A 72,089-nucleotide genomic window follows, 5' to 3' on the forward strand; every position below is an offset into this window, starting at 1 on the left:
CCCGAAAATTAAAAAGGCTACTGAAGACAAAATTCCACCAACTATATGTTTGGAGGCTAGTAGCTCAAATGGGGAAAATGTCAAAAGATCATTTAAAATCCTTTTTTGTGTGTGTTTTTAATGACAACGTCGCAAATAACCACATACTTAATAATCATAACAAATGCTTTGCGGTTCTTGTAGTCTCACAAAGACTCAACAATAGTAAATGATTCATTTGCGGATAAAATTGTATGAAAGATCATTACCCACAAACAAAAAAGTTCGTACAGACTTTGGATCTATATTTCATCCGGCAATATAAAATATATGCAGGAAGGGTAACAGACTATATAAGGACTCTGTACAATGATTTCGAGACTAAATTAGGAAATACAGTTTTCCTAATGAAAATGAATTATACTATTCATAACCAGCTGTCTGCTCCAGTGTATCAGTACCATATCAGCCTATGCTTCAATATTCCCGGCAAGCTGCTGGGTACCATACTCCCGCACATATCGTTTAATTCAAGAATGTGATTCAAGTGGCATTTGATATTGCAGCTGAAAAATGTGATTCTGGGGATTGTCCACATATTGCTTTCGCCTAACATGCCTATTGTGATTCTGCATTTTATTCCATCATCTGCATATTATTTGTTAAGAAACCGCATGTAAATTTTTAAACTAAGAGTAACGCAATCGAATTCTTTCATCATTCTAATCACAATGGTACCTAAAGCTTCTAAACACAACTGGAACACCGAATTCCTGTTTCAGCCGAGAGACTTCTCTTATAAGTAGGTCTACACCTTCTCTTTTGTTAACGTGTAGAAGACTTGTCCCACATCCAAGAAGGTTACCCTCGTTAACAGTTTGTGGATAACACTATTATTAATCAGTTTATGTGATCAGCATGAAAAATGCTCCTATCATATCACAAAAAAGGCCAATATGTCCCGGGCAGAGCTAGGCGTGTAAAAGCCGGGAACTAGCTTTACGACTTATCTGGCGGCTTCAAAGATATTTAATTTAACACATGTTGACATACTTGCACTTTTTACTTGTGAGTATTAGTACTCATGTCATGTAATATAACGCACCGAGTCAAGTAATGTAGCATGATACATTATGTCGTGCCCCCAAAAAAAAATCAACCCCCAGAAATTTCATCCCCCGCAGAAAAAGATTTTCAGCTATTACATGTACACTCTTCAGCCGTATGATATTATATATTGATTACTATAGCTGGGCCAATGGCCTTGCCGCAGTGGTAACACCGGTTCCCGTCAGATCACCGAAGAAAAGCGGTGCCGGAGTGGGCTAGCACTTGGATGGGTGACCATCCAGTCTACCGATTGCTGTTGGCAAGCGGGGTGCACTCAGCCCTTGTGAGGCAAATTGAAGGGCTACTTGAGTGAGAAGTAGCGGCTCCGGTCTCGTAAACTGACATTGGGTCGGGAAAGCGGTGTGCTGACCACATGCCCCTCCATATCTGAATCCAGTGACGCTTGGGAGTTGAGGGTCACACGGCGGCCGGTCGGTGCCATTTGGCCTTCCAAGACCTGTTCGGACGGAGTTAAGTTTAGGTCTAATAATGTCCGAAGCTGCCAGGTAAGTCGAAAATCTAGTTCCCTTCTTTTACACCCCTAACTCTACTCAGGACCTATTCGCCTTTTTTTCTGTGATATGAGCATTTTTCATTATCATCCCCATAATTTTGACATTAGACAGCCATAGCTTGGCAGTCGGTGTAGATTGTTATTGATTCGGGCTACAACTGATTCGACAGAGGTTTTTGTACTGCCTTTCGAACCATGTTGCTTGTATCGTGGCATCGGATAAACCTTTCAGAAGACAACAGAACGACCATTAATTGCTTGTATTTGTCTACCTTCTTACAAAATTCGCACCGATTCACACAAGTTTTAGACATATAAAAGGCGCGCGTAAACGAACTCACATAGAACATTTATTTTCACGTAAAATCCGAATGGAGCTAGATTTTTAAAAGAAAGTTCTCAATTTCATCGTAAGAATGCATTTTTCATTTATTTGAATCACTCTGAACGTTTGAGCGTAATCAGATCACTTAAGAATGAATTTTATTTAGGCGCTACATTTACCGTGACTTTAATAAACCGTCGTATCTCGACAACGGATGAAGACCACTGTACAAAAAAAAATTATTTTGACTTCATCCATTTATCAATATTAGTGAAAATGTGAACCAATTCGTACAAATTTAGAGTATAGAAGTGACGCGATTCAATAACCTCCCAGCAAAAAAAGCGTTTTTTGCACGTATCTGCACATAAAATTTGAGTGGTGCACATACAGTGCGTACCATTATCTGAGCTTTAATTTCAGCCCAAATAACATCTTTTGCAAAAGGAATTAATCAATTTCCACAGGTTGCCTGGACGATAGTCGCGTTCGTCGTTCTAACCTTGCTCAGTATACTGTAACAGAGCTACAGTAAGACAGATGTTTGAATGGCTATCCAAATGACGGCTGGTCCGCACTTAACCAAAACCATTTCACCCTATGTTCCTATGTCAAACAGATACTGAGCACCAAGAACCTCACCATCAAACCACAATCCTGTGCGCGAGCTTCTGAAACATAATTGTTACAGCACCTCCACTCTGTAACGATTAAGATATAATGTGTGTAGAACATACGAGAAAGGCCGATTGCTCATTAATTTCGCACGGACAGCACCAACTGGCCATTAAAACTGTTACACCCAGAAGAAATGCAGATGATAAACGGGTATTCATTGGACAAATATATTATACTGGAACTGACATGTGATTACATTTTCACGCAATTTGGGTGCATAGATCCTGAGAAATCAGTACCCAGAACAACCACCTCAGGCCATAATAATGGCCTTGATACGCCTGGGTATTTAGTCAAACAGAGATTGGATGGCGTGTACAGGTACAGCTGCCCATGCAACTTCAACACGATACCACAGTTCATCAAGAGTAGTGACTGGCGTATTGTGACGAGCCAGTTGCTCGGCCACCATTGACCAGACGTTTTCAATTGGTGGGAGATCTGGAGAATGTGCTGGCCAGGGCAGCAGTCGACCGTTTTCTATATCCAGAAAGGCCCGTACAGGACCTGCAACATGCGGTCGTGCATTATCCTGCTGAAATGTAGGGTTTCGCAGACATCGAATGAATGGTAGAGCCACGGGTAGTAACACATCTGAAATGTAACGTCCACTGTTCAAAGTGCCATCAATGCGAACAAGAGGTGTGTAACCAATGGCACCCCATACCATCACGCCAGGTGATACGCCAGTATGGCGATGACGAATACACGCTTCCAATGTGCGTTCACCGCGATGTCGCCAAACACGGATGCGACCATCATGATGCTGTAAACAGAACATGGATTCATTCGAAAAAATGACGTTTTGCCATTCGTGCAGCCAGGTTCGTCGTTGAGTACAACATCGCAGGCACTCCTGTCTCTGATGCAGCGTCAAGAGTAACCGCAGCCGTGGTCTCCGAGCTGATAGTCCATGCTGCTGCAAACGTCGTCGAACTGTTCGTGCAGATAGTTGTTGTCTTGCATACGTCCCCATCTGTTGACTCAGGGATCGAGTCGTGGCTGCACGATCCGTTGCAGCCATGCGGATAAGACGCCTTTCATCTCGACTGCTAGTGATACGAGGGCGTTGTGAACCAGCACGGCGTTCCTTATTACCCTCCTGAACCCACCCGTTCCACATTCTGCTAACAGTCATTGGATCTCAACCAACGCGAGCAGCAATGTCGCGATACGATAAACAGCAATCACGGTAGGCTACAATCCGACCTTTATCAAAGTCGAAAACGTGATGGCACGCATTTCTCCTCCTTACACGAGTTATCACAACAACGTTTCACCAGGCAACGCCGGTCAACTGCTGTTTTTGTATGAGAAATCGGTTGGAAACTTTCCTCATGTCAGCACGTTTTAGGTGTCGCCACCGGCGCCAACCTTGTGTGAATCCTCTGAAAAGCTAATCATTTGCATATGACAGCATATTCTTCCTGTCAGTTAAATTTCGCGTCTGTAGCACGTCATCTTAGTGGTGTAGCAATTTTAATGGCCAGTAGTGTGCGGGTACAGCTCTTACGGTAGCACAGTGTAAAGGCAGAGACTGAAGTAATAGACCCAGTGCGACATTCTCGCCGTCACTCCGACGCCGGGCCCTGAATGGCAGGACTCCTCCCGCCCTCCCCCCGTGGGCAATACAAACATTGACACGAAGTTGGCTGGGCTGATTGCCCGCCGGCCTTCGAGCCGCAGCCGAGCCAGCTGCAGGGAGGAGGCAGACCCTCGCCGCACCGCGCGGCAGAGGCAAACTGGAGGAAAGGCAGCATGCTCAGTGTCACGTGTGCGAACGTAACAGTGGAATAGCAGCCACGTCGACGCCATTACAACCAGCTGGAGTAATGGAAAACAGCCAATCGAGCAATGAGACCGATCAGGCCTCTGGACTCATATATCACGAGGACGGCAATTCAGTTCTCCGTCCGGTCATCCGGATTTAGGTTTTCTGTGATCTAAGTGAAACGTCAGGATGGTTCCTTTATAAGGGCACAGCCAGGTCCCTTCCCCAATCCGAGTTTGTGCTGCGTCTCTGATCTATATCCATATTCTGTAAACCATTTCGAAGTGCCTGGTGGAGAATATTTTCCATTGTACAAGTTGTTACAGCTTCTTCCTGTTCCGTTCAAGTATGGAAAGCAAAAAGAACGATTGCTTGAACGCCTCTGTATATGCTGTAATTAGTCAAATTTCTTCTTCACGATCTCTACTGCAGCAACACGCAGGGCGCCATAGTACATCATTAGATTCCTCCCGTAATATGGTTCTTGAAACTTTGTAAGTTGGCTTCCACAGAATATTTTCAATCTGTTTTCAAGCGTCTGCCAATTCAGTTTCTCCAGCATCTCCATGATGCTCTCCCGTAGATAAGACATATCATTAGTCCCGCCCTTCTTTGTGTACGTTGAGCATCCCCAATTAGGCTTACATGGTACTGATCGTACAAATTAAGCAATACTCTAGGATGAGTGGCACATTAGTTTTGTGACCAACCATTTTTGAAGATTGCATTTGTCTAATATCCTACCAATAAAACGATTCGCCATTTGCTTTATTTCCATAGGCGTCGATGTTATCTTTCATTTTCAAATCTCTACAAATTGTTACACCAAGGCATTTGCATGAGTTGACCGATTTCATTTGTGATTCATGGACATAGTACTCTTTGGGTGCTATGTTTTTTTTTCGTTTTGTGAAATATACATTCCCGTACTTCTAATTTGAAGCAAGTTGGCAATCTACGCACCGTTTTGCAATCTTATCAAAATCTAACTGAATTCTCGTATTTTTCAGACAATACTTCATTATAGAAAACTACATCAATTTCAGAAAGTTTCAGGTTATTATTAACTTTGTCTGCATAGTTACTAATATATAACATGAACAGTAAGGGTCTGACCACACTTCCCTGCTGCACGCCTGAAGGCAGTGGTGCAATTGTCAACGACTCTCCAAGATGACTCTCTGTATCCTTTCCACTGTATGGATCTGGACGTGACCCCTACAGTGGCGGGTCGCAAACCAGGATGGACCACCATCTACCCACCTGGACGTGGGATGTGGAAGTGATGGTGACTGCAATCGAACAGTGAACCATCTGTAAAACACCTCCAGTTCTAATACTCCTTTACTCACATCGATGACAAGGATGGTGTCGCAGCCAGAGCAAAGGTTGTTGGCCTTGGTGACGTAGGTGGCAGCGGGTTGATAGTGAGCCAGCATCAGTGTTTCGCCCACCTTGCAGGAACACATGTGCGAAGCAGCTTATAGACGCCTGACACAAGTGCTGAGCTGTCGGCAGTGTATGGACACAAAAACAACACACCAGGATAGATGCTGTTTAAAGCCTGGGGCCCAGCAAGACTGAAGATAATGGTGTGCACCCACCCCAGGCAAAGGTGAACTACAGTGTAGTCCCCACAGGCTGGAAGACAACAAAAGAATAGCTGGGCAGCAAGACGGCACAGGCTCCAATTCGTGGTCCATCAACTAGGCGTCCCAACAACAGAAGGAAGTCAACCAGCAGGTGGTGAAGGGGAACAGAGGCATCAAGTTGACTGCATGCAGACCTCAGCTCTGAGAATTGCGGATGGCTGTGTCATCTTATGCTGCTAATGGTCTCTGTTGTTGGGCCACAAAAAGTTATCATCGGCAAATGCAATATTTTCTTAAAGTTTTGTGAAGCCAGCGCTGAGCTAAATCAGATCAGGCCAGAGTGACATGTAACGATCAGAACGACAAGCAGGCGGAGAGACAAAATTGCACGTAATATGACACAACCTGGAAGCTATTCAAACTAGAAATCAGAATTGTTAACTCAGCAATATGAGCTCATTCTGGGTTGATCATAACGTCATTCTTACAGCTGCAAAAATGAGTAAATGCTCCACAAGAACATAAATCAGCCTGCTGACATGGTGGAAAAGCACCTTGCTCCAGGCCTGAAAGCCACTGTTCTGACACCAAGCTGCAGTGAAGAATGCTGACGAGCCCTGAAAAATAGGACACATGTGGTCATCCTCAGCGACACAAAATTGCCTCAGATGGGCAGAAATAAATACTCAGGCTTCGAGGCCCGTATATGATTCAGTTAGAGTGAGCCTACCAACTGGCAGATGACTTCTACCTTCAAGATTACTGCCTGCCCAGTATGCTAAACCCAGTTGCTGTGAGTTGCCAACATCTCATCCATCAATGTGAAGTCTTGGAGGGTTCTACTACCAGCTTCATGAGAGATGAACCAATTGTATTTGGCGCACCATCAATCTGTCTTTGTATCCAGGAAGAATGCAAAAGGCTGCTGCCCCCGTATCCAGTAAGCATGCAAAAGCTGCAGTCCCCGAGTAGCACTGCATGGCCTACCTCTGGTGTAGAGGCTGTGCCGTAACTTTACACTAATATATAAATTTCGTGCAGAGCTGTTGGGAGCATCCTTTCAATGATCGTGGTGGTCTATGCCACTGCATGAGCTACATCTGCTGTCCTCTGATCTGCATGGCGCCGAAGAGCAGTGTAAGCAGCCACAGTGGAAACAACGATCCTGAGAATCCACTGGGGTTCACGAGTCAGCATGTTCAAAGACTGTGTTCTGCATCCCCTGCCCTCACAGTGAATCAGTTGCAACACTTAAATCGAATAAATATGTGTTGTGCTGACGCTGATTCATTAGTGCAAGAGTGCTAACTGGGCATCACTACGGCACTGCACGCCACGCCACCCTGCAACCAAAAGGGTCTCAGTCCAGGGCCTTACATCGTCCCATAGTCACTGACTGGCGAAAAGTACATTGCACAAATTACCGTCTGCATCTGTATACTGTATACTGTATACTGTATACTGTATATTCTTAGCGGCTGGAACGATCAGGCGTTGCCACTGGGCATCGATGACTTCACTTGCCCCTATTTGCTTGCCTAATCAGCTCCTTCACAACCCCTACCAGAGCTGTAAGATTTCACAACTTTCGGATTTCAGAAGCGCTGGCTTGCGTCTTCTGCTTTTTCAGCGTCCTGAATTATTGCTCTTGTACTCTGAATATACCTTATTGCCCAATAGCACCTCGTCTTCAGACTGACAACTAATGTCCTCTCTATTATGTCGTTCGGCTGACTGACGCACAAACAGTTCATTGCTGTCGGTGAAGCTGTGGCGCACCTTTCCTTCCTACTTTGAGAAATCTGGTCTCCAGATTGTAACCTGTTTACATTTTTGGACAAGAGAATCTTAATACGTGTTTCACACGTTGCCATAAAAAATTTCTACATTCCTTACCCCAATTTAGCGTAAACCACATGTTTCTTTGGCTATCTACAAATGTAAACGCTATTGATCAAATTCTCCTTAACTATCATTTAACAGTAAACTGTTCCACTTAACTGATATCTCACACTCAATATTCCTCATTGTTTAGCAAGTGGTTTCTTAACTCGCTGTTTTGGTACGTCATCCGAAACCTTGTGTTTGAAACAAAAGTTTCCCTTACGTTTCCCCAGAAAATGCATTCTCAAAACTAAGCTCATATAAAAACCTTTTCTGGCACAACTACAAAAAAGATACAGGGTGACAATTATTGAACTATATGAAATAAATCGTCATAACTTCTGAACGGTTTGCATTAGGACGTTCGAACTGCGCGGTTGGCCCCGAGGGACGATGGGAATTAATATGCTCATTATGATCTGATTTAGCGACGAAGCCCACTTTCATCTGGATGGGTTCGCCAATAAGAAAAATTGTCACATTTGTGGGATTAAGAATCCACATTTCGCGATCGAGAAGTCTCTTCACCCTCAACGGATGACTCTGCAGTGTCCAGTCACGGAATAATCGGCGCGCTATTCTTTGATGGCATGGTGACTATCGAAGACTACGTCAAGGTTTTGGAAGACGATTTCATTCCCATTACCCAAAGTGACCCCGATTTCAACAAGATATGGTATGGTTCATGCAAGACGGAGCTCGACCCCATAGAAGCAGGAGAGTGTTTGATGTCCTGAAGGAGCACTTTGGAGAGCGCATTCTGGCTCTGGGATACCCAGAGGCCACTGGTATGCGCCTCGGTTGGCCACCATGTACTCCGGACCTGAACACGTGTGACTCCTTTTTGTGGGGTTATATTAAAGACAACTACGGTCGCAGGTTCGAATCCTGCCTCGGGCATGGCGAAAGGTGGCTACACTGAGCCACAGCGCCAGAAATCGCGCCAGAGAGTATTGTTCCGCCGCCTCCACTGGCAGTGATTATTGAGACGTAGCGGCAATCAGTTCTTACCGAGAAGTTGTGGTGGAGACTGCTTGTAGCTGAAGTCAGAGTGAGATGCGGTAGTGGAGAGTGTTGTTCCATGTTTTATGCAGTGGTTTGATGGGAGAGATAGCAGATGTTGTTCTAATGGAGATATTGTAATGGTCAGAGTGCATTTCGTCAATATATATGGAGGTATTTTCTTTTATTCTTTTGTTATTTCAGTGACCTAAATAATGCATCATTACAGGATCAGTCAACAAAGCATCTGGCGTGTGTCCTTGTATTAGAGTGTAATTCTGATTTTCTTGCGCAATCATAGTATTTCTAATTTTCTTTTATCACGTCAGTATAATTGGTATTTAAAAATTCTTGTCTTGTTGAAGAAGAACCGTGCCAGATGTGCGTTGAGTCATACTACCACATACAGAACAGCTACACTTGTGCCTTGTTGGCTTCGTAGAATTTATAGTTGCTGGGGACTTAATTAATTAATTGTATTAACTGAAATTTTCATTTCATTCTTTGTTGTTGTTCTATGCAGTCAGATTGCGTACTAAAACCAGTCAGGGCCAGCCGTTTACGAGACTTGCGTAATCGGACTTACAGCTACTAAAATTATTTGCATTATAATTTTTTATTTAATTAAGCCCCCATGCACGTGGCGACCGCTGCTTCGGATCGTCCCTTGGAATTCTTCTGATTGTAAAAATAGTAGACAGTAGTATTGTTGTAGTAATTTGTAGTTTAGTAATTGTAGTCTATTTTGCATGTGTAGATTTGGTAATTGTCATTCTTCTAATGGTATTTTCTTTTTTTTAGAATTTGATTTGTTGTCTTGTATACGCGTTGACGATTTAGTGCAATTATTTCAATTGTTCGTCAATCGTGTTTGAGGGAAATATTTCGTGTGAATGGTATTGTTGAAGATAAGGAGTCATTGTGTATAATTTTCGTACAGTGACGAGTTTTGTATATTTTGTAAATGATTACGCGGTCAATGAAAAAGGCAAAAATGATGAATAGTGAGAATAACGAAATTGTTGACATGGCGAACTCGCCAACACAGGACAACAGTATGATGGATAATGAAGTGGAAAACAATGTAATAATTCGGGAAAATAGTCCGGAACCATTTCAAAATTTTTCTCAATAAGAAAATTCACAGAATACGAGATTAACGATAGAGGATTCTGAAATAGTATCGAACAGAGATAGCCTTACAGCTATGCAGAAGGAAGTTAGTTTTGTGGGAAATGTTAGGGGCGAAAAGAATTTCGAACAACTTAACACGGAGCAGTTGATGAGTGCAATACTAAATTTGGGATCTCGGTTAGAATCACAAATGGGAACAATGGGATCACAGATACGATCTGAATTTAAAACAGAGATAGGTACAATTAAAACACAGATGGGAACAATGGAAACACGGTTAGACTCACTTGGATCACAGTTAGGATCTGAATTAAAAACAGAGATGGGAACTTTGGAAACACGGTTAGATTCACGAATAGGGACATGTTTCAAAAATATGAAAGATGAATTAAAGAAAGAAATCAGAGAAGAAGTACAACCGATTTTGAATGCTCACAATAATAGATTAGTTGCAGTAGAGATTAGACAAAGGGAACAGGATAGAGAACAGGAAGAAAAAGATCGCGTGATAGTACAGAAATTTTCAGAGTTAAATTTACAACGTGCACACGATAAGAAAGAAATATTTGAGAGAATCGAGGAATCCGTACCAATTGACAGAATAAATAACTTAACGCAACAGTGTGAACAGTTAACTACTAAAGGTGACAATACCGAAACGCGAGTCGCGACACTTACGGAAGACGTAAATAAACAGAAAGAACAAATAGGCGATTTATCGGAAAGAGTTGAGGAGATTTCAGATAAACTGACAAGTCTTAGTTTAAATGGGGACAAACATTCAGATGACACAGCACCATTGCCATTTGCAGAAACCGAAGAGTATCAGAACATAAATAAACATGTTGAAAATCGGGGAAAATTTAATGAACGCGTTAAAAGGGAAGTTGAGGCATTACGAATGCAAGTGAAACAAATTGAAGGCGAAATTGTAGGTAAAGACAGTAGAAGAAATTTAGAATCACAGATAGCAGAGGGGTTTGAAGAAAATAATTTGTTTCATTTACGGGATGCAACAAGAGAGCGCCAGGCGCGCGAACTTTACAATAATCGACATTCGGACTGGGAGAGACGCGGTAGGTCTTTGTCGCCACAAGGCGAAAACATTGACTATAAACACTTCTTAACTGTTCGGAAGATTAAGATATTTCGCAATTCTAAGAACGACATACATCCATGTTCATGGTTAGCTCAATTTCTGTACGCACTTCTGCTAAATTTGCCACTAAGTCACAAACTGAAATTTATGTGCAGCTATTAAAGTCCTCAGGGGATTCACTACTCTAAGTGAATATGTGCCGTAGCGAGCATAGGGCCCCGAGCTGTAGTGGTGCTATTTCTCTTTTAGTTTTCTGTACCGCTGCCTACTCTTTCACTATTCTTTGCATCTGTCAAAACAACTCTTCGACTATCAATCTATCTAGTGAGTAAGTAAACAATAACCAGATATGACTATTTTACCCAGAAGTGACTTCAGAAATTACCGTTTGGACTTACTGTATTTTCAGCAGCGTTCATTCGTAGTTTAAATGAAATTTTACCTGTTTATCTTCGTGACAATATTACTTCTTATGTTGACGATATTCTTATTGCTAAAAATTCTTGGAGTGAGCACAACAAAATTTTGGATTCATTATTACGTATCTTTGCAAGAGTTGGCATTACAGTAAACTTGGATAAATCTGAATTTGGTCGTTCTCAGGTGAAATTTCTCGGTCACATTATTTCTACAGAAGGTATTCTTCCTGATCCAGAGAAATTAGACGCTATTCGTAATTATGCTGTTCCTACCATAAAACGTGAGGTTCGTAGTTTCCTTGGTGTCTGTAATTTTCTTAGACGCTTTGTTAAATTGGACGATTTGGCCACACCTCGTTTTTGCGATCTATCTGGAAAGTTCTTTTTAAACGAAAATCGGTCGACAACTCTGTTTGGTTAGTTTGTATTCCTGATGAGTGGGTTAATAAGCTGATTTGGTATACGCATTTCAGTTATGCACACTTTGGTCCCAGAAAATGCTTTCATAAATTACGAGAAAATTGCTACTTCAATAATATGGAAAAACGTATTCGATTTGTTCTTGCCAAATGCAAATTATGTCAAAAGGCTAAGCCGCCAACAGTTTCTCACAGAGCACCGTTGTTTCCTATCATTCCAGCAAAATTAAAGGACATGGCTGCGGTTGATCTGTTCGGTCCAGTGGTTCGATCTACTAATGGTTTTGCGTACATTTTCGTAGCAGTGGAGTTGACATCAAAATATGTGTGTTTTACACCGTTACGCAAAGCAACAGCTCGTTCAGTATCTAATGCTTTCATCAAACATTTTCTTAAAGAAGTGGGTCATGTTGATAAGGTTATATCAGATAATGGATCACAGTTTCGTTCTGAAATTTGGCTTCGTACTCTACGGCGTCGTAAAATTAAACCAATCTTCATTTCACTTTTTCACCCTCAATCTAACGCTTCAGAGAGATGGATGAAGGAAATCAATAAATTGTGTCGTCTTTATTGTCATCAGAATCACAGAACTTGGGATCAGTATCTTCATATTTTTCAAAACATTCTGAATGAACTCCCTAATGATTCAACTTCTTTACCGCCTATACTGATATTAAAAAACAAAGCACCGACAAATCACATTTCTGAAATCGTTCCTTTTCCGCCTACACGGAAACTGCGGCATTCTGAAGTTGTCAACCTGGCTCTACAAAATATTGCATCTGCGGCTGCTAGAAGAGAGAAATCAGCTAAGCGTCCTGGTCGTTCAAAAATCTTGTCAGTTGGTCAAAAAGTGTTAATTAAGGCTCATCGTTTGTCTCACAAAGGAAAAGGCTTGTGTCGGAAATTTTATCTGCTTTATAACGGCCCATATAGAATTCGCAAAATTATTCATGATAGCACTGTAGAAGTAGAAACTCTTAAATCACGACGCTCTAAGGGAATACATCATATATCAAACGTTAAAATTTTTGTGGAATGACATACTTGTGAGAAACTAACAGCTACATGTAAACATGCGGAGAGTACAAGGATACCGCGCTGTGTTTTGGCGGCGGCACATCCTCAAAGCAACAGTCAAGTCTGCGCGCCGCACAGGGCAGTCGTTGACCACAAACAATCACTTCCTACGTCACGCGCCTACAGCTGATCGAGCGCTCAGTGCGAATGCACTGACAGCCGTAAATAAATACCCAGTCTAATTTCTCCGACTAAATTCAGTATAAAGCTATAGTGACTTGATGAATTCTGTTATTAACATTCAGTATTTTTCAGGATACGGTTCTATAAAATATTTAAGAACTTCAGGTAAATTCTGTGCGTGTCCGACGTAAGACGACTTGCTATCGAGAAAATTTCAGGAAAAATGTCATTTCGAAGAAGAAAGTAATAAACTATAAAGGTAATTATTAATTGAGTTTATTTTTCAGGTAACATATTTCCACTTAGGTACGTACTTTAGACGTAATTTGCTGCTCGCGATTACGTGATTCATACTTTGTGCTAATTACATGTTCAATGAAATTACTTGTGAAGCGACGTGCTTGTGTACGTTAACTGATTTTGACAATGATTATTACTGAACTGGATTGTTACTTGTGTATATTATGCATCGCTTGGCTGCACTGCTTTTTCACTGATGTTATATTTTTTTTTATTATGTGCCTGCTGTGCCTATTTATTTAAATTATAATTGTCACCTGATTAATTGTGCTGATGTGGTTAGGTATGTAAGTTATACTTTGTGATTTATCTGCTTGCGCCTTCATGTTTACTTATTTGCTTGCGCCTTCATGTTTATTTATTAAGATTACATATGAACATTTATTTGCTTACGGTTATACGATGCTGATGACCTGTTTATTATGTAAGATATGTTTGCTGCTATGCGTATGGATTGCATATTTATACATTTCCGTTTGTTGTCACAACTACTCTTTAATTTTGTATATACACTCCTGGAAATTGAAATAAGAACACCGTGAATTCATTGTCCCAGGAAGGGGAAACTTTATTGACACATTCCTGGGGTCAGATACATCACATGATCACACTGACAGAACCACAGGCACATAGACACAGGCAACAGAGCATGCACAATGTCGGCACTAGTACAGTGTATATCCACCTTTCGCAGCAATGCAGGCTGCTATTCTCCCATGGAGACGATCGTAGAGATGCTGGATCTAGTACTGTGGAACGGCTTGCCATGCCATTTCCACCTGGCGCCTCAGTTGGACCAGCGTGCATGCTGGACGTGCAGACCGCGTGAGACGACGCTTCATCCAGTCCCAAACATGCTCAATGGGGGACAGATCCGGAGATCTTGCTGGCCAGGGTAGTTGACTTACACCTTCTAGAGCACGTTGGGTGGCACGGGATACATGCGGACGTGCATTGTCCTGTTGGAACAGCAAGTTCCCTTGCCGGTCTAGGAATGGTAGAACGATGGGTTCGATGACGGTTTGGATGTACCGTGCACTATTCAGTGTCCCCTCGACGATCACCAGTGGTGTACGGCCAGTGTAGGAGATCGCTCCCCACACCATGATGCCGGGTGTTGGCCCTGTGTGCCTCGGTCGTATGCAGTCCTGATTGTGGCGCTCACCTGCACGGAGCCAAACACGCATACGACCATCATTGGCACCAAGGCAGAAGCGACTCTCGTCGCTGAAGACGACACGTCTCCATTCGTCCCTCCATTCACGCCTGTCGCGACACCACTGGAGGCGGGCTGCACGATGTTGGGGCGTGAGCGGAAGACGGCCTAACGGTGTGCGGGACCATAGCCCAGCTTCATGGAGACGGTTGCGAATGGTCCTCGCCGATACCCCAGGAGCAACAGTGTCCCTAATTTGCTGGGAAGTGGCGGTGCGGTCCCCTACGGCACTGCGTAGGATCCTACGGTCTTGGCGTGCATCCGTGCGTCGCTGCGGTCCGGTCCCAGGTCGACGGGCACGTGCACCTTCCGCCGACCACTGGCGACAACATCGATGTACTGTGGAGACCTCACGCCCCACGTGTTGAGCAATTCGGCGGTACGTCTACCCGGCCTCCCGCATGCCCACTATACGCCCTCGCTCAAAGTCCGTCAACTGCACATACGGTTCACGTCCACGCTGTCGCGGCATGCTACCAGTGTTAAAGACTGCGATGGAGCTCCGTATGCCACGGCAAACTGGCTGACACTGACGGCGGCGGTGCACAAATGCTGCGCAGCTAGCGCCATTCGACGGCCAACACCGCGGTTCCTGGTGTGTCCGCTGTGCCGTGCGTGTGATCATTGCTTGTACAGCCCTCTCGCAGTGTCCGGAGCAAGTATGGTGGGTCTGACACACCGGTGTCAATGTGTTCTTTTTTCCATTTCCACGAGTGTAGAAATGCTGTTGTACTGTGTATGAACATAGAGTTTAGGTTACACTATGGTATTAGTTACAGATTGTTTGCTCGGCAGAGCCTCGTTGTAAGAATTGTGCTGCATCCACTTGTTGACATTCTGTTCACTACTGGTATATTTACTCGCTATTGCTTGTTTTGCTTACGCTCAGTGCTTTATATTTTAAGATAAGAAAATGAACTGCTATAATTCGACGAACGACATTAGTACAAGAAACTTCATAGAAGTCACATGAGCTGGAGGTTTTATGAAAGCTGTATAAATGTATGCCAATAGGAAGGAAGCTAACGACATGACATACCAACACAGTTATTACACTGCATTTTTCGTGAGCAATTGAAATAGGAAGTGACACTTGACACAAGAAATACTCCACATGTTTGCTTCTGTTTGCCATAATTCTTGAAGTGGTGTACACACTGTGAAATATTAGGATCATTCTCACTCCGTAATCGTACTTAATTACTGAGAGTTATTCGAACTAAGTCTGTTAGAGGTCATGTATGCATTCTTTGTTTATAATTCATAATGAGTAGAAGAATTTGGTCAGATGGATTACACAGAGGTTGTGTGTTGACAGTGTGTCTTCGGATTGTATGGGATGATGAGGTTTGCATTAGGATTTTATCTGTACTTGTTCGAGGAGACTGACTTGAGGAAAGACCTGTTATGGAAGTGAAATGATATTGGTAATAAGGTTTATATGTATTGATGATTGAAGAGGTATTATTGAGGTATTGAGATTGTATGAAGTTGATGGTTATTGGAGTTTTTGTGGACAAGAGGTAAGGTAAATGATACTGGCAATAAGGTTTACATGTATCGACGTATTGAAGAGGTATTATGGAGGTATTGAGATTATATGAAGTTGATTGGAGCTATGGTGTATAAAAGGTAAAATAAGTGAGGTGCATAATTTTTTTTTGTTGGTCTATATGGAACAAGGAGGATGAAGATAGCAGACTAGAACACTAAAATGGAAGGAAGATTGTCTACACACACTTTGTTAAATCACTAAGCAGTATGTACTTTTTTTTTTTTGGAGAGAGGAAGCATTGCATATCTTGGCACACTGACAGTTGTTCAGCAACCGTACATTTTGATCTGGCTCGGCAAACATTGGTCTTGACATGATGACTATGACGTTGACTTAACTATTATTGACTGTTATACATTGCTGTCACTACTACTTGATACACATGATGAACATGAAATTTTGACAAAAGTGGATTCACACAGTTAACACTATTCAATTACACAGTAGTACTTAATGTGGATGAAAGATGAGTGAGTGTGTTTTGTGTGTTTTCCTTTCCTAATCCTACCCACCTATCTCCTAAATATTATTTTATTTGTTTGTAGTGGCTTGCACTGACACCCATAAATATTATAGGTTTACTGATGTTTGTGTATTTGTAATAGTAATATGACAATTATCTGATATCATTTGTGTGTTTGTTATGATTTGTATGTTTAGAGTAAGAGCATTGTAAAAGCATTTGTATGTGCATTCAAACTATTGTTCATGCTTGAACTGTCTGATTAGTGATGGTGATATTATGGACTGTTACTTGTACTTTTTCTACGTGATTGGTGCCACTAGGACATGTTTAATTTCTGCTAATGAACTGTGTGATCAGTGATAGTGAATATTATGGACTGGAGTCTGAACCTACTCCACAATGCTGGGTGCCACTGATGGACTGCATCTATTGAAATAATGTCACTTGTTGGTGTCTGCACCTGTTCAACATTGCTGGGTGCCACTGATGGAACTGCTTCTACTGAAATGATGTTACTTCTTGCTGTCTGCACCTACTCAACATTGCTGGGTGCCACTGATGGACTGATTCTACTGAGATGATGTCACCTGTTGCTGCTTGCACCTACTCAACATTGCTGGGTGCCATTGATGAACTGCTTCTACTGAGAAATGTGACTTGTTGCTGTGTGTACCTCTTAAACATTGCTGGGTACCACAGATGGAACTGCTTCTACTGAAATGATGTTACTTCTTGCTGTCTGCACCTACTCAACATTGCTGGGTGCCACTGATGGACTGCTTCTACTGAAATGATGTCACCTGATGGTGTCTGCACCTACTCAACATTGCTGGGTGCTACTGCTGGAACTGTCAACCAATTGTTATGAAAACATTTTATGTGAATATTTGTATAAAATGATTTTTTGTGTATTACTGTTTGTGAAAAGTTATAAAACTCTTACCTGCTCATATTCGTCATTGCTGACGCTATCGATTGAATTGTTTAACCACATGTGATTTCTGTAAACTACTATGTAAAGTCATATGTATGAAAGAATTTGTATTCCTTAGTGTATTTTATGTATTAGGCTATTGAAAGGTCAGTGCAAAGCCAAAATTTTATCTAGTTATATGATACTTACGTATTAATATTATCTTTTATTTTTGTCTGTATTTTTTTTTGACGAATTTGGTGGTATTTTCACCACCAATGCTGGCAAAAATACCATCAAATTCTAGCCCGTGGAGGAAGGGCATATGAAAGGTGGCTACACTGAGCCACAGCGCCAGAAATCGCGCCAGAGAGTATTGTTCCGCCGCCTCCACTGGCAGTGATTATTGAGACGTAGCGGCAAGCAGTTCTTACCGAGAAGTTGTGGTGGAGACTGCTTGTAGCTGAAGTCAGAGTGAGATGCGGTAGTGGAGAGTGTTGTTCCATGTTATATGCAGTGGTTTGATGGGAGAGATAGCAGATGTTGTTCTAATGGAGATATTGTAATGGTCAGAGTGCATTTCGTCAATATATATGGAGGTATTTTCTTTTATTCTTTTATTATTTCAGTGACCTAAATAATGCATCATTACAGGTTCAGTCAACAAAGCATCTGGCGTGTGTCCTTGTATTAGAGTGTAATTCTGATTTTCTTGCGCAATCATAGTATTTCTAATTTTCTTTTATCACGTCAGTATAATTGGTATTTAAAAATTCTTGTCTTGTTGAAGAAGAACCGTGCCAGATGTGCGTTGAGTCATACTACCACATATAGAACAGCTACACTTGTGCCTTGTTGGCTTCGTAGAATTTATAGTTGCTGGGGACTTAATTAATTAATTGTATTAACTGAAATTTTCATTTCATTCTTTGTTGTTGTTCTATGCAGTCAGATTGCGTACTAAAACTAGTCAGGGCCAGCCGTTTACGAGACTTGCGTAATCGGACTTACAGCTACTAAAATTATTTGCATTATATTTTTTTATTTAATTAAGCCCCCATGCAATGGGTGTGTGTGATGTCCTTAGGTTAGTTAGGTTTAAGTAGTTCTAAGTTCTAGGGGACTTATGACCTAAGATGTTGAGTCCCATAGTGCTCAGAGCCATTTGAACCATTTATTAAAGACAATGTGTACAGCAATAACCCCAAAACCATTGCCGATCTGGAAACAGCCATTCAGGCGGTCATCGACAGCATCGATGTTCCGACACTTAAGCGGGTTATGCAGAATTTCGTTATTCGTCTGAGGCACATCATCGCCATTGATGACAGATATATCGAACATGTCATAACATAAATCCGAACATCTGTAGTGACGTTTACATGGTGAATGAAGTCTGTGCACGCTGTATTTTGAAACTAATTTACTTTCTTTCATATAGTTCAATAATTGTCATACTGTATCAGTCGGTACTTGCATTCATTCACCTTACTTCAGTGCTAATTACAAACTGACTACTTCTTGCAAGGTTATTCTTCCTTGTGCTTTTGCTCACTCAAGACAACTTCCCTGCCCCCAGTGGCACTTTATCGTGTGTATTGAATCTTAATGATTTTGTAAGCATTTTGGTTCGTTTCTTCCCTCATGAAAGGAGAACCTTGTGACAATGAATCACTTGCAGCAGTCTCCTTCTGTTGAAACTCTCCATGTTCAACGGGGTGCTGCTGAAGATCAGTTTTCGACCGACATCTCCTCTACCCCTCCGTACCTGTAACATTACAGGTATCATCAACTTCATGAACCTCCTCACCCTCGCGCCCTCATTCCTGATAGTGTACAGGGTGAGTCACCTAACGTTACCGCTGGATATATTTCGTAAACCACATCAAATACTGACGAACCGATTCCACAGACCGAACGTGAGGAGAGGGGCTAGTGTAATTGGTTAATACAAACCATACAAAAATGCACGGAAGTATGTTTTTTAACACAAACCTACGTTTTTTTAAATGGAACCACGTTAGTTTTGTTAGCACATCTGAACATATAAACAAATACGAAATCAGTGCCGTTTGTTGCATTGTAAAATGTTAATTACATGCGGAGATATTGTAACCTAAAGTTGACGCTTGAAACCTCTGACGTTCAGTTGCGTGTTGTAACAAACACGGGCCACGGTCGGCGAGCAGCATCTGCAGGGACATGTTTACGATGACGACCGCGTTTACAAGTGTGGCTGTAGTGCACTGTTGTGGTTTGGTCTAGCTGTCGCAGTGGCCGCATGTAGCGCTTGCTGCTATTGTTATTCTGCATTCGTCTCCGCACGCAGACCAACTGTAGTACACCGTGTCTCTGATAGTGTAGTGTTGTAGGAACTGTGACCATGGTGTATTCGAACTCTGAAAAGGCGGAGATGATATCTATGGCGAGTGTCGACGAAATGCAGCTGAAGCCTGCAGGGTGTATGCAGAACGGTACCCGGACAGAGAGCATCCAACGTGCCGCACATTGCAAAACATCTACCGCCAATTGTATGCAACAGGTATGGTCGTAGCACGCAAACGGGTCCGTAACAGGCCCGTCACAGGAGAAGCGGGTGCAGTTGGTGTGTTAGCTGCTGTTGCTATGAACCCACACATGAGTACACGGGACATTGCGAGAGCCGGTGGACTGAGTCAAAGTAGTGTCAAGCGCATACTGCATCGTCACCGCTTTCACCCGTTTCATGTGTCGCTACATCAGCAATTACATGGTGATGACTTTAATCATCGAGTGTAATTCTGTCAATGGGCATTAACAGAGAATGCGTTGCAGTTCTACCTGTTTACCGATGAAGCGGGTTTCACAAACCACGGGGCAGTGAATCTACGGAACATGCATTACTGGTCCGTGGACAATCCTCGCTGGCTCAGACAGGTAGAGCGACAGCGATCGTGGACTGTAAATGTATGGTGCGGAATCATTGGCGACCACCTCATTGGGCCTCACTTCATTGCAGGGGCCCAAACAGCTGCAACATACATTCGCGTTTCTACAGAATGATCTGCCAACGTTGCTCGAAAATGTCCCACTGGAAACGCGTCGACGTATGTGGTATCAGCATGATGGTGCACCTGCACATTCCGCAATTAACACTAGGCTGACCCTTGACAGGAAGTTCGACGGGCGTTTCATAGGACGTGGAGGACGCATAAATTGGCCAGCCCGTTCTCCTGATCTTACACCTCTGGACTTCTTTCTGTGGGGTACTGCGGCGGGTACGACATTCATTACGCCAGAGATTGCAGTTGTGTGAAGCAAATGATGGCCACCACATTGAATATCTATTGGCCTGACATGTCGGGACACACTCTATTCCACTCCGTAATTGAAAACGGAAACCACGTGTGTACGTGAACCTCACCCCTCATGGTAATGTACCTGTGTGTCAGTGAAAAAGACCAATAAAAAGGTGTTAGCATGTGGACGTAATGTGCTGTTCCAGTCTCTTCTGTACCTAAGGTACATCACCGTTCCCTTTGGATCCCTACGTAACTCGGTGCTCTCCGATACACACGATCGAACAGCGGAGTAGTGGTACTCAAGCGTCAACTTTAGGTTACAATATCTCCGCATGTAATTAACATTTTACAATGCAACAAACGGCACTGATTACGTATTTGTTTATATGTTCAGATGTGCTAACAAAACTAACGGGGTTCCATTTGAAAAAACGTAGGTTTGTGTTAAAAAACATACTTCCGTGCATTTTTGTATGGTTTGTATTAACCAATTACACTAGCCTCTCTCCTCACGTTCGGTCTGTGGAATCGATACGTCAGTATTTGATGTGGTTTACGAAATATATCCAGCGGTAATGTTAGGTGAGTCACCCTGTATAAACTTGTCGACCCAATCATTTGTCTTAAAAGCACGTATCCTCTTCCTTCTCTTCCTCTTTCCCGTACGAAGAGGCGGTGCTACCACTGTTGGCGACGAATCTGCTTTCTTCAGATATAAATACGTCTGTGTTAATTCCTCATCCACAACATTTGCAACATAGGTAACATTACCAATATCTTCCTGAGCATCCTCCGCAGCATCTGCAACAAAATTATCGTCTGCAGTTCCACTCTGCCTAATACAAAGATCATTGCCACGAGCATTTCCTTTTATGTCTATCCCTGGATCAACAGCTTCTACATAACACCCATTATTACACAAAGGGATAGATTCTACTAGCGCCTGAATGAATATTACCCATGTTCCTAACCAGACATTCATTTACTTTAGAACATCCCTCACTTTGTCTGGTGCTAAAGCTGATTCAGATGCTTCCGTAACTAAATTTTCACGCTTTGTCTCAGGTTATCTGGCACAACTGCATTTTCTGATTCACCTAACTTGGTGATTGTTTAATCACGGTAACCTCTATTTATGATCCAAAACCTGCGATATTACACTATTTAAACTTTCAACGCTAGCACGTAACTTACCAGTCATGTTGGCTGCCTCTGCCCCACTGCTGTCCATGGTGGAACTGCTGGCGATGGCAACAATGAAGATCAGCTGCCACGCAGCTGCCTCAGAGACCATGGCTTAGAACCCCCACACACAACTGCCCATTATACGCAGGATTCATCACCTGGAATACTAACACTATCAACGCTATCGAATCTCATTGCTAATTGCAAAAGGAAATGAATTCATATCCTGGCCAAGCCTCCATTTGTGACGTACCTATGGTTGTTTTCTTAACAAAATTCCCTATCAGAATGCCATTTGCGACTTACGTAGGGTCGGTACTCGGAAATGTATGACTCTGTTAACAAACGTGGCAATATTTAATCAAAGATACGAGCCATACATGTCTGCTTTCATTCCCAGCAGTTGATTTTGTAAGTAGGCTGTTTATGTTTTCTTTGTGTAAGTAGGCTGTTTATGTTTTCTTATTGGCAACGTTACGTAGCGCTCTATATGAAAAATCACTGGCTGTGCTGCGTGCAGTCTGTGGCTAGTTTGCATTATTGTCTGCCATTGTAGTGTTGGGCAGCGGCAGCTGGATGTGAACAGCGCGTAGCGTTGCGCAGTTGGAGGTGAGCCGCCAGCAGTGGTGGATGTGGGGAGAAAAATGGCGGAGTTTTGATATTTGTAAGAATGGATGTTATGAACTGCTATATATATTATGACTATTAAGGTAAATACAATGTTTGTTCTCTATTAAAATCTTTCATTTGCTAACTATGCCTACTAGTAGTTAGTGCCTTCCGTAGTTTGAATCTGTTATTTAGCTGGCAGTAGTGGCGCTCGCTGTATTGCAGTAGTTCGAGTAACGGAGATTTTTGGTGAGGTAAGTGATTGTAAAAGGTATAGATTAATGTTAGTCAGGGCCATTCTTTTGTAGGGATTTTTGAAAGTCATATTGCGTTGCGCTAAAAAAATATTGTGTGTCAGTTTAAGAACAGTCGTGTATAATTGTTCAAAGGGGACGTTTCAATTTCACTGCAATATTGAAATTTACCTGTGATCCTGCAGCCGAGTTACCCAAGCATTTGCATGTAATGCAAATAATTAAGTAACATAATTATATATATATATATATATATATATATATATATATATATATATATATATATATATATATTAATAATAATAATAATGATAATGGACAGAAACGAGTTTAACTCCAGTGAATAATTGATGTAGCTGGCAACAAAAGATTTAAGTTGTATGTACTGACTTATTAAATCAGACAAAACATTGAAACTGCTAAACTGGTGGTCCTTCAGAATTTCATTTAAATATGCAGCAAAATTAACCATGATTTTAAAGTGCAGTAAAACCACATAAATTGAGTGGTCGCGGAATCCTCTTATGCTAACTGAACATCAATGGTCATAAAACAGAGTCTCTGAGACTAAGTTCCACATCACACAGAAAATTTGTAAGTTTCAGCAAAAGTATTTGTGGGCACTTGCTGCCCAGAATTCAACACTTCACCTCATCCAGATCATTCGCCCAGACTTCAATGGCTCTTGCAAAATCCACTCCACACCAAATCTCATCACCCAGATCTAATCCATGTCTCTTCCAGAGTTCCCAAACATACTTTCTTTCAAAACCGCTTCACGAATCCTTCCTAGTTACCCAGAAATAGTCAGAACGTTTGAGCACCAAACCGCTCTTTCTGATGTAAATGTGCGTTCTCCCACCGTCACTGCGCAGTTTTACCTAAAATTTAATAAATAGATCACTACTTGATTATTAACAAATATATATATTAGATATACGTTTTAAGTGAGAATTCATTACCTTAAGATTCTCTTGTACAAAACACTACATAATGTACCATTTATAAAAGTTTATACATAATTACTTTATCAAGTAACTAGCACATTCATGTTCATAACAAATGAACATGACAAAACATTTAGAATAAATAAATGAGCAATATTAGGCCACTGCATTGATACATCGTCCTACGCTCAATCTACTGACAGAATCACATCTTCTGGAAATTTTAAAATCACAATTGAATTTAATGCTAGTGAAACTGACTATTTGTTAAATAAACTAGACATTAATCATCGGTCTTTACAAACACAACATGGTGATATGATACACAACATGAGACTAGCCCTGCTGCAATCGTGTACTGTGAGACTGTGACGGATTCGATATCTGACACATTTCATTAATATAGATACAAAAATATTAACAGCTCCATGAAAAAAAGAAATACACTACTGGCCATTAAAATTGCTACACCACGAAGATGACGTGTTACAGACGCGAAATTTAACCGACAGGAAGAAGATGCTGTCATATGCAAATGATCAGCTTTTCAGAGCATTCACACAAGGTTGGCGCCGGAAGCGACACCTACAACGTGCTGACACGAGGAAAGTTTCCAACCGATTTCTCATTCACAAACAGCATTTGACCGGCATTTCCTGGTGAAACGTTGTTGTGATGCCTCGTTCAAACGGCTCTGAGCACTATGGGACTTAACATCTATGGTCATCAGTCCCCTAGAACTTAGAACTACTTAAACCTAACTAACCTAAGGATAGCACACAACATCCAGTCATCACGAGGCAGAGAAAATACCTGACCCCGCCGGGAATCGAACCCGGGAACCCGGGCGTGGGAAGCGAGAACGCTACCGCACGACCACGAGATGCGGGCTGTGATGCCTCGTGTAAGGAGGATAAATGCGTACCATCACGTTTCCGACTTTGATAAAGGTCGGATTATAAACTACCGCTATTGCGGTTTATCGTATCGCGACATTGCTGCTCGCGTTGGTTGAGATCCAATGACGGTTAGCAGAATATGGAATCGGTTGGTTCAGGAGGGTAATACGGAACGCCGTGCTGGGTCCCAACGTTCTCGTACGTCTAGCAGTCGAGATGACAGGCATCTTATCCACATGGCTGTAACGGATCGTGCAGCCACGTCTCGATCCCTGAGTCAACAGATGGGGACTTTTGCAAGACAACAACCATGTGCCCGAACAGTTCGACGACATCTGCAGCAGCATGAACTATCAGCTCGGAGACCATGGCTGCGGTTACCCTTGACGCTGCATCACAGACAGAAGCGCCTGCGATGGTGTACTCAACGACGAAACTGGGTGCACAAATGGCAAAACGTCATTTTTTCAGATGAATCCAGATTCTGTACACAGCATCATGATGGTCGCATTCGTGTTTGGCGACATCGTGGTGAACGCACATTGGAAACATGTATTCGTCATTGCCATACTGGCGTATCACCCGGTGTGATTGTACGGGTTGCCATTGGTTACTCGTCTCGGTCACCTTTTGTTCGCATTGACGGCACTTTGAACAGTGGACGTTACATTTCAGATGTGAACCGTGGTTTTCCCCTTCATTCGATCCCTGCGAAACTCTACATTTCAGCAGGATAATGCACAACCGCATTTTGCAGGTCCTGTACGGGTATTTATGGATACAGAAAATGTTCGACTGCTGCCCTGGCCAGAACATTCTCTAGATCTCTCACCAATTGAAAACGTCTGGTCAATGGTGGCCGAGCAACTGGTTCGTCACAATACGCCAGTCACTACTCTTGATGAACTGTGGTATCGTGTTGAAGTTGCATGGGCAGCTGTACCTGTACACGCCATCCAGTCTCTGTTTGACTGAATACCCAGGCGTATAAAGGCCGTTATTACGGCCAGAGGTGGTTGTTCTGAGTACTGATTTCTGAGGATCTATGCACCCAAGTTGCGTGAAAATGTAATCACATGTCAGTTCTAGTATAATATATTTGGCTAATGAATATCCATTTATCATCTGCATTTCTTCTTGGTGTAGCTTTTTTAATGGCCAGTAGTGTATAAATTTGGGGCACTGGAGAATGGTAGCTGTAGTACAAATATTAGATACACTCCTGGAAATGGAAAAAAGAACACATTGACACCGGTGTGTCAGACCCACCATACTTGCTCCGGACACTGCGAGAGGGCTGTACAAGCAATGATCACACGCACGGCACAGCGGACACACCAGGAACCGCGGTGTTGGCCGTCGAATGGCGCTTGCTGCGCAGCATTTGTGCACCGCCGCCGTCAGTGTCAGCCAGTTTGCCGTGGCATACGGAGCTCCATCGCAGTCTTTAACACTGGTAGCATGCCGCGACAGCGTGGACGTGAACCGTATGTGCAGTTGACGGACTTTGAGCGTGGGCGTATAGTGGGCATGCGGGAGGCCGGGTGGACGTACCGCCGAATTGCTCAACACGTGGGGCGTGAGGTCTCCACAGTACATCGATGTTGTCGCCAGTGGTCGGCGGAAGGTGCACGTGCCCGTCGACCTGGGACCAGACCGCAGCGACGCACGGATGCACACCAAGACCGTAGGATCCTACGCAGTGCCGTAGGGGACCGCACCGCCACTTCCCAGCAAATTAGGGACACTGTTGCTCCTGGGGTATCGGCGAGGACCATTCGCAACCGTCTCCATGAAGCTGGGCTACGGTCCCGCACACCGTTAGGCCGTCTACCGCTCACGCCCCAACATCGTGCAGCCCGCCTCCAGTGGTGTCGCGACAGGCGTGAATGGAGGGACGGAGGGAGACGTGTCGTCTTCAGCGATGAGAGTCTCTTCTGCCTTGGTGCCAATGATGGTCGTATGCGTGTTTGGCGCCGTGCAGGTGAGCGCCACAATCAGGACTGCATACGACCGAGGCACACAGGGCCAACACCCGGCATCATGGTGTGGGGAGCGATCTCCTACACTGGCCGTACACCACTGGTGATCGTCGAGGGGACGCTGAATAGTGCACGGTACATCCAAACCGTCATCGAACCCATCGTTCTACCATTCCTAGACCGGCAAGGGAACTTGCTGTTCCAACAGGACAATGCACCTCCGCATGTATCCCGTGCCACCCAACGTGCTCTAGAAGGTGTAAGTCAACTACCCTGGCCAGCAAGATCTCCGGATCTGTCCCCCATTGAGCATGTTTGGGACTGGATAAAGCGTCGTCTCACGCGGTCTGCACGTCCAGCACGAACGCTGGTCCAACTGAGGCGCCAGGTGGAAATGGCATGGCAAGCCGTTCCACAGGACTACATCCAGCATCTCTACGATCGTCTCCATGGGAGAATAGCAGCCTGCATTGCTGCAAAAGGTGGATATACACTGTACTAGTGCCGACATTGTGCATGCTCTGTTGCCTGTGTCTATGTGCCTGTGGTTCTGTCAGTGTGATCATGTGATGTATCTGACCCCAGGAATGTGTCAATGAAGTTTCCCCTTCCTGGGACAATGATTCACGGTGTTCTTATTTCAATTTCCAGGAGTGTATATACACTATTTGAGTAGCCAGCATTTCCAGGTATGTAGTTAGTCCAATCTTCCATTGCCCCTACCCCCCCTATCTCTCTCTCCATCTCCTCCTCTCATCTGTTGATATCATTCTCTTCCTCTCTCCAACACTCTCTTCCTCCCCCCCCCCCCTCTCTGCCCAAACTGCCCATCTCCTCCCTCTCTCTCTCTGTCCACCTCCTTCTCCCCCCTGCCTATGTCCTTCTCCCCTTCGCCCTCTCTGTTTCTTCATCTCCTCCTTCCCCATCCTTCTTTGTCCACCACCCCCAATTCAATAGGAGGTTGGTGGTTCTTACCCCCACAGTATTTCTTTCGCAATAGTAAGTAACATGTGTACCTAGTTTGGTTGATATTTATCCAGGTGTTTAGGAGAAGCTTTTTACCCACGGCTTCACATGTGTAAGTATGTGTCCAATAAATTTCACATATACTGATAAACATTTTTCGCCCGTATCTCTAGCGAATTGCACCCTGCAGTGTTGATTTCATGCAGCTTGATGTTTATGACGTCTTATGTCCCGAATTATGTCTCGTACAACAATATGCAGGGTCATTCAGCGGCATATGTGGATATCATCTGCTAAATGTGTTGGGAATAGAACTAATAGTAAATAAGTAATAAATTAAAAATTCATGCGTGATGCGGCAATTTTTCGCGAATCTCAGTGCTCATAGCGTCATATCTCTTGGATTATGTGGCATACGGTGGCATAATTTTTGCAGGAATGTACAGTGGTATACGAGAATACCGTCTGCAAAATGTGTCGCGAATAGTAGCAAAGCGTTAATAAACTGAAACGTCATGCGTGATGCGGCAGTTTTACTGGGTGAACAGCGAAACTGTAGCGGACGACGAACTTTTTCCTTTCAACATTTGGGGGAAGGGGTGGAGTTGGGAATCAGAAAGAACAAAATTAATAATGGTATGGAATTATGTGTAAAGTTTGTCGCAAGTGACTAAATGAGTAAGTGACTAAGTGCTCTCATTCTAAAATACTGGATTAATATAGTCTGGGTATTTTCAGCGATATAGGCTACAATTTTATCCGCCTTTCCCCCCACCTCTTTGGTAGGTGGGTAGTTATTACCCCCACAGCGCTTCTTTCCAGACACTAAGTACATATGTAGCAAGTTTGGTTCGAATCAATGCAGTAGTTTAAGAGAAGATGTGGAATATGTATACACATATAAGTAGACTGCAAGGAGAGGTACTGGTACAGAGCCTATATTTACAACAGACTTATTACATGTGTGACTTACTATCTAGGAAAATGTGATGGTTAAAACAATCCAGCATTAGGCGTGGCGTGTGAATTTAGAAGGACTGTTAAGTAAAATGCATCGGGAAGGAGCTACGTTTTTGTCAAATCAACTATTTTTATGGAAATGAAATAAGCATATGGCATCGTGGGCCGGGAGGCCCCATCTGGGGATGTTTGGCCGCCAAGTGCAAGTCTTATTTCAGTCGACGCCACAATGGGCGACTTGCGAGTCGTGATGAGGATGAAATGGTGATGAGGACAACACAACACCCAGTCCCCGAGCGGAGAAAATCTCCAATCCGGCCTGGAATCGAACCCGGTCCCGCTTGCATGGGAGGCAAGCACGTTACCACACAGCTAAGCAGGCGGACGCTATTTTAGGGTTGCTGCGTTGATTGATGGTAGTCCCGATGACATTTAACCCTTTGGGGAAATGGGTGGGCCCGCATCTCGTGGTCGTGCGGTAGCGTTCTCGCTTCCCACGCCCGGGTTCCCGGGTTCGATTCCCGGCGGGGTCAGGGATTTTCTCTGCCTCGTGATGGCTGGGTGTTGTGTGCTGTCCTTAGGTTAGTTAGGTTTAAGTAGTTCTAAGTTCTAGGGGACTTATGACCACAGCAGTTGAGTCCCATAGTGCTCAGAGCCATTTGAACCATATTTTTTTTTAAATGGGTGGGGAAGGAGGGGAGGGTGGTGTTAAGAAGTGAAGATGTGTGAAGCATAGCTCTTGAACACTTGAAGCAATTTCAACTAGGACTGCAATTTCGTTTGCGACTCGCATTCTGGATCACGGTCATTAAATTGGAGGAACATTTTATTAAGTACTGTGGAGTGGGTTTGAGAACGTTGTGTTTCTGCCACAGACAACTTTACCTGCTCAAGAGTAGGTTGCAGCAAGAAATAATTTATTTGCATTTGAAGGGGAAACCGACAATATTGCCCATAACGAAATTTTGTGCTTAACTGACATCAAATGAATGTGTAAAATATTTTACTTTATAATGTAGAGGAGGAAAAGGAACAAGGGGTGCAACAGGCCGGTTAAAAATCATAGGAGGAAGGTATGTTGAGAAAGACAGGGAAATTTATGCTGTTTTCATTTATTTGGGAAAAGCTTTCGACAGAGTACAAACGAACAAGCTGATGGATATTTTGCAGAGGAAAGGAGTAGAGTTAAGGAGAGACGACTGCTACATACTCTATATTTACGACAGAAAGTACTAATAAGAACTGAAAATGTAATGCCGGAAGGAAGCAGCACTGGAAGGGGCACTGGACAATGTTGTTACGTCTCCTCTATGTTGTACAACTTATACCTGGAAGAGATAATTGCGAAACTCTTGGATGGAAAAAAGAAGTGTGAGTTGGTGGGAATTGAATAGAATGTATAACATTTGTTGGGACATAACATTAGCGGCAGAAAATGAACGAATTGTATAAAATGCTGAAAGCTCTGAATAATGGTTGTGTGAATCAATACAGCAAAAACAAAGAGTATGGTGATAGACAAAGAAAGGAGACTGGCACACATTAAAGTATAACAAGTTATTATTAGCCAACTAAGAGCATTAAATATTTTCGTAGTACGATCACTGAAGACTTGAGGTGCCGTTAGGTTCAAATGGCTCTGAGCACCATGGGACTTAACTTCTGAGGTCATCAGTCCCCTAGAACTTAGAACTACTTAAACCTAACTAACCTAAGGACAACACACATATCCATGCCCGAGGCAGGATTCGAACCTGCGACCGTAGCGGTCGTGCTGTTCCAGACTGAAGCGCTTAGAACCGCTCGGCCACACCGGCTGGCAGATGCAATTAGGAGTCGAAACTCGCGTTGCTATAGTGAAGAAGACATTCAATAGAGACAGGAGATTAGTATGTCCTTAGGTTAGTTACGTTTAAGTAGTTCTAAGTCTAGGGGACAGATGACCTCAGATTTAAGTCCCATAGTGCTTAGAGCCATTTGAACCATTTTACTGCAATAAACACACCGCTTCACACCGCTTACGACAAATATTCCAATCTGAACTTAGGATTTCGCTGTGATTAACGTCTGTTCCTAATACTATCTGTGCATTATAATCTTCAGGAAGCGATATTAATTCTAGGGTCTCTCCTTGGATACCCCTGCAGTTTGCTAGAATCATGAAACTTCCTGGCAGATTAAAACTGTGAGCCCGACCGAGACTCGAACTCGGGACCTTTGCCTTTCGCGAGCAAGTGCTCTACCATCTGAGCTACCGAGCACGACTCACGTCCGCTACTCACAGCTTTACTTCTGCCAGTACCTGGTCTCCTACCTTCCAAAGTTTCATATCAGCGCACACTCCGCTGCAGAGTGAAAATCTCATTCTGGAAACATCCCCCAGGCTGTGGCTAAGCCATGTCTCCGCAATATCCTTTCCTTCAGGAGTGCTAGTTCTGCAAGGTTCGCAGGTGAGCTTCTGTAAAGTTTGTAAGGTAGGAGACCAGGTACTGGCAGAAGTAAAGCTGTGAGTACCTGACGTGAGTCGTGCACGGTAGCTCAGCGTGTTCGGTCAGAGGGCTAGCTGCCCTCTGTAATAAAAAAACTGAGTTAATGGAACAACAACGAACTGAAACGGGTGTCTTTCGACGTCCGCCCAGAGCAGATACAACGAACGAAAACGAACAAAATGAGATAAAAAAAAAACAAGATGGTAGAGCACTTGCCCGCGAAAGGCAAAGGTCCCGAGTTCGAGTCTCGGTCGGGCTCACAGTTTTAATCTGCCAGGAAGTTTCATATCAGCGCACACTCCGCTGCAGAGTGAAAATCTCATTCTGCTAGAATCATATTAACCTTTTCTATCTCTGATCTGCGACGACGAACGTTCTCTGAGGACACTGGCTAATTAATCAGGGAAATAGTCTTTGATCCCAAGGGAGGATTTCTCTAACATAAAAAGCCCATGTGCACGCCATACGGACTCCGCTACCCTAGCAGCCACTTTCTGTGTTTAGGGCACGCCTGACCTGTTAAGAGTGTAAGTAGGCTGCCTAGGTTTTTATGTTGGTAACGCCACGTAGCGCTCTGTATGAAAATCACTGGCTGTGCTGTGTGCTGTCTGAGACTGGTCGGCATTGTTGCAATAGTCGCTATTGTAGCGTTGGCAGTTGGCTGTTAACAGCGCGTAGCGTTGCGCAGTTGGAGGTGAGCCTCCAGCAGTGGTGGATGTGGAGAGAGAGATGGCGGAGTTTTGAGAGCGGATGATCTGGACTGTGTCCATCAGAGACAGTAAATTTGTAAGACTGGATGTCATGAACTGATACATATATATTAGGACTTTTAAACACTATTAACGTAAATATATTGTTTGTTCTTTATCAAAATCTTTCATTTGCTAACTATGCCTATCAGTAGTTAGTCCCTTCAGTGGTTAGAATCTTTTATTTAGCTGGCAGTAGTGGCGCTCGCTGCATTGCAGTAGTTCGAGTAACGAAGATTTTTGTGAGGTAAGTGGTTCATGAAAGGTACAGGTTATTGTTAGGCAGGGCCAATCTTTTCTAAGGATTTTTCAAAGTCAGATTGCGTTGCGCTAAAAATATTGTGTGTCAGTTTAGTGTTGATCAGAATAAGTAAAGAGAGTAATGTCTGAGTACGTTCAGTTTTGCTCAGCTGTTTGAAAAGCAAATTATGTAAGAGGTTTATCAGCACAGTAATTCATTAATTTTTCTAAGGGGACGTTTCAAGAGGAACACTACAATCCTGTACCCGAAAGTGGAGGTAGAGAAATTCTCATCCGATACCGTCGCAAAGTCACCTGATGCTCTGGTTTAGACCTTCCACTCTGCCCTAGAGCAGAGGACCACGATCAATGCTGGGTACATGCTACAAATAGACAGATTAGCCTGCACTCCTCGTGGATGCTAGTCGCTTTCGCCACATAAGTCATCCGGCGAAACGAGCCGAGGATGCATTCAGAACCCAAGCGGCAGGCGTCATTCGTGCCGACATGTGCCACTATGTGCAGCCGGCGCGTTCGATAGCCGCCGTCAGAACCTCTTCCACATCACGGACGAGACCCACTGGCAAACACCCGGAGTGCACACTGGGATTCTTTCCTTCCTTGGCTGCTTTCTGCCGGCCGGCGTGACCGAGCGGTTCTAGGCGCTACAGTCTGGAACCGCGCGACCAAATGGCTCTGAGCACTATGGGACTCAACATCTTAGGTCATAAGTCCCCTAGAACTTAGAACTACTTAAACCTAGCTAACCTAAGGACATCACACACATCCATGCCCAAGGCAGGATTCGAACCTGCGACCGTAGCAGTCCCGCGGTTCCGGACTGCAGCGGCAGAACCGCGGCCGGCGACCGCTACGGTCGCAGGTTCGAATCCTGCCTCGGGCATGGATGTGTGTGATGTCCTTAGGTTAGTTAGGTTTAAGTAGTTCTGAGTTCCAGGGGACTGATGACCTCAGAAGTTAAGTCCCATGGTGCTCAGAGCCATTTTAACCATTCGGCTGCTTTCTCTCTGAGGGACTCTATCACCCGCATAACATTGGAGCTCCCTAAACAAGCACACTCACCCTTTGCACTTGTCCGGACTGGGCAGAAACATCGGCCGCTGACCCAACAGGAGAAGCATCCCGTGCTGGTTCAGAGCTATCATCAACACTGAGCATCACCTCGTACCTGTTGCTAAGGTGTAGGAAGCCAGCCGCACGACCTGCTCCCTCTCTCGCCTTCCGCCCAGTGACACGTGAACCCACCACTGTCTGCCACCCACACTCGAGTGAGAACGGAACGGCCAGACGTTGTTTCCCAGAAGATGCAGCGACATTCGGGACACCAGCGGATTCAAACGGCGCTAAAGGTGACGCCGGTCTCACCCCAGCGCCCCGATGTCACCGAAACTTTCAGCATAAGTCAGAAGCATGTCGGCGGTAGCCAACGCTGCTTCCAGCTGTTTACGGACAGCAGCCAATTCTCTTTGTGCCCGCTCGCGACAAGCACAGCCCTTAGCCATATTGCAGTGCGTAAAGACACATGTAAGATCTCAAACGGCACTACTGAGTTTTGAATGCATGCATAATTCAATGAGGAGAAGTGCTCTGCAGGTTTCTCACTATGCCCTGAGACGGCAATCACTTAAAAAGAAATAAATTTCTCTGATTAAGTGGATGTATCAATAGTTACCAGTTACTAGATACTCACCTTACCCGAAACCTACTGGACGAGATAAATATGCAAGCTATAACGTACTGATCTAAACTATATGTTGGGTACCAGCACGTGGACCCGCCTTACACGAGGATACGCACCAGCATCTAAGTAACAACAAAAAACTTACAGTAATTTGCTAACCACTGGTCTACATAGTAAATTACACAGGTATAGTACACTTCTTTGCTGAAGCCAAAAAAAAGCAGACGCTAAACTAAGTCACTGTGTATCAGACAAGTGCTACCCTGCTACAGCTGCTGGTGCGTCCGTTCGGCTCGGTGTCTGCCTCCGCCCGTACACCATCCTTTCTGATCACCGTTATTGCCTTTGTAAAAATTTTGGTTAAGCTTAACTCCGTTTTTAGCCAGCTTTCAGTGCCTGTAACGATTCGAGCTTCAGTGCTTTCTACGAGTACTAACGCTATGATCTCTTGTTCCTTCCCAACACAGCTATGACAGTTTAGAAGTACTGCACTGATTGTTGCTAGATCTACCCTCGTCTTGTGTTTCTCCTGCTCCATTTCAGACTGACGCTCTTTCTGCAATTTCCTGGGACCCTTTAACTGAAAAAAGCTCTCAGTCCACACCTACACAGTCCCTGCTCTCCGTTTAGCTGCTTACTGCAGCCTGACGTATTAAGTAGAGCTCGAAAACCCACCAACCCATGGCGTAAGTCGAGGAATCTGTAGACTATAAGATTACAGAACCGTATGAGCTTCTGATTCATATCCCCCACTCGGCACTGTACCAAAGATCCGCAGCTGATTCTACCCACAATGCTATAGATGGCGAGCTCTGCCTTCACCTTGCAAGCAAAACTGGCAGCCTTTACCGCTTCAGATAGCTGCCCAAAATCAGAGATAATCTCTTCCAACCGAAAGTGACACACACCGTTGGTACTAACATGCGCTTTTATACAGTCATTTACCTTATCCCCAAGTTCCGTCTGTATCTTATCCATTTTTTCCACAAGATCTTTTTCCACTGATTCGATTTTAAATTTTACTATTTCAGCTTCGTCTGTAATTTTCCCCATATCCACTCGGACACATTTTAATTTGTCATCAATTGCTTTTACAAAGTTACCCATAATTTTTTCAACTTCCTCTTTCACAGCGGAATCTATTTCAGTTCGCATTGTACCCATATCAGTCTGAATTGTATCCGTGACTGTTTGCAGCGTGCCCATACCTGTTCGAACTGCACTGATATTATTTGCCATTCCCTGGATTATTTGCATTAGCTGAGACATCATATCTCCCCCACATTCATTCCCCTTGCCTGAATTCCTACTAGTTACACTTTCGTGCTCTGATTTCGGACTAACCGGCTCACTTCCATTTGCAGAATTACATATGCTAGGTAACTGTTTTATATTCGCCAGATCTATATGTGGAGCTTGAACTTCAGAGTTAAACACTATTTCACTATTTGTGCAGGCACGTATCTGATTTCAGATGGTTCCCCCTGCCACGATGATGCCGTCGGTTGTAGTGGAAGACGACATTGAAGATTGCCCTGGAGTACTCAGAGACACTTCCGTCGTATTGCTGCTGATCTTCGTCCGCAACTGGAGCAATCGCAGAATGTAGTTGTAGCAGCTGCCTGTTACCGCGCGTTCCAACCGTCTCCGATACCGCAGTCCGTTAACGCGCTAACCGCTACTGTTCCCTGCACTCAACTTATTTAGACTTTGAGCCACCATGCAAATTGCCTTTAACGTGATAGATAGGACCTCCGTCAATAGCATATATTAATTGTGAAAATTACTGATTAATTTCACTATTTCCAGAAACCTACTTGCGGAAAAAAAACCGATCTCACACTGTGTTTTGTGAGAGGTTCATTCTACAGAAATCACTACTGGTTTTTACACTTCGCATAGTACGCTGAATAACAGAGAGCAAAGGAATTACCACTTTGCAAGGCACAGATCCCGGATGAGAAACCTCCAATTGCGGGCTTTCAAATAATAAAAATGAAATATGGTGTGGTGGTGGCCCTCAACTACGTTCCCTTCGACTCAGAGCTGAAATATTAAAAGTTTTGGCTGGTTTCGTTGTTTAGGGGCTGGGATACGTAGTTGCCGCATTGCAAGCCAAATACTGCTGAGTCTACAGTATGCAATATGAATATACACATGAATCGAATGGTCGAAGGTTCCTATCACTCGGCAATTGCGAATGTAACGCAGAAATTTATAAATGAAAGATTGCAATTAAATACAGTCTGCAGGTACTACTTTAACGACTTTAAATGATGAGTGCAATAGTAGAAATACTTTTGAGAATGTGGTATATTTCTGCGAAACACCTATTGCTGTCGATGGTCCAGCAATTAAATAAAATATATGTTGAATAACAGGGAAACAATATATTCCTACGGCACATAATTAGCTATGAACGACAACATAGGTCGCGAGATATTCACTTCTAAACGCATACTACGTCTTCACTGTAGAACCTCGGAAACCTCACAAGTTCTCAAGTCGGCACTCCGAAATATTTCTATCTCTCGCGACCACTCGCAAACCACTCCAGACTCTCTCAGTTTCCCATCATAGAATTGTAATTTATGTAATATAATGTCAATTATAATATACATCTGTAATATAATGACAATTCTATGGTGGGAAACTTCCTTAAATCACTTAAACCATATAAAGAAACTTGTTGCTTCCTGTTTTGTAGGTATGACCCATACGCTGTTCCATTTATACCATACAACTGTAATTTCTGTAATATAATGTCATGGTTCACACAATTAAACGCTTTGGATAAGTCACAGAAAATTCCTATTGGTGATATTTTACTATTTAAAGACTCTAATATGTGGGCAATGAAATTGTGTATTTCTGTCTCAGTGGAACAGCATTTTTGAAACCCAAACTGTGATTTGCTAAGTATCCCATTACTGGTGAGATGGCTAACCACTCTTGAGTACTTTGCTTTCTCGACAATTTTTGAAAATGCTGTGAGCAAGGTTACTGGCCAGTAATTATTGACATCTGTAGTGTCTCCTTTTTTGCAGAGAGGCTTGACAATGGCTTATTTTAACCTATCTGGGAAAATACCTTGAGTTAGTCATATATTACAGATGTGACTCAGAACATCAGCTGTAACTGCTCCACATTGTTTTAATATCTTGTTAGAGATGTTATCTACTCCAACAGAACATTTATTTTTATAAGATTTAATGATTTTCCTTATTTCATAAGAGGTTATTAGATGAAAATTAACCTGACTAGGATTTCTCAAACCTGACTCTTCCTTGAACTGCTTGGCTTTTTCTGTTGAATTATTCTCACCAATTTTTTTCACCTACACTTAAGAAATGGTTGTTAAATACATTAGCTCCTGTATACTTTTGGTTAGGATGGTCTCATTATCTTTAATGGTAATACTACCTACCCCAGTGGTCACTTTCCCTGTCTCTCTTCTAACAACATTCCATACTGATTTGATTTCATTGCCCAAGTTGTTAATTTCATCTCTAATATACATATTTTTTTGATTTTCTGACGCCTGCCGCGGTGGCCCAGCGGTTCTAGGCGCTTCAGTCCGGAACCGCGCTGCTGCTACGGTCGCAGGTTCGAATCCTGCCTCGGGCAGGAATGTGTGTGATGTCCTTAGTTAGGTTTAAGTAGTTCTAAATTCTAGGGGACTGATGACCTCATATGTTAAGTCCCATAGTGCTTAGAGCCATTTTTTTTATTTTTGACAACTTGTCTCAGTATGTTACAATACTTTTTATAGTGTAAAATTACTACAAGGTCTTTACTAATTCTTGCTGCCTCATACAATTTTCTTTTCCTTTCTGAAGACACTTTGATATCTTGAGTGATCCAAGATTTCTTTGAGAACTTTTTGTATTATATTTAATAATTTTTTGAGGCAACAGTGTTGAAAAGTGGATATAAATTATTCAAGAAATATGTTCCATTTATCACTGGCATTTGGCTCTTTATATACCTCTCCCCAGTTATCATTTCTTAAACTTTCTCTGAAGTGCTCCATAGATGTCAGGTTGACCAGCCTTACATTTTTACTTAATAGTTTCTGAACTGTACACCCTGTTAAGTTTTGGAGGTTGATCAGTTGTGCATCATGGTCTGATGATCCATTTATCACAGGGAAAGCATGTGTTAGTTTTACATCCTCTTGCTGCACAAATACATTATCTATTAGAATGCTACTGTCTTGACCTATACGTGTATGGAAATTGATCACTGATTCTAAGTTATATGTCATTAATAACACTTCTAGTTCACTTTTCCTATCAGAATTGCTTAGAAAGTTTACACTGAAATCACAACAGATTAATAACTTCTTGTTTTTGTCTGACAGACAGTCTAATAGGGAGTCAAACTTTTTTATGAATAACTCCCAATCTCCTACTGGGGACCTGTACACTGTTAGTAATATCAACACTACATTATCTAGCCATAGTTCTCATGTACAAACTTCAAAGTGCTGATCGACACAAAATTTGCTTATTTCTTCAGTTTTGTACTTATACTCTTGTTTTGTGCAAATGGCAACTCCTAAAACAATGCTAGACCTGCATGTGTAAGATGCCAAATTATACCCATTTATATTGACACTTCCCATGGTGTTCAGACAGACATAGTATATTAATCTCATTCTTATTTTTAAGATCATCTAAGCACACTAAGCGCTCATCTACTTTATTTTTAATTCCCCTGATAATTTGATGCAGTAAATTGATACTACCCTTAACATTATCCTTATTTACTGTACATGAAACTTTTTTATTCTATTTTTCTTGATTTTTGTCTTGGCTTTAACCTGAAAAACCTGTCTACTTGGTCCCATTAACCACAGGGATCATCCCTTGTGTGACTGTGGCACCCCTTACAATATCTGCTAATAGAGAAGCTACCCCTTCCTATTTAGGTGCAGGCCATGTGTAATGTATTCCCACCTACCAATATCATCAACCGGAACAACACTCATGTGAGATTTTGTGGTGTCTGGAGCATCCTGTTCAGCTCAGTGTTAACATGCCCTATAGCAGTGTTTACCCTGGGTTCATCATGGCGCTGAAAGACTTCCACAAATCCCATATTTGTGTGACCAGTTTCTGCTCCTATTTTGTCCAGGTCACTCTTTATACTATATCTTGGATTCTTAGCCAGGCTGTTCCTGCTCCCCCAACTATAATTACCTTATCTTCCTTCTCAAAGTCCCTGCATAGCTGTCCTAAGTTTTCTGTCACCGCCGGCAGCGGTTCTAGGCGCTTCAGCTCAGAACCGCGAGACTGCTACAGTCGCAGGTTCGAATCCTGCCTCGGGCATAGATGTGTGTGATATCCTTAGGTTAGTTAGGTTTAAGTAGTTTTAAGTTCTAGGGGATGATGACCTCTGATGTTAAGTCCCATAGTGCTCAGAGCCATTTGAACCATTTTTTTCTGTCACCTGGCTAAGGCTAGCACATTGTTTCACAAAGCTTGCGACCTGGTACCCTTCACCTAATTTCTCCAGAAGCTGCTGGCCTACACCCCTCCCATGACTGCTACTTAGAAGCAAAATCCTTCTTTTCCCATTTCCCATTCTGATTTGATCGCGACCTATCATTTTTCTTTAAGGTAATATTCTGCTTAAATCTAGCTTCGGCTACATCTGGATGAGGCCCTTCCTCCACTACTTCAGATAGCAAACCAAACTGATTTACTAGCGGAATTTCTAAAATTTTTTCAGCAGTTTCCCTTTTTCAAGCCTAAATAATTCCAAATTCGCGTTTTCTAATTCTTCCTCCGGCGATTTTTCTGTCCTTTCTACATAACCTACACTGCCATGAAAGAGCCTCATTCTCTACCCTCGTTTCCTCGCCGCTACAATCGCCCAATAAACTCCCAATGAATCTACAATCTTCACAGAACAACCCCTCCTTCAGATTTCCACGGAAACCACCACATTTGTCACACATGGTTTGATACAAAAATGTACACAATAATTTACAAAGAATTTACACAAAAAAGCAGAGAATAACTTGGCACAAGATCACTTAAGTTTCGTAGCCTGTACTAATACGTAACTAAAAGGTAAAGTAAACAGACTTTCGAAAGTTCTAATTAACTACCTAAACTCTGTATGACAGACACGGATTAATTTGACTTTGAACCGCTAAGTCTAGACAAAAAATAAAGATCTAGACACGCCCGAAATTTACGTCTAAATTGTAAACAAAACTAACGGCTATAGACGTTTACGAAACACTTTCTTCTAGATGGAAATACGCCCAGAAAAACGAAACCTTCAGTAGATAGCCTAGCGAAGAAGTAAATGCACTAGTCTAACCGTAATATTAACAAAATTAGCTCTTTTTTTCAATATTAATCGCTTAACTTCGAGAGCTTCGTGGACGTTCGTCTGTCAGAGATATTAACAGCTGCGAAGACGTCTCAAGCCACCTAAACTTTGCCATCTGTCACTATGTGGGTACCTCACGAACCCACTCCGACTTGGCCCACGTTATACCATCAACCCAGTTCCATGAATTGTAGGGTAACTCTACAGATACCTTTAGATGCAGGCGATAAAGTTGTTCCGAATCAAGGTCCAATTTTCGGCGGGTAAAACGGATCCTATCCTTAACAATAACAGTACCAGCTTTCTTTAAAATCATTCATTGCAGTCGATTTTACAAAATGTACTAATCTCGCAAACTTTAGAACTATGCCATGGACACAGCATCTTAATTAAAAACTTAAAGATCTCAGTAACATCGCTCTCAAGTGTCTTAACCTGTCCAATCGGCCAGGTTGGTGTTTCAGAAGCCTGGGTTTTATAAGATCACCTGTGAGTGCGGCCGATCATACATTGGACAGACGTCACGTACAGTCCAGATGAGATGCATAGAGCACTCTCTTACAACATAATAAACCTGTGGTGGCGGAGCACTGTATTGAAACTGGGCACTCTATGGTGTACGATACTGTCGAAATTTTAGCCTCGACTTCACCTTACTGTGAGTCTGTAGTGAAAGAAGCAATTGAAATTCGGGTGGCGACGAATTTAATTAATAGAGATAGCAGCTTCAGCTTGGACAAATCATGGAATCCGGCAATTTCTGTAATTAAATCACAAAGACGTCGCGACAGTGCAGCTCTCCGTGACACATCGTTGTCACCGTGTGGATCAACTGCGCAGCCACAGATTCAATTTCCATGCATATGTTACACTTCTTTGCCGCCTATCAACGTCTCTTGCGCCTTGCGTATCTTTGGCCGCATACGCAGCGGTTCGGTCCTCGAGTTTAAATGGACGCAGCAAGTGCTGGAGTGTTAGTCACCTCAGCTCACTCTGAAGATGGTTGGACGATATTCAGCCGAAATATTACAAGAAGAAGCTGAATTTATGCTTCAGCACACCTGAAATTTTATGAAAGGCCTTGGAGGGCCCAACGGTACCGACCGGCCGCCATGCCTCAGCCCACAGGCGTCACTGGATGTGGATATGGAGGCACTTCAGTCTGAAACCGCGTGACCGCTACGGTCGCAGGTTCGAATCCTGCCTCGGGCATGGATGTGTGTGATGTCCTTAGGTTAGTTAGGTTTAAGTAGTTCTAAGTTCTAGGGGACATGACCACTGATGTTAAGTCCCATAGGGCTTAGAGCCATTTGAACCATTTTTTTTATTTCAGTACCAGGAAAGTGCTTCTTTTAAACATCAGTGTTTCAGCATCGTGTTTTAAATGTACTTAAACGTGCCCTTATTTTGTTTCGTTTTATCTTTTATTGTTACAGTATTTAACTACAAGTTCAAGAAGTCCTGTCTCTCATATCTATATAAAGCTTCCATTTTATTTTAACCTTCAAAAAGTTTTGAATTCATTGTAATATATCACCTACCTCATTTAAGTTTTATTGTCAATTGGCTGAAAAGTGGAGTAACTACGTTGCTGACGGCCCACTACTTGCCCATATGGGGTGTGGACGGACGGACGCGCGAACGCGCGCGTACACACACACACACACACACACACACACACACAATCGAGCGCACACACCAGAGCGTGCTGGCTGGTTCATTATGTATTGGTCACAGTGTTGCGATTTCTGTGGTCGCCCGAGTGACAGATACTATAGTGTCTTCAAGGATCACTTGTGCGACTGAATATGTCGGTGATTTCAGTGCTCAGTCAAGAGATGGATTTTATACAGTGATCTCAGTGGTTGCTTTTGTAATGAGCCTTCTTCGGTGCTTAAGCGGTCGTCTGTGCAACAGGGGATGTTTTATGAGAGTGTATCACTTCTGTGAATAGTTTCTCGTTCCAGAAGAACTATCAATGAACGTCAGATTAGTGAATAAGTGTGTCTTTTATGTGCCAGAACACGTCTGCTCTATGTACGAGGGCAGTTCAATAAGTAATGCAACACTTTTTTTTTTGGTTGAAAAAACCGGAAATTTCTTGTGGAATATTTTCAAACATTCCCGCTTCGTCTCGTATAGTTTCATTGACTTCCGACAGGTGGCAGCGCTGTACGGAGCTGTTAAAATGGCGTCTGTAACGGATGTGCGTTGCAAACAACGGGCAGTGATCGAGTTTCTTTTGGCGGAAAACCAGGGCATCTCAGATATTCATAGGCGCTTGCAGAATGTCTACGGTGATCTGGCAGTGGACAAAAGCACGGTGAGTCGTTGGGCAAAGCGTGTGTCATCATCGCCGCAAGGTCAAGCAAGACTGTCTGATCTCCCGCGTGCGGGCCGGCCATGCACAGCTGTGACTCCTGCAATGGCGGAGCGTGCGAACACACTCGTTCGAGATGATCGACGGATCACCATCAAACAACTCAGTGCTCAACTTCACATCTCTGTTGGTAGTGCTGTCACAATTGTTCACCAGTTGGGATATTCAAAGGTTTGTTCCCGCTGGGTCCCTCGTTGTCTAACCGAACACCATAAAGAGCAAAGGAGAACCATCTGTGCGGAATTGCTTGCTCGTCATGTGGCTGAGGGTGACAATTTCTTGTCAAAGATTGTTACAGGCGATGAAACATGGGTTCATCACTTCGAACCTGAAACAAAACGGCAATCAATGGAGTTGGCTCCGACATCGACCAGTGGAATGGTACCGTGCAGGCATACAGGCCCTCATATCAAGGTGGCGTAAGGCCGTAGCATTGAATGGAGATTACGCTGAAAAATAGTGTTGTGTAGCTAAAAGATTGGGGAATAACCTGGTGTATTTCAATGCTGAATAAAACAACCCCTGTTTCAGAAAAAAAAATGTGTTGCATTACTTATTGAACTGCCCTCGTACTTTATCCCAGAGTGTGACTCTCAGCTGGTACAGACAAACTGCTTTGCGTGTGTGGTACATAATGGTTAATTCTGACAAGGTCTTTTCTGCCCATCGTAGCACTTCTGCTGACATTGCTGTCGCCTCATCACCCAGTAAGCTGCACTCTGGTGGCGTAATATCAGAAAATACAAAGTATGCTTATGTTGTTGGCCAGCTCGACCAGCGCTCTGCCGCCAAGGTTGCCAGTATTATCAGTGCACCACCACCACCCACTGTGTCATACCAGCACCTCTAGATGGAGCTCATATGTCACCTCCCTGTATTTTATAGCCGAGCACATACATCGGTTACTACTACTACTGACAATGGCGACAGAACACCATCACAGCTCCTGCGCCACCTCCACAGCATGGTCGACATTGCGACAGTTCCGGACACGCTGCTCCATGTACTTTTAACTGAACTGGCTGCCTAGCCAGGCAGTTCCAATCCTCATAACTCAAAAGTCACTTTCACTGCAACAGCTAGTGGCCCTTGCTGACACTGTGGTCATAGCGTCACTGCTGTCTCGTGTCCTGCCATAGTTTGTGTTGCCACTGTTCTGCCCCTGACACGCCACCTACACCAGCAGCCAGAACAGTGGACCGCAACGTCTCAATGCCCACGAGGGCCAGACAGAAATTCTAGCTGCTTTCAGATCAGATCAAACTCCTCATGGCACAAGTATCTGTACTATGTGCCCAGCCAGCTGCTGTTCCCACACCGCCGTGCCTTAACCAGTGCACCAAAGACCACGGACATGCATAAGACCAACCCACTACATGTTGATACTACCGCAGATTTGGTGAGCAATCTTCCAACTGCCACCCACCATGCAGCCACCCAAACACCAACAGCAACAATGGGTGAGCAAAAATGGATGCCACATTGCCTCAGGTGACTTGTTCATCTCAGACAGAGGGCTTGGCCAGCATTTCCTTACAGACATCGGTTCTGACCAGCATGTGTATCTCTAAACACACTGTTCCCTGGGCATAAACCAACAACGCTATTTCAGCTGTCAACAACTCTTCCGGTGCCACCTATGGGTCCACCTGATGCCAGTGGACCTAGGAATGCACCAGACCTTCCGCTAGCAATTCTCTAGTTTTCATTTCTTAGCATATTTTTGACTCTTCCCTGACATTTTCAGCTCTTGTCTCATCGACAACGACCCAAGTCTCGCAACCGTAGAGCTGCTAAGTTGTGCAAAACTTTGCACTGACGCTCGTAAAAGCTGTTGCCGCAGGGCAGTACCAGGACCTTCTTGATCGTTTCCCAGCCATCATTTGCCCATCTGGAGAATTACAAGAGGCACATCACAGCACAGTCTGTCACATTCGCACCAAACACCTTGCACCAGAGTGACTCCGAAAGTGATGACTCAGTTGGTATAGACCAATTGCTTTGCGTTCGTGGTACATAATGATTAAATCTGACAATGAGATGATATCATTCGCCATTTCTAAAGGGCCTCGTCCTCGCGTCTCGCCTCATACCGAAAGAGGATCCATCCTGGCGACCCTGTGGCTACTGCTGTACTCTTGGTTGGTTGGTTGGTTTTGGGGAAGGAGACCAGACAGCGTGGTCATCGGTCTCATCGGATTAGGGAAGGATTGGGAAGGAAGTCGGCCGTGCCCTTTCAGAGGAACCATCCCGGCATTTGCCTGGAGTGATTTAGGGAAATCACGGAAAACCTAAATCAGGATGGCCGGACACGGGATTGAACCGTCATCCTCCCGAATGCGAGTCCAGTGTCTAACCACTGCGCCACCCCGCTCGGTGCTGTACTCTTAATGCACGCACACTGGACAGATATCGAGTCCAGAATCTTCACGACCTCAACCATGCCTTCAATGGCACTTTAGTGTTCACCGTCCTCGAATGCATGAACCCATTCGTGCAGATACCAGTCTATTTGTAAAATATAAACTTTCTGTCAGATATGTCACAGTTAATGAAGTGTTCTGGGCCATTATGTTGTGGTCAAATGGCTTTCACATTAAAACCAAAAGTTTCGTCCCCATCTGCAGAAGACATTTTCAAGGGGAATCGTGGCTTCTTTGAATGTCTGATTCACACCCTGGGCTCGTTACTGACTGCAACAAATATCCAACTCAGTGGCGTGATATCACACGTTTTGAATACCCGAGCGCAACTGCCCACTGTCGACTGCCATCGTCCGCTGTTGCTATCACCCCGTGGTGGAAAACTGGTACACATCATCTTCAGCACTGCAATCCAGATGTCACCCAATTTCGCGCCGTCCTCCTTCGTACTGAAATTCCTGAGGTGTTTCACAATCTCTAAGGCCTTTCTGTATAGCCTTTCATAGTATCCGCTTGTGGCTGCCAGTATTTGAGTTCTATCAAAATAAATGTGGTGGTCTCCTGGATCTAAATCACGTTTTGCAACAGCTGATTTGTCAGTCTTCGCTCTTCTGCAATTGCCCTTGTGCTCTTCTAGTCGTGTTTTGGCCTTTCGTTTTGTAGTACCCACGCGCACCTCCCCACAACTACATGGAATCCTATAGCTCCCTGCTTTTTCAGCGTTTGGCGAGTTTTAGGTCATCTTATATCTTATGGCAGCGGTTTTTTCTTTTATTTTTTATTTTATTTTATTTTCTTGAAATTAAATATTGAAATTTTGGAATTTAATTACCACCATGTTTTTTAGCTAGGCTTCTCTACCGGGATTGTCTGTTGCCGAGTAGAATTTTGAGTCGTAATTCACGCCTAAAAGCTATCGGACTTCGTTTTGCAAAAGGGAAATTTTAGTTGCAGGTTCTATTTTGAAAGCAGACCAATCGTATTCCACTGATTGGTGCCGTTAATATGCGGTCATTCACCAAAAGACATCCCCACACAATGTAAGCCACATTTACTTATCAGATTCACGCAAAAACTGAGCGAAAAAGGTATGATTAGTCGTAATGACAAACACAATGAAATTAAATAATTATTATTGCGCAAAATGAGCACAAATAACAGAATCTCTACCTAACTGCGACCGTACCGGACAATGGCTGATGAAGAAGAGAGAGAACAAAAGGTTGCCGGTCCGGTACATTTAACACAGATAATCAAACTACAGAGAGGTTTTATTGTAATCACAGTGTCTATTAAGCAGCGATAAAATCGTCTCGGTGCTACTGCGCAAAAACACAGACTCACGAAATCCGGCAACACTTGGAGAACATTACACAGCCTCCGAAATCTTTAAAAGTTCTTCAAGTCTTTAAGAAATAAAAATTTGAAAATTTACATCACTTCATTAACTTTGTCTTTAGATTGTCCGCTTTACTTTTTTTATCTTTTTATTCGTCTGAGCTGGAGCCTGTTTCAGCTTTGCCAGGAATGTAATTTGCCTTCCTATTCGGGTGTGATCCTGCCGGAACCTGGCGAAACGACAGGAAGCTCCTTTCTCATAGAATCTAAAAACGCTACACATTGGCGAATTCAGGTAATTTAGTACAATTAATCAGGATGAACAAATTACACCGTTAGAAAAAAATTAAGGTAGTAATTTTTAGGAATCATCGTATAGATTTTCATTACAGAAATACGTGTTTTTTTTTAAAATACAGTTTACAATATTCATTTAGTTGAACATTATTCATTCTTGCTTGACGGTTGTAAAGGCGACGCATTGTATAGTCTGTTCAGAATTACTTTAGTATTGACAGCTGCGATGGAAGTGGTAGGGAGAAGGCAGCGCCGGAGGCAGGGCTCGGATTCAACCAATCCTGCAGCGCAGCGCGCACGTGCACCCAGAGGTGCCAAATCTCAGTCCACAACACTTCCGCTTGTGCCGCGATTTAGTTGCAGTAAGTGGTCTCTGCGATCGGTGCGCACTGTTTGTTTCGTTGCGGCTTAGGAGTTAACGTATTGTTTCTGTGACAGTTATTTGTTGTGTCTTATTTAACATGTCAGAAGAAAGTACATCGAAAGTTAGAAGTGGGAAAAGTTCGTTGTCGTTCTCGTGGACAGGGGGCTGCTTTACGAGGACAGTGTAGAGAAATGGTCTGTTCGTTAAGGGCTTACTTTGAGAGTGAAAAACTTAATGATGGACCACAACTCTCCGTTAGCAAGGTATTAGATAGAACGGCAGCAGCCCTGAATATCAACAAAAACACTGTCGTAAAAATTGGGAAGGAACTGTTTGAGACAGAAAAGGAAGTTGTAGAACCATCCAAACTTGGTACTCCCGGGAAGAAAAGTTCTATGGATAAGCGTGTTACGAATTTAGATTCATCTGCAGAGGATGCAATTCGGCGTCATGTTTACGATTATTATCGCAGAAAGGAACATTCCACACTCTTAAAGTTATTGGTGCCACTTAAAGAATCAGGTCTTTTTCAGGGCAGTCGAACATCGCTATTCACAGTTTTGGACGACGTAGGATTTCACTACGGACAATTTTGCAGCCGTAAGCCATTGATGGAAAGGGAGGATATTGCTGCATGACGATGCCGATTTTTAAGACAAATATTTAGCATAAATGTTAATGAAGTGGTTTGGCTCGATGAAACGTGGGTTACTTCTGGCCACATAGTTAATCAGGGGTAGACAGACAACTCGATTAAAGGAACAATGCAGATGCCGTCTGTAAGGGGGGCAGATTGATTTTACTGCATGCAGGCTCCTCGCAAGGTTTCGCACAAAACTGTCTCCTCTTTAAATCAAAGAAGACAGGAGATTATCATGAAGATATGAACCACATTACATTCACAAAGTGGTTCGTAAAAGCTCTAATACCCAATCTAGATAAACCGTAGACAATTGGTTTAGACAATGCTCCATATCATTGTTGTTGTTGATAAAGCACCTACTATGGCAAAGCGAAAGGAGGAAATGATTAATTGGCTTGAGCGTCGTAACGTTAATGTATCTCTTGACCTTAAGAAGGTCGAGATTATGGAAAAAATAAATTTCCATAAACCGCAATTTCCAAAAGATGAAATCGACGAACTGGCAAAAACAAATATGGGCATACAATCGTCAGGTTGCCACCGTACCACTGCCACTTCAACCCTATAGAGTCGATATGGGCCCAAATTAAAGATTACGTTGCCAGGAACAACCAAAAATTTACGCTGTCCGCAGTAGAAGCACGCACTAAAGAAGCTATTACTCACGTTACCTCTTAAGACTGGAAGAAAGCCGTCAAACACACACACAACATTATGGAAAGAGCATGGCAGGATGAAGGTGCTTTAGAGACTTCAGTGGAAGATTATCTCTTTAAATGACAATAGTGACAGCGAAACTTCAAGTGTCTGTAACAGCGACGAGAGTGATGTCAGTGGAGTTTTACCATTATCCTCATAGAGATGCAGCACAAACGGATTCAGCTACACGTTTGGAGTGCGCAGTTTGCTCTTGTAAGTACTGGCGTAACAAAATTAATTCACACTAAGTTTTGAAATGTTAATATGGCGGCATTATCAAATATTAATTCCAAAGAAAGAACATTTCTAGAATTCAGTCTGTGCATATATATTACAGTATACAAATACTGCAATACATTGGCCGTTTTTGTATTGTTTTTGTTTCCCAGAATAGATGTTGCCCAATTTAAGATACCAAACAAGCATTATTTTATTTTTTGTTGTGTTGGAAATAAAGATACATATCAGAAATATATCATGTCTTTACAAATATAGAGATCTGTTGCCTATTGCTACTGTACTCGAGCAGACGATTGCGCGTCATATTATTTACAGTAATGTATCTCGCCTTAGAGATCTTCGACACAGCAAAGGTTTGAAATAGATGAAAATTTGATGTTTTCTTGACATTTCATTCGCATAATGTGTACACCTAACGTCAATAACAAAAAACCTTCTCGCACGTCGTAAATTTGATAACGTCATCGGAAAGTTGTTTCTTGAAAACTGTCGTTTTATTGTCTACATAACCCTTTTAAAAAAATGAAAATGATACCATCACATAGTGAAACTATTTCACAGTCGGTTCCAAATTTAAAGATCTAATAGTTAGCGTGTGTGAGCGAGCTGAATGAAACACGGGATAACGCGCGAGTCCCGTGCTGGACTTTGGCAACTCTGTTCGACGCTCACCTGTGCTACTTCCGAACTGTCAATCCTACAGTAATTTTGAATGCACTGTAGTCAGTCGTGCTGAAGCATTCGCCGTTGTTGTGGTGTAGAGCGGTCACGGCGCGGTGCTCGCGATGTTGACAAATCTGCATACGTGTGCGCCACGACGATCTGCGATGGAGCAAGAAGAATGCGGAGTTCTGGACCGATTGTGCTCGACAGGATCCAGTCAGCTCAGGATACGGGGTTACAAGAAACATTCGTAGATTGGGGACAGTAACACAATTTTTAATACACACTCGCAGGCCGGGGTGGCCGAGCGGTTCTAGGCGTTACAGTCTGGAACCGCGCGACCGCTACGGTCGCAGGTTCGAATCATGCCTCGGGCATGGATGTGTGTGATGTCCTTAGGTTAGCTAGGTTTAACTAGTTCTAAGTTCTAGGGGACTGATGACCTCAGAAGTTAGTCCCATAGTGCTCAGAGCCATTTGAACAATTTTTTGAATACACACTCCCTAAAAAGAATTTTATTTGTACGTAGTAGTAATCACTTGCAACACTTATTTACATCAGTTTGTTCGGTGATAGCTGTGGGTTACATAGTATACATGTTTGTCCTGCTATACAAAAGGTCCAATGTATGGTTTTTGTTCATGGACTTTACTGTCAGTTGACATCAACGCCGTTACTGCTGAAACACGTTCATGTTAGTTTCGGTTTCCGCACATTCATTAATGTCCACAGAATACCGTACATTACACATGTTTGCAAAGTGTTTATCAAAGTCTTCGTTTCTTAAGCGCTTAGCTTCGCGTCGGACTGTAATAGTCACACGTGACGTCACATTCATAAACTTCCAGCGCTACAGTCTTTTCCACAGTTTATGCGCGATACGCACTATCTGAGTTTCAAGTAACAACACTTCACTGTGTCCCACTTCAGCGGATCATCACATCACTTCAACGCTCTTCGATCTGAGGCGCCTTGCCACGATTCGCGCGGCTCCCCCGTCGTAAGTTCGAGTCCTCCCTCGGGCGTGGGTGTGTGTGTTGTCGTTAGCGTAAGTTAGTTTATTTTAGATTAAGTAGCACGTAAGCCTAGGGACCGATGACCTCAGCAGTTCTGTCCCATACTCCTTACCGCAAATTTCCAATTTTCAGTGCTGTCGTCTGGGTGAGTACACAAGTTAAATTCACTTGCCACTAAGAGTGCCGTTCATTCGACGTTCGTGCAAAGTGTTTGTATTTATTTCAACCGGAGAAATTGTAGTATCACTCATACAACGTCTCTTGATAACATATATTTTTCTTTGCTCTTGTATAAAGGGTCCTCCCGTGAAATGCAAATTTACGTGCACTACTTCACCACTGACAGTTCTGTTTACCATTGACAACTTATTACTCAGATCCTGTCGGTACGTGTCATGTTACTTACAAATATGCTCAAAGAAAAATCTCACAGCTTATGTACTCTGTTGTTGGTACCAACTGTACCATTTACATAATGTTTATGTTCTATAACTTTCTTTCTCCTCTTACAATTCTTCGCGACATTAATTCGTTGTGTGGCTGTTCACGGTAGTGAAGCCTAGCTTTACAGTGTTTTGTCAGTATGTATTGTGAGTTTATTCATTACTGCTAGAGCTAAAGACATCACTGACTGTTTCTACCTCACACAAACTGGTGTTTACCGTTTAAATTAGTCGCCAGAATTAGTGTACAGTACGAATCTGCTTATGGCACAAAGTTGCCATTTCACTACTATCGCACTAAAATCTCAATAGTTTTATCACTTCACTTTAAAACACGATCTACAGTAGCTTGCTGTTTATGTTTGCAAACTGCGTGCTAGGCATAAACAGAAAATTATTTTATCCTACTAATCATTGCATCTGAACAAAATTTAAAATGTACTAATAGAAAAAATGGTTTAAATGGCTCTGAGCACTATGGGACTTAACTACTGAGGTCATCAGTCCCTTAGAACTTAGAACTAATTAAACCTAACTAACCTAAAGACATCACACACATCCATGCCCGAGGCAGGATTCGAACCTGCGACCGTACCGGTCGCGCGGTTCCAGACTGTAGCGCCTAGAACCGCTCGGCCACTCCGGCCGGCCCTACTAATAGAAAAACTTTATCATCTGCGTGGCCTCTGCCTTACTATCTTTACTTAGAATTGCATAGCAAAAGAAATAGAATAATTGCATCCACGAGAATGGTACTAAGATTACATCAAAATAAGATTTTTGTTACTTTTCTCTTCATAATATTAATGAAATAACTTCAAGTTTATTTCTGAACTTCTACTACTAATGCGAAAGTTTGTTGCTCAGAAAAAAGTTTACTTAAAACCTACTTATGCATATGAAGAAAATAAATTTATCTTAAGACAACTATGTACACTATGAAAGTTTTACATACTAACATATTTACAAATATTTACATATGTACATCCACTCTAGGAAATGTTTACTCAGTAAAAATATTTCTTTATATCTTGTTGCAACATGCGACGGATTTCATTCGATACAGCTCCTCTGTTGGCTCACGGGACAGAACAGGTAGTGCGGCAAAATGTTTCATGAGGCTTTACTTGCGTTGTATACACATATCCTTTAAGTATACCGGGCTTTTCATCAGAAACAGGTACATATTTGTGTAAAAGGTTAATCAGTTTTTTTTGTTGTGCACTGTTTAAATAAACTGTTTCATAAACGTTGCTTCATATTTCCTGTCTGCAAGACTGCACATCAGTTTCCTGTTGACCGGGCTGTGTTTGATCTGGCAACATAGGAAATTGACTTTCACATAAAATTACCTGTCGTTTTATGTATTTAATTCGGACTCCTTGACATAACTTACTGCAAACCGGCTTGCTTTTAATGAGTGGTAGGGCTATCCCTTTCCCATTCACCTGTAAAGGTGAGTCCACACTACTCGTGTGGCTCGTGTACTTGTGAGACTTGCGAGCCTTACGAATAATGTGGACGGAGGTAGGCTCCGAGGGCCCGCCGCGAAACAGGCTTGCGAGCCGCCCGAGCATATGGCTTTGTAACGTCTCTTAGTAAAAGACATATTATGTGATAAAGAGAAAAACATGGTGTATCATACTTTGTTATTGTATAAAATTATGTACTTTTTTATTATTTATTTTAGATAATATCAGTGTCGGCGAGTAATGAAACCGCCACAGACGATAAACATCAAACAAAGATGAGAATATGTGACTAGTATAAATAATACATAACGAACATTAAGGAGGATATAAGATGAACATCAACAAAAGCAAAACGAGGATAATGGAATGTAGTCAAATTAAGTCGGGTGATGCTGAGGGAATTAGATTAGGAAATGAGACACTTAAAGTAGTAAAGGAGTTTTGCTATTTAGGGAGTAAAATAACCGATGATGGTCGAAGTAGAGAGGATATAAAATGTAGACTGGCAATGGCAAGGAAAGCGTTTCTCAAGAAGAGAAATTTGTTAACATCGAATATAGATTTAGGTGTCAGGAAGTCGTTTCTGAAAGTATTTGTATGGAGTGTAGCCATGTATGGAAGTGAGACATGGACGATAACTAGTTTGGACAAGAAGAGAATAGAAGCTTTCGAAATGTGGTGCTACAGAAGAATGCTGAAGATAAGGTGGGTAGATCACGTAACTAATGAGGAGGTATTGAATAGGATTGGGGAGAAGAGAAGTTTGTGGCACAACTTGACTAGAAGAAGGGATCGGTTGGTAGGACATGTTCTGAGGCATCGAGGGATCACAAATTTAGCATTGGAGGGCAGCGTGGAGGGTAAAAATCGTAGAGGGAGACCAAGAGATCAATACATTAAGCAGATTCAGAAGGATGTAGGTTGCAGTAGGTACTGGGAGATGAAGAAGCTTGCACAGGATAGAGTAGCATGGAGAGCTGCATCAAACCAGTCTCAGGACTGAACACCACAACAACAACAACAACGAACATTAATTTCTCTGTCTTCTTCTTGGAGTTGCGTGAGAAGGATAGCCTGTGACGTGGTATTGTATGCTAGCGTAGCATCCTTTTGTCAAGTTTGTAAGAGGGACGCCATTAGGCAAGATTGTTAAAAAGGTGTGTACTACTCAAATTGTTTAAATGTTTGAATATAGTTATTTAGTGAAACCGTGCATTATGATTCATGTCAAGCTTGCCTAGTATTTTATCCCATCCCTTTAAGACATTTTCAGTTGGTTAAATATTATTCGTGGTGCAGAGCGGCGCTACGAACGAGCCAGACGCTGCCGCGGTTCATTTAAATTGCAGTACATGAAACCTATCATACCGCAAAGAAGCGGTCAGGTAATAGTGAAGTGAAAAATTATTTCTTTCAGCAGATTTTATGATGTGTTTGTAAGTAGGCTGTTTAGATTTTTATATGGGTAATGCCACGTAGCGCTCTCTGTATGAAAATCACTGGCTGTGCTGTGTGCAGTATGTGGCTAGTTTGCATTGTTGTCTGCCATTGTTGTCATGAACTGCTATAGCTGGATGCGAACAGCGCGTAGCGCTGGGCAGTTGGAGGTGAGCCGCCAGCAGTGGTGGATGTGGGGAGAGAGATGACGGAGTTTTGATGATTTGTGATACTGGATGTTAATTATGAATATTAAGGTAAATACAGTGTTTGTTCTCTATTAAAATGTTTCATTTGCTAACTATCCCTATCAGTAGTTAGTGCCTTCAGTAGTTTGAATCTTTTATTTAGCTGGCAGTAGTGGCGCTCGCTGTTTTGCAGTAGCTTGAGTAGCGAAGATTTTTGTGAGGTAAGTGATTTGTAAAAGGTATAGGTTAAAGTTAGTCAGGGCCATTGTTTTGTAGGGGTTATTGAAAGTCAGATTGCGTTGCGCTAAATAATATTGTGTGTCAGGTTAAGCACAGGCTTGTATAATTGTTCTAAGTGGACGTTTCACATGTATAAATTGTTCAAAGGGGACGTTTCCCACTATGTGAGAAGTAGGGACTGTTAGTGTTTGCACGTGTGTTACTAATTCAGCAAGGGACTGGATAACAGCATTGCTGGTTCTAAGGACAATTCCCAAAAACTTTGTGAATGCACAAGTGGTGGTTATGGACTTGCTCTATTATCCGCAAGACTCTTCAATGGTGATTGTGCACCTGCACAGTCACAACAGATGGCTGCTGGCCATCTCTACGAGGACTACAGTGGGTCTGCATCTTTGATGGCCCACCAATACAATTATCTCTACAAGGACTACTGTGGGTCTGCATCTCTGGTGGCCCATCAATACCATACTCTCTACCAGGACTGCAGTGGGTCTGCTCAGTGATGACCTACCTACCAATATTCGTCAGAACTTCGAATGACTCTGCTGTGGGTTTGCTCCATTGTGGCCCATTACCTGTCAGCATTTCAAGAGTCAGCACTGTCTTTCCGTTGGAAGGACAACACTACTTCTTCAAGACTGCATGGAAATCCACTACTTCTATGTGCAATTTCTTTTACTAATGAGACTTTGTGAAAAACAAAAACTGTAATTACTATTATGATGAACAATCTGGACTGTCTTTATTGACTGTGAAAAAAATTTTAGCTGTTGACCAACATTGTATCAATAAGTGTGTGCATTTGATATCTTTGTTATTGTAATTATGAAAAATTTTATCAAATCATTATTGGCCACTGGCCAAAAACATTTGTAAAATTTTTTGTGGGGAGCATGGGGGCTATGTAAGTAGGCTGTTTAGATTTTTATATGGGTAATGCCACGTAGCGCTCTCTGTATGAAAATCACTGGCTGTGCTGTGTGCAGTATGTGGCTAGTTTGCATTGTTGTCTGCCATTGTTGTCATGAACTGCTATAGCTGGATGCGAACAGCGCGTAGCGCTGGGCAGTTGGAGGTGAGCCGCCAGCAGTGGTGGATGTGGGGAGAGAGATGACGGAGTTTTGATGATTTGTGATACTGGATGTTAATTATGAATATTAAGGTAAATACAGTGTTTGTTCTCTATTAAAATGTTTCATTTGCTAACTATCCCTATCAGTAGTTAGTGCCTTCAGTAGTTTGAATCTTTTATTTAGCTGGCAGTAGTGGCGCTCGCTGTTTTGCAGTAGCTTGAGTAGCGAAGATTTTTGTGAGGTAAGTGATTTGTAAAAGGTATAGGTTAAAGTTAGTCAGGGCCATTGTTTTGTAGGGGTTATTGAAAGTCAGATTGCGTTGCGCTAAATAATATTGTGTGTCAGGTTAAGCACAGGCTTGTATAATTGTTCTAAGTGGACGTTTCACATGTATAAATTGTTCAAAGGGGACGTTTCATGTTTTACAGGCTGACGCGGGCTGCTGATAATATAATACTAATAGTGAAAAGAGATAATTTATTTTCGTCACATGAAAGAAATCTTGCTGTGCGTAGTTCTGGTCTGGCAACCTTATAGTAAAAACATTATTTTTCTCCGATAATAGTCTCATGTTCTCGGGTTAGCCGTGGTACTTATTGTTGTTTTACTATTAACAAAAATCCACTGCAAAATTATAATGCTGAACAATCATTGCGTACTATAACTGCTTTAATAGAAAGCCAGATACAGAACAATAGGAACATAATACATTTTCTTTTGTTGAAAATTAGTGATCCAAAGAAAGGCATAGCACAGCACCGCTAAAAGGTATTTCGAGTCTCCTTTCGTAGTAACATATCTCATTTAATATAGGAGTTGTTACGTGAATAATAATAAGAATAAGAATAAAAACAAAGCAAAGCAAATAAATAAAAAAGAAGAGACAGAGCAGTGAAACTGTCGCCCAAAAACGCGGGGCCCGAATTTGCAGTGGCCACGAAAATAATAACTGTTTTATGTGTTTTCTTTCATTGTCTATTGTTATATACATGTATGTATTTGGTGATAAATGTATGTATGTGAATCATGATTAATGCCATGTATTAATGAATGTACAAAAACTCTTTCATGAAAAAAAACGCACCACTGTAAGCGAGTCAGAGGAAACGATCTTGATAGTACTGAGAAACTGTAACGACTACATAATCCGGGGGCAGCCGAACCCCGAAATCAGATAAATTAAAGGTAAGACTACAGTGTAGTTGTCCTGTTTGTAGAAGCTTAACTCCAGTGAAGTGATCTCATATCGCTAGTGGTGTGCGTAGTTTGACGTTAGTGTTTATAACAGGGCAAAGTTGAGTGTAGATAGTAATTTTTAGTGTGCAGTGTATTGTAGATAAATTAACATATTTTGTGTGCAAGTGGCAAAACTGTCAGATCTTGTGTTCGAGTAGGTAATTTATGACATCTTGTGTTCGAGTAGGTAATTTATGAATATGGTTAAATTGCGTAGTCAACGTCCGAACAATATGGATACTGAGGAACAGCCATTAGTTAGTGCAGGAAATGTAGAAACGGGTGCATTAAGCAGTACAAGTACTCTCTTTGAGGATATACCATGCGAAAATGTGGGGGCAGGGGCACAGGAAGTGGTGCCACCGCCCACCAGTGCTCAAGGAGATGTAGATAAAGAAATTGCACCAACCCCAGAAAAGCAGGAACCAGAGAGTGGTAATCTGCCTGGTGAGTATTCACTTCAGGCGATATTAGAGCGCGTGCTGGATTACCAGTCAAAATTCGCACAACAACAAGCTGAAAAGGATCAAAAAATTGAGATCTTTCTCGCGCAGCAAGCTGAGCGGGATCGCCAGCAAGCTGAACGAGATCGCCAGCTAGAGGAAAAGTTTCTTGCCCAGCAAGCTGAGCGGGATCGCCAGCAAGCTGAGCGAGACCAGCAACTTGTGCAATCGTTAGAAATTATGAAAAAAGAGATTGCCGGTATGAAACAGAATTATGAGTCGATACCTAAAGCCGTGCAGGAGTTGACTGTACAGGTCAACAACCTGCAAGTAGCAAACACTAACAGGGTAGACGAGATAGGTGTCTTAGCCAACCGATTAGAAAAGCTAGAAATAGATTCCACACAGCTTGTAGGGCAGAAGTGGAACGAACAAGCGACTAAAATTGAAACCGAATTTAACTCATGGCTAGAAGCGAAGGAGAGTGAGATCGACAAAAATATTAATTCTAAGGTACAAGCAGCCATGGCAGATAGAGATTCCGAATCGTTCAGTACCGCAGTAAATAGTCAGGTACAGAACGACGTGCAAACCATCAAACAAATACTCAGTGAGGATATTCCGCAGTGGCAAGTGCATATTAGTAAACGGATAACCGACTTGGAAAAGGGTTTAGCCCAGAGCAGCAAACATCTTGAACATGAAACTATGTCGCCAACAGCTAATGTTTTTGGCAACGCACAAACTTATACGCGACGCAACAATGGTGAATCTTTAGGCGATAATGCGAAGAGCTGTAGCTTCGGTTCGGAGCACACAGCATATGTCCCAGGAGCAAACCAGTATAGTCCAAAAATATTGGTTGAAGAAAGTTTGATAAAAAATAGGCAGTTTCAAACGTTTACTACTGAACGGAAGTCAGTACACCCAGTAGTATTCATAAAAAGCTTTAAAAATATCTTGCCCAGTGTGTGGAACGAAGCCCAGAAAATTCAATACGTAATGTCATACATTCAGGGTGATGCAGCGTTGTGGGCTACGGAAGTAGCAGACAGCTGCATGACTTATGAACAATTCGAAAGGGCGTTTTTGTCGAAATACTGGTCGCCTTGTATACAAGAGCGGCTAAGAAAAGAAGTATACAATCCCGAACCGTACTCACCCCGTCTTGGGAATCTGAGACGGTATTTCGAGAAGTATATAAACAAAACGCGTTACTGGGATGAGCCTATCTCACCAAGAGACATAATAAGACTCCTAAAATCACATTTACCCATTCATATGAAAGAGAAATTAATACACGTACCAGAGAGCGACATGGAACATTTCCTGTCTGTTCTAGATTCAATAGATTTAATCCAGGAGGACGCAAAAGCAGCGTGTGATCACTCGCGGAATAATGGATCAGGGTGTAAACATGACAGAAATAATAGTGCACAAAACCACAACCATGGAAATGGTGGGGGTGGTAACAAGCGGCAAGAGCACTCGCAAAATTGTAATAATGGGAGAAGTCAGAACGGGTATGGTCAACCGTCCCATAACAAGAAGCGTCGATTTGACGACCGGTACGATTCCGGACTGCCAGGGACCAACCGCTGGAAAAATGCGCGAGGTCAGTGGCATAGCAATTACAGTGACAGTAATCGCAATTGGAATCAGAATCAGCGACCAAGCCCAGAACGGCAAGGTAATGACCGGTACGACAACAACAGACCACCACTGCAAAACGCGCCTATTGCGCAGTCGTGGCGGCCTACAAATCAAAACGTAAATATAGTAGAGGTCGCGGACAATAGTCGTCCAAGTACCTCGCAAGCAAGCCATTCAACAAACTAGAATCGGCCTCGATATGCTCTCCATCGCTGGCCGAGGGGTGGAGCGAGAGCAACACGAATGACAATAATATCCCGGGAATACATATGCTGCGATACAACGACGGTATCAGTATGGATAAAGATCTACTGACCGAACCGCATGAATGTAAGAAAGATAGCAACGAGAATGTGCAAGCCATAATAGAAGCGAAAATCAATGATGTTGCAGTGAATATAATCATCGACACAGGTGCCTCAGTGAGTGTAATGAGTACAGAGTTGTTTAAAGCGCTGGGGAAAGGACGTAGCATACCGACTTTCCCGGTTAATAATTGCAAGGTGTCTGGAGCTATAAGTGCACAGAGCCAATTAGTTAAGTACCAGGTGCAGGTGGAGATTTGTAAGGAGGGCGAAGCCATAGCGAGCTCGTTCCTCATTGTTAAAGGGTTAAAGGTGGTCTGCATTCTGGGAGTAGATTTTCTCCGTGAGAGGGACGCAGTGATCGACCTCTCCTCGGGAAAACTAAGCATAGTTAATAAAGGTAGGAGGATTGAGTTGTCTATGGTGAAATCGAAGGAGGTACTTGTGCCATGTTGCAATCGAATGAATATCAAATGTAGGAACCCCTGGGTACTACACCTCGATGATTGTTCACGTGTAGCAGACCTCTATTATCCGAATTTAGAAGATAGAAATGTTGAAACAAATGTTGATGCATTTCAAACCAAAGTACAGCAATCTGAAAGTTTAAGCAACATACAAAAGCAACAGTTGACGCAGCTGCTATCGGAATATACCACGGTATTTACCGACCGACCAGGAATTATCAAGGGGTACCACTATCACATAGAGGTGATGCCCCACAAAACATACTGTCGCGCATCTTACTCCATCCCTTGGTCGAGGAGGGAAGTAGTGGCTAAAGAGATTCGGAAGATGTTAGAGTGGGATATCATTGAGCCCTCTTTCTCCCCATACAGTAGTCCTCTTGTAGCAGTGGCGAAAGCCAACGGAAAAATCCGGCTAGTGTTAGAAGCGCGGGACATCAATAAAATTATTATACCTGTCAGGACTCGTCCAGAAAATTTAGATGAGCAGATACAAAAATTCCACGGAGTGCAGTACTTGACCTCGGTCGATCTTAAAAGTTCGTACTGGCAAATCCCACTTACACCAGAATCAAGGAAGTACACAGCCTTCATATTCGGAGGGCGAAGTTACCAATTCAAAGTACTTCCCTTCGGGTTGAATGTAAGTGCTGGAGTATTTATTACTGCTCTAGATACGGTACTGGGTCCATATTTGTTAGAAAAAATCACAATATATGTTGATGACCTTGTAATCGCTACTGCTACTTGCGACGAACATATGGAATTGCTGCATAGAGTATTAGAGAGATTTAAGCAAGCAGGTGTGACAGCAAATTTAGAAAAGTCAAAATTCGGACGCAATAAAATTAAATTTCTAGGCCACCTTATCACGCCGCTTGGTATCAGCCCAGACAACAAAAAACTAGAGGCGATCCGAGAATTTCCGAGACCCTGAACTAAAAGACAATTGAAAGCGTTCATTGGACTTACGTCTTTTTTCAGAAGGTTCGTACCTAATCAGTTGTTAAATGATGCATCATTGTTAAATCTACTGCGAAAAAATGTGCAGTGGGTTTGGACAGACAAATGCCAGCAAGCTTTCGAAGCAATTACAACCGCCCTGCTGAATGCAAATATTTTGCAGCACCCGGCCCAGTCAAAGAATTTTTGTCTTGCGACGGACTCGTGTTCCTATGGCTTGGGAGCGTGCCTGTTCCAGTGGGAGGAAGGCAACGACCCGGCAACAATAAAGATTATCGGCTTTGCCAGTAGGACTCTTAACTAGCTGCGAGAGAGCCTACTCAGCAACCGAACTGGAAGCGCTCGCCGTAGTCTGGGCTGTAAAAAAGTTCAATTACTATCTACACTCCTGGAAATTGAAATAAGAACACCGTGAATTCATTGTCCCAGGAAGGGGAAACTTTATTGACACATTCCTGGGGTCAGATACATCACATGATCACACTGACAGAACCACAGGCACATAGACACAGGCAACAGAGCATGCACAATGTCGGCACTAGTACAGTGTATATCCACCTTTCGCAGCAATTCAGGCTGCTATTCTCCCATGGAGACGATCGTAGAGATGCTGGATGTAGTCCTGTGGAACGGCTTGCCATGCCATTTCCACCTGGCGCCTCAGTTGGACCAGCGTTCGTGCTGGACGTGCAGACCGCGTGAGACGACGCTTCATCCAGTCCCAAACATGCTCAATGGGGGACAGATCCGGAGATCTTGCTGGCCAGGGTAGTTGACTTACACCTTCTAGAGCACGTTGGGTGGCACGGGATACATGCGGACGTGCATTGTCCTGTTGGAACAGCAAGTTCCCTTGCCGGTCTAGGAATGGTGGAACGATGGGTTCGATGACGGTTTGGATGTACCGTGCACTATTCAGTGTCCCCTCGACGATCACCAGTGGTGTACGGCCAGTGTAGGAGATCGCTCCCCACACCATGATGCCGGGTGTTGGCCCTGTGTGCCTCGGTCGTATGCAGTCCTGATTGTGGCGCTCACCTGCACGGCGCCAAACACACATACGACCATCATTGGCACCAAGGCAGAAGCGACTCTCATCGCTGAAGACGACACGTCTCCATTCGTCCCTCCATTCACGCCTGTCGCGACACCACTGGAGGCGGGCTGCACGATGTTGGGGCGTGAGCGGAAGACGGCCTAATGGTGTGCGGGACCGTAGCCCAGCTTCATGGAGACGGTTGCGAATGGTCCTCGCCGATACCCCAGGAGCAACAGTGTCCCTAATTTGCTGGGAAGTGGCGGTGCGGTCCCCTACGGCACTGCGTAGGATCCTACGGTCTTGGCGTGCATCCGTGCGTCGCTGCGGTCCGGTCCCAGGTCGACGGGCACGTGCACCTTCCGCCGACCACTGGCGACAACATCGATGTACTGTGGAGACCTCACGCACCACGTGTTGAGCAATTCGGCGGTACGTCCACCCGGCCTCCCGCATGCCCACTATACGCCCTCGCTCAAAGTCCATCAACTGCACATACGGTTCACGTCCACGCTGTCGCGGCATGCTACCAGTGTTAAAGACTGCGATGGAGCTCCGTATGCCATGGCAAACTGGCTGACACTGACGGCGGCGGTGCACAAATGCTGCGCAGCTAGCGCCATTCGACGGCCAACACCGCGGTTCCTGGTGTGTCCGCTGTGCCGTGCGTGTTATCATTGCTTGTACAGCCCTCTCGCAGTGTCCGGAGCAAGTATGGTGGGTCTGACACACCGGTGTCAATGTGTTCTTTTTTCCATTTCCAGGAGTGTATATGGGAAGGAGATTAAAGTGTATAGTGACCACCAGGCGTTAAGTTTTTTGATGTCATGCAAGTTATTCCATATCCGACTAAGGAGCTGGATGCTTACCTTACAAGAGTACCGATTAAAGATTATGTACATAAAAGGCCAAGATAACATAGTAGCGGATGCTTTGTCGCGACTGCCGGTAGGATTACCGGAGTTAGCAGAAATGCTAGAACAATCCGCCGAGTATAAAGTGCTTTTAGTACGAGACAATGCGTACAGGAAGGGTTTTTTATATAGGTGTAAAAATATGTCTGAACTACAGAGATCAGATCCGATGTGGGCACAAATCATTAGTAATATTGAAAATGATGCTAACAATAGAGATGAGCAAGGTTTTAAAATCGTGGACAATCTTTTATATCATAAACTTAGCACGAAAGAAGACTGCTGGGCAGTATGTATACCTAACCAGTCCGTCAAAGTCATAATATGGCACAAGCACTTGGCATGGGGCCATGCAGGGATCGGGAAGTGCGCAGAACCCATGGCGAGATACTGCTACTTTCCCCGAATGAAACACCAAATTCAGGTAACAGTTAGGACTTGCGCTATATGCCAGAAAGCAAAACACTATAATAGGTCCACAAAATTTGAACTTCATCCCATAGTTCCACTCCGGCCGCTTCAATTAGTATCTTTGGATGTAGCAGGTCCCTATCCCATGGCCAGAGGAGGTATGAAATATATACTGGCCATGTACTATATTTTTTCCAAATACTTGGCAATTTATTGTATAAAATCAGCTACTGCTAAAACCATAGTCAGACGGATCAATCAAGAATACTTGCCTCATGTGGGGAAACCTGAAGCCATAACGACTGACAATGCCACTTATTTCACGGGTCGCACTTGGAAAAATTACCTACTGGAACAAGGTATACAGCATATTCTGGTATCCCGGTTCCATCCAGAAGCAAGTTTAGTCGAAAGAACATTCAGAGAATTGAATAAGTTCCTTAGAATTTACATAGGGAACCGACACACGAAATGGCCTGAGTTGGTACCTAAATTCGTAGAAATACACAATTTAACACCCCACTCAAGTACAGGGTACCCACTGGTAGAGATATTGAAAGGGGGTAATGAGACACAAAGTGAATGGCTCACGCCTTTACCGAGACTACCAGCCAGGGCAGAAAGAAGAGAGGAAAAGATAAAAAAAGGTATGGGACAACCTAACTAGCTGTGCCGCAAAGAGAAAAAAGAAGTACGACCGAGGTGTAACTAACAAACAGAAATACAATGTAGGGGACATGGTGCTTATTTGTAACCACCCCAAATCCTCAGCCACCCTAAAGCAAAATAGTAAGTGGCAATTGTTATATTCAGGACCTTTTGAAGTAATAAAGGTGCCACACGAATGTAGCTATTTGTTAGCACATCCCCAGATGGGGAAAATAAAAGGACTGTATCCACGTAAAGATGTAAAATTATTTATTCAGTGACATGTCAAATGTAAACAGTAGTAGTAATAAGACGATTTCAATTGTGTTTTAGAGCATAAGTATGTTAGCTTTAAGAAAGAATTTGTGTGTATTTAGAATTTTGAAGAAGCAAGACATAAATAAGTAAGCATAGCATGAAAGTAGAATTAGTAAACTGAGCAATAGCATGCAAATGGAAGACTTTGTTTACAGACAATTAGTGTCATTAAAATACTATATGCTCATCAAGCAATGAATAATCTTTTTGTTGATAAAATAATGATTAATTTCTTGAATCATTTTTCATTTGTAGTAAGTAAGTACAATTAATGATGCAATCTCATATAGTAATGTAACAGATGTAATTGTGTTAGAATTAAGGAACCCTGAGAGAGAGTCTCTACTGGCCAAAAATTGACTTTGTAGTACGACACAATTATGTGATGTAACGTTTACTGCCAATAGTGATCTGAGAACGACACTGGAGTAGAATTCAATCAAAAACAAACCCGTTCCGTGTAACCTACGTCTTATATGTATCGATGCTTCAATTGAAGCCAGTGTACTTGGTACACATCCTTGAGTATTAATTACGCGATACGCGAGTCAAGTCAATCAACGCGGAAACTACACTGTAGTCGTGTAGGACAGATCATTAAAAAATAATACTAGTACTAAACGAAGTATTTATTGAGCAATATGCCCAAGTCCAGCTGTCAAGCACATGGTAAAATCTGTTTGCTAGATGGGTGACAACCGGGCAAGCTACACTGAAAAGGGAAAAGAAAGCTATGTACAAAAAATCACACACCTTTAAATAATTACAAAAAAGCCATATATGCCTAGTAATAGTATTAAAAGTGTGTAATGACATGGTAAACACAATGGACTCACTGTAGATGAGAGTGATTATGCTAAGAACAGTTGATATGCATTAAAAATAAACTGTGTGCATAAACAATCTAGGAAAGGACGGAATATTGTGTGTAGTAGGGACAGAAAATGACGGTTGTATCTGCACCAATATATACGTCGGTATAAGTCAAGTGTTGAGTGACTAACTGTCATAGTGCAGTGCTCAACGAATAATAAATTTACTGTCTGTAAAACCAGTAGTTAGTGATCCGTTCGGAGTCGATCCAAACAAACATCGCTCGACGGAAACATTTAGTGTGTGTGAACCGAAACATTTTCGCGTGTTGAGAGACGCTCTAGCAGCGTATCGACCGTGAGAATAAATGAAAGTGTGTAGTACAACGTATGTGTGACGAACCCTGAATACCAGTGTCACAATGCGATTGACTTGTGAAGCCACAAGAAACCTGTTATCACGCCAAAACATCCTGTGCATACCAGCGAAACGACGGCTTACTGAACAATAAACGCTTTTAACCAAGTTGCATTTTCTTCCACAGCTAATAATCTGTATCCTTAAAGACAGTACACCGTTGTGGAATATTTGTTTCATGCATTGTGACGGGGAGCCATGCGGAGAAGCAGAGACGAGTGCTGTGCCGCCAGCCAGCTGGTCGCGAGAAACCACTGCAACACGCCAACATTGGTGAATGGTTCGGCGCGGTTCGCGACTACTTGGGCGCCACCCCAGCACGCCGTCGCTGTTACGGCGAGCAGGTCGTCGACCCCAGCGGTCGTTGGCACGCCGCGTTCCAGACGACGCTACGCAACAATTGCTTCGCGCCGCCCGCTCCGTACAACATTGTTGACATTCAACTGAACTTTACGAACTACGCTGTTAATGTACTAATATGAAAACGATTTATTGGACACGAAATTACGTGACAGATATTTTTTTTTCTTTAATCCACTGTGTATAAACTCAAAACATTTACTTGTTCGATGATATATGTTATATGTTTTCGTCATATTAGTGAAGCAAACTGACACGAATGCCATACCATGGTAGAACATTGGTCGTGAGTAAGTGCAGAGACAATCAATTACACTACTGTAAAACTGTTTAATGATTGACTTTCAGTGTGACACAGAACACAAATGTGAAAGAGTGTAGAAGGTACATTTTTAACAAGGAGACTAAAAGTTTAACATTCTGTCATAAATAACCATTGTTATCTGTGAACATTGAATGAATTCCAACCTTTTTTGATGAACAATCGAACTGTGTTTTAAGACAAACCAGGCGAGATGACCATGGCTCCGGCGCAGTTTTCCCAGGTTTTCTGACCGCACGTAGCCCGAATGGGGGAGCCAAAAAACTGTAATGACCCTGGGACTAGGTTTACGGTCACCTCGCAAAGTGTGAGAAAACCATAAAGAGTGTGATTAAAACTATAATGCAAAATAGCAAACAAGTGAATAGTGAATATTCCAAATAAGGTAACAGACAATGACAAAACAGACGTTAGTGGCAGCATATTGCCGAACATTCTTAACGTTAGTCAATTGCTGCCAGGGGGCATTGTAACGTCTCTTAGTAAAAGACATATTATGTGATAAAGAGAAAAACATGGTGTATCATATTTTGTTATTGTATAAAATTATGTACTTTTTTTTATTATTTATTTTAGATAATATCAGTGTCGGCGAGTAATGAAACCACCACAGACGATAAATATCAAACAAAGATGAGAATATGTGACTAGTATAAATAAAACATAACGAACATTAATTTCTCTGTCTTCTTCTTGGAGTTGCGTGAGAAGGATAGCCTGTGACGTGATATTGTATGCTAGCGTAGCATTCTTTTGTCAAGTTTGTAAGAGGGACGCCATTAGGCAAGATTGTTAAAAAGGTGTGTACTACTCAAATTGTTTAAATGTTTGAATATAGTTATTTAGTGAAACCGTGCATTATGATTCATGTCAAGCTTGCCTGGTATTTTATCCCATCCCTTTAAGACATTTTCAGTTGGTTAAATATTATTCGTGGTGCAGAGCGGCGCTACGAACGAGCCAGCCGCTGCCGCGGTTCATTTAAATTGCAGTACATGAAACCTATCATACCGCAAAGAAGCGGTCAGGTAATAGTGAAGTGAAAAATTATTTCTTTCAGCTTTCGAAGTTGCAGAGCAGAGCAGCAGATTTTATGATGTGTTTTACAGGCTGACGTGGGCTGCTGATAATATAATACTAATAGTGAAAAGAGATAATTTATTTTCGTCACATGAAAGAAATCTTGCTGTGCGTAGTTCTGGTCTGGCAACCTTATAGTAAAAACATTATTTTTCTCCGATAATAGTCTCATGTTCTCGGGTTAGCCGTGGTACTTATTGTTGTTTTACTATTAACAAAAATCCACTGCAAAATTATAATGCTGAACAATCATTGCGTACTATAACTGCTTTAATAGAAAGCCAGATACAGAACAATAGGAACATAATACATTTTCTTTTGTTGAAAATTAGTGATCCAAAGAAAGGCATAGCACAGCACCGCTAAAAGGTATTTCGAGTCTCCTTTCGTAGTAACATATCTCATTTAATATAGGAGTTGTTACGTGAATAATAATAAGAATAAGAATAAAAACAAAGCAAAGCAAATAAATAAAAAAGAAGAGACAGAGCAGTGAAAGCTTGTCTGGCTCCAGCTGTTGTAGGTACGTCAAAGGGATGCGCGGCGAGCTGCGCGAGTTGTGTGGACGGCAACAAGCACTGACCAGTTGGTTCGCTGCACTCGTACAGCTTGGTCTTGGCGTTATTCTTTGCTGTGTTGTGCACATGGGGTTTTCTTTTAAAATAGAGTGGACCGACGATTTTGCCATTAAATTCATAAATATTTATGAACAATATCCTGTGCTTTGAGATGCAACAAACTCCCAATGCAAAATAAAATTGAAGAAAAGTGAAGCGTGGAATTCCATCGCCACGGAACTTTGGGTGGATGTGGCCGAATTAAAAAAAAAAGTTATTAGCCACTTATAGGAAAGTGGCCTGGGCAGCCTGGCGCTGGGGTTGAAGAAGTGAACGCTCCAAACTGGCTCGCTTTCAAAGCGTTTGAATTTCTGCACTGCATATATCGGCAGATATAAGTAAAAAAATATTTATTTCTGGAAGTGAATAAAAACCTATTAACAAACTTATTGGGGTTCGGTCCCTTTTGGATTCTGTCTCCACAGCTACTTAACTTTTTGTCTTTCTCAGCTTCCACATCTGTCCCTGTTCATTTGTTATTTTTATATTTTTTGGTGTTATTCCCTTATATACTATTAATCATCTCATATGTTATCTTAAGATATTTTTTCATATTTATTTTAGCTTACTACCATTTCTATTAGGAATATACCTAACAACTGCTTATAGTTTTGAAATTTAAAAATTAAAAAAGTTCTAATTGTGACAAAATTATAGGGCTTATGGCAAAATGGGCTCTGAACGTCACAGAGGAGAAAGGAGGAAATTGACTAACAGGACTGGAATACATACTAGAGATGGGCAAAACTGTTCTTTTCAGAGATTGGATCTGAACTGTTCACTCCCTGAAATGAATTAGCTCTTTTTCATGACTCACCACTCATTTACAATAGAAAATAAATGGAAGGAACATTGCCCTTTAAACTTGGTTTATTCCAGTACTATACCTGTATTTTGATCTTATTTGATCCTATTTTGAAGTAACACAGATAATGAGTAAGAATTTTGTATTGTTTATTGAAATTTACATGATATAACAAAGTTTTTGATTATTGATTTATTTTGCACTATCGTGGTTTTTTGGGTGATCGGAAAATGTTGTAACTTGAGATTTACATTAACAATATATTTGGCTATAATGTATTAAAATTTCATTAACCTCATACAAATACATCGCAAGCCATATATTTTTAAAGTGAACGTTTCCTTCCGAAGACGCCTAAAATCGCAAAATCCGTACCAGAATAAGAAAAAAAATATATAAATTTGACTGTAAAACGAAAGTGCTGCATATAGCCTTACGCAGAATAAAACAAGGAAAATATTGGTGTATCACATTTTGCGATACGTTTATCGGTTCGCTCGTAATTAAAGCGTAAATTCGAGTGTCCATAATAAAAATCCTATAGTAAGAGGAGTCATCAGGAACCTAATCTAATCAGTTTAAACAAATAAAAATAAAATAAAAACCATTGATGTATACATAACATAATAATGTAATATACATAGCGGTATTACTACGAAAAACAATATCCAGTAGGGACGAACTCCGATGCAGAGGCGCTGAGTCGAGCAGGTCGAGCCGCGAGCTGTATTACTGCGTGAGCTGAGACCGCAGAGACCACAGTGACACCTGAGTCGCTTTGCTCAACGCTCTGGCTAGAGTCGAGAATGGTGGGATGAGTGTCGAGCGGGCGAGTTCCGAGGGTGGGGGGAGCGGTGAACTCACCCACTCCGAGACAAATCGTCCGTTCCCTTGCGAGCAGGTTGTTGCAAGTAGTTCCTATGTTATCCGCTAGGCGGCTCTCTGTCCTGTTGCTCGCATCAACTGCCCAGAGGGCAGGACGTGCGACTGAAACGATCGCCGACAGAGTGCGATGCGAAGTTACGCTGCGCCAGACACTGCGCGGCAGACAACGCACAGAGACGGCACGGCATATGTGAAACACAAAATCCAATGGGGCACTACACAATGCAGGCAGCCAAGGTAGAAGCAGGGCAGAGGCCGGCGCTGGCTGTGTTGTGTGGCGTGCACTGTGCTCTGACCAGCAGAGGCGCTGCTGATATGCTCCGTCTCTCTCTCTCTTTCTCTCTCTCTCTCTCTCTCTCTGCCATGGGAAGCGTTTGGAGCTACCGTTCTTTTTTTCTGAATCACTGATTGTTCACTCCTTTGAAAGATTGAACTCTATGAATTAGTTCAAGAGTGGATCCCCCATCTCTAATACATACTGGGGCAACGCTGGGTACTCAACTAGTAATAAATAAATAGTAATGAATAACCTTTAATTTTCTAACACAATATGTTTAAACACATGTACATTTATGTATATTTTATTTGTATATTATGGTATTTGAGGAAATAAAAATAATAAGATAGGAATTAATGAAGGTAAAACTTCACCTATATAGGCAGTTTAATTGAGTGCAGTCAGGCAGTCACAAGTACGTATGTAGCTAGTAACTGGAAAAATTCTTTAATACACTCCTGGAAATGGAAAAAAGAACACATTGACACCGGTGTGTCAGACCCACCATACTTGCTCCGGACACTGCGAGAGGGCTGTACAAGCAATGATCACACGCACGGCACAGCGGACACACCAGGAACCGCGGTGTTGGCCGTCGAATGGCGCTAGCTGCGCAGCATTTGTGCACCGCCGCCGTCAGTGTCAGCCAGTTTGCCATGGCATACGGAGCTCCATTGCAGTCTTTAACACTGCTAGCATGCCGCGACAGCGTGGACGTGAACCGTATGTGCAGTTGACGGACTTTGAGCGAGGGCGTATAGTGGGCATGCGGGAGGCCGGGTGGACGTACCGCCGAATTGCTCAACACGTGGGGCGTGAGGTCTCCACAGTACATCGATGTTGTCGCCAGTGGTCGGCGGAAGGTGCACGTGCCTGTCGACCTGGGACCGGACCGCAGCGACGCACGGATGCACGCCAAGACCGTAGGATCCTACGCAGTGCCGTAGGGGACCGCACCACCACTTCCCAGCAATTTAGGGACACTGTTGCTCCTGGGGTATCGGCGAGGACCATTCGCAACTGTCTCCATGAAGCTGGGCTACGGTCCCGCACACCGTTAGGCCGTCTTCCGCTCACGCCCCAACATCGTGCAGCCCGCCTCCAGTGGTGTCGCGACAGGCGTGAATGGAGGGACGAATGGAGACGTGTCGTCTTCAGCGATGAGAGTCGCTTCTGCCTTGGTGCCAATGATGGTCGTATGCGTGTTTGGCGCCGTGCAGGTGAGCGCCACAATCAGGACTGCATACGACCGAGGCACACAGGGCCAACACCCGGCATCATGGTGTGGGGAGCGATCTCCTACACTGGCCGTACACCACTGGTGATCGTCGAGGGGACACTGAATAGTGCACGGTACATCCAAACCGTCATCGAACCCATCGTTCTACCATTCCTAGACCGGCAAGGGAACTTGCTGTTCCAACAGGACAATGCACGTCCGCATGTATCCCGTGCCACCCAACGTGCTCTAGAAGGTGTAAGTCAACTACCCTGGCCAGCAAGATCTCCGGATCTGTCCCCCATTGAGCATGTTTGGGACTGGATGAAGCGTCGTCTCACGCGGTCTGCACGTCCAGCACGAACGCTGGTCCAACTGAGGCGTCAGGTGGAAATGGCATGGCAAGCCGTTCCACAGGACTACATCCAGCATCTCTACGATCGTCTCCATGGGAGAATAGCAGCCTGCATTGCTACGAAAGGTGGATATACACTGTACTAGTGCCGACATTGTGCATGCTCTGTTGCCTGTGTCTATGTGCCTGTGGTTCTGTCAGTGTGATCATGTGATGTATCTGACCCCAGGAATGTGTCAATAAAGTTTCCCCTTCCTGGGACAATGAATTCACGGTGTTCTTATTTCAATTTCCAGGAGTGTATGTTATTGGTAATCATCTTGCCATGGCAATCTTCCCCCTTCGGAAACGAAATAAGCAGCGAATTCATCTCCAATGTCTTGGGCAGTCTGCGTTGAACGTCGTGGGATGATCGCTAATCGCCGCCCGCGGTGGCCGTGCGGCTCTAGACACTTCAGTCCGAAACTGCGTGACTGCTACGGTCGCAGGTTCGAATCCTGCCTCGGGCATGGATGTGTGTGATGTCCTTAGGTTAGTTAGGATGAAGTAGTTGTAAGTTCTAGGGGACTGATGCCCTCAGATGTTGAATCCCATAGTGCTCAGATCCATTTGAACCATTTGATCGCTAATCGTGTAAACGTTGCAGCAGGAGTGATATTTCTCCAAGTTCCTGGCTTTAAATGCCCGTTCTCCTCATGATCCACTGCTCCTACAGGGGTATAAATTTGTCTGGAAGCAGAACTTCTTCGCAAGAAATTATGGAGGTATATACAAGTCATAATAACACTTCGGATTTTCTCAGGCTGTTGTAATACAGGCTTTCTTAGCGTCAGGAATATGGAAGAAAGTATTCCGAACGCATTTTCCACAGTCCGTCGTGCTCTTGAAAGCCTGCAGTTAAAAATTCTTTTCATCGCCCTTCATGATATGACTGTTCAGGGGAAACGCGTCAATCTGTGCATTCGTTATTTAACTGCGTGACTCGAACCACCATACCAGTCGGGGATGAATCATACGTTCCATCACCTTGCAAATACAGCTGGTGAGAGAGATGGGGAGGTAGCTAGAAGGAGGGTTTTTGTCCTTACTGGGCTTAGGTATGGATATGACAGTCGCTTCATGCCAACGTCCGGGAAATGTGCCGTCTGCCCAGATGCGATTGTACATGTTAAGCAGAAAGCACTTGCCCACAAGAGGAAGATGCTGCAACATCTAAATGTGGACGGCGTCTGGCCCTGGTGCGGAGGATCGGGAGGAACTGAGCACATGATATAGCTCCCTCATAGTAAATGGCTCTGAGCACTATGGGACTTCTGTGGTCATCAGTCCCCTAGAACTTAGAACTTCTTAAATCTAACTAACCTCAGGACATCACACACATCCATGCCCGAGGCAGGATTCGAACCTGCGACCGTAGCGGTCGCGCGGTACCA

Source organism: Schistocerca cancellata, chromosome 5, assembly GCF_023864275.1.
Source record: "Schistocerca cancellata isolate TAMUIC-IGC-003103 chromosome 5, iqSchCanc2.1, whole genome shotgun sequence".
NCBI lineage: Eukaryota > Metazoa > Arthropoda > Insecta > Orthoptera > Acrididae > Schistocerca > Schistocerca cancellata.